This window comes from Balaenoptera borealis (assembly GCF_965194805.1).
Source record: "Balaenoptera borealis genome assembly, chromosome: X".
Lineage (NCBI taxonomy): Eukaryota > Metazoa > Chordata > Mammalia > Artiodactyla > Balaenopteridae > Balaenoptera > Balaenoptera borealis.
The window spans coordinates 101,032,865-101,104,953 of record NC_138881.1 but is presented as its reverse complement, the minus strand read 5'-3'; the positions used below and the strand labels follow the sequence as shown (position 1 = coordinate 101,104,953).

The following is a 72,089-nucleotide window of genomic DNA, read 5'->3' as shown; positions in this document are numbered from 1 at the left end:
TGTCAAGTACAGGAAAAACCTGTACTAACTGGAAAGTTTGGAGCAATTCTTTTGGGCAATAGAATATTCTAGCAACTAAGTGTTAAGCAGAAACCCCTTTGGATTATTCCCCACAACCAAGCACACCCCCCTTAGAAAGACTTTTTATAAAATTGAGCTCATCCTTTCTTAGCAAGCAGACTCTGGGTGAGACACAGTATTTTTCTACTGGCCAAGAGCCTAAGGGTCATTGCTATCAATTATGAAAAATTAGGGACATCTAGGGCATATAGTTCTCAGATCAGCTGAGTGTGGACTGAGCCTAGGACATGCTGTACAAATTAATTTTTAAAATAAATTTCAGATACAGCCTGTTTTTGTATTCTTTGCTTCATTCTCCTAAAAGCTAAGCATAGCAAGGTAAGAAAAACAAAAGTTAAAATTCAGTTAATTAAATTCTGCTTCCAGCCAAGATGGATTAACAGGAACTGGATACCCTTCCACCTTAAAAACTATGAAATTGTATAAATACATGAAAGAATGTTTTTCGGACATTGGGCAACAAGCAGTGAAGGACTGCAAGTCCCAAGCGTGTAGAAACAAAGTGAGCCCTACAACTGCACCAGGTGACTGCACTGAGGCAGTTTCCAGGATGCAGTGCAAGGAGAAGGAACCCAAACAGAGCCCAGCAGTCTCACTGAGTTGAGTAGACAGAGAGACTGGTGTTCAGGGGGGCCAAGGCAACTATAATTTGTAGGGTAGACTATCAGAAAAGAAGGAGCTACACAGAGAAAGAGCTCTAGAGATATGCAAAAGGGTCCCCTTAAGTCTTTGGCTGAGTATTGACCTGCACAGATGTGAGAGAAAAATACCCAGGGCCAGGGAAAGAAACCCACAGAAAAGAGTAATTAGAATAACTCCTGGAGCTCACATAAGGCTGGTAACACTCCATGTCCTAACCAGCCAGAATAGAAAGATCTCCTAATACACAGATCATCCAGTGGAATCCTCAGAAGGATGGTACCTTAGTAGGGGGACAAAATTAACCCTAGTCTAAAGGATGTTCTGAACCTGTCCTGACAAAGTTTAAAAGCAAGACTTGAAAGGATCAAACTAATTCTGAGTAGCTTAACTGTGTATCAGAAAAATAAATCCAACATTATTTAAAGGAATGCAACAAAATCCAGCAACCAACAGCTAAAGTCTAACAATGTCTGGTGTTCAATATAAAGTTACTAGGCATACAAAGAAGCAAGAAAATATGACCCCTAATGAGGAAAAAAGTCAACAGAAAGAGATCAAGACATGACCAAGATGATGGAAACAGCAGACAAGGACATTAAAACAGCTGTTATAAATATGCTGCATATGTTTAAGAAGGTAGAGAAAAACACGAGCACAATGAGAAGAGGAATAGAAGATATAAAAAAGACTCAAAAGGAGCTTCTAGAGATGAAAAATAACAGCATCTGAAATGAAAAGTACACTTGACAGATTAAAAGCAAATAAGACATTGCAGAAGAGGAGTAAATATGAAGAAATAGCAATAGATTTTTTTCAAAACTGTATACTGAGAGAAACAGATGGAAAATTTAACTAGGGTTACTAAATAATAAAACAATGAAAATGAAAGTAAAACATCAAAATTCTGCTAAAGCAATCCTTAGAGGGAAATTTATAGCATTGAATGCTTATATTAGAAAAGAGAAAAAGTCTCATATCAATAATATGAGCTCCCAAGAAACTAGAAAAAAGAAAATGAAACTAGAAAAAGAAACTAGAAAAAAAAGAATGAAATAAATCCAAAGCAAACAGAAGGAAGAAGAAACTAGAAAAAGCAGAATGAAATAAATCCAAAGCAAACAGAAGGAAGGAAATAATAAAGATAAGAGGAAAAACTAATGAAATTAAAAACAAAATAATAGAGAAGATAAATGAAAATCAAGCTAATTAATTTAAAATATTAATAGAAGTAATAACCTGACAAAGACCGATAAAGGAAGGAAGATAAGACAAATTATCAATACCAGAAATCAGAGAATGACTATCAGTAGAAATGCCTCACACATTAAAAGGAAAATAAGGGAGTACTACAAACAGCTCTATGCACATAAATCTGACAACTTAGATATAACAGGCAAATTCCACAAAAAACACAAACTATGGAAATTCATCCAAGATGAAATAACCTGAATATTTCTATAACTATTAAAGACATTGAAGTCATATTTTTAAAACCTTCCAAAAAAGAAATCTCTAGGCCCAGATGGTTTCACTGCTAAACATTTAAAGAATAAATAACATCAATTCTACACAATCTCTATCAGAAAAATAGTAGAGGAACAAACAATTGCCAGTGCATTTTATGAGTCCAGCATTACCTTGGTACCAAAACCAGACTAAAACAGTACAAAAAAAGAAAATTACAGACCAATATTTCTCATGAACCTAGAGGCAAAAATCTCCATCATGGTAATAGAAAAACATGGACTTTAGAGGTACACAGGCCTGGGTTAGAGTCCAGAGTCTGCCATTTACTAGCTATGCCATCTTCACCAACTTAACCTCTCTGATCTTGTTTCTCATCCATAAAATGGAGATGACTGTAACTAATTCCATAGCTTTATTGTAAAGATTAAATGAGATAATATAAAATTTTAACATAATTCCTGAAACATAGTAGCATGCAATAAATGTGGGATAGTAGTCCTACTCCTATTATTATTGATGTTCCCACACATGTAAAAATGTGAGTTCCATTTAAAGCAACTGAAACAGAGTGGACAGTAGTACATGCCTCTGATCTTGTGGAAGTTGGACAAGATGATACATGCCTCTGATCTTGTGGAAGTTGGACAAGATGATACATCCAGGGTTATAAAGCAGAGGTAGTGTGCATACCAGGAGCAAAGACCTGGGCCAAGTGGTTAATAGAAGTGGAATGAGAGAGTGGAATTCCTCCGTCCAAGGATTGATAGGAACAAAGGAGGAAGCATGACTTCCCCTCAGACACAAGTACTTCGGTGAGGAGAGAGTGTGAAGTCCTGCCAAACTGAGGGCTTCTGGAGTCAAACAACCCACGTGACCTCAGACTCATGATAAGTAGATTCTGAATCAGTGGATCTGGGATGGAGCACAGGATTTTCAACATTCTCAACAAGCACTACAGATGTTTCTAGTGCACATGGCTCATTGTTAGGGGCTGAATAATGGCCCCCCCAAAACCATATGCTGAAATCCTAACCCCCAGTACCTCAGAATGTAACTGTTATTTAGAGGTAGGGCCTTTAAAGAAGTGATTAAGATAAAATGAGGCTGCTAGAGTGGGCCCTAATCCAATCTGACTAGTGTCCATATAAGAAGAGGAAATCTGGACACACAAAAAAGACACCAGGAATATGCACACACAGAGGAAAGGCCATATGAGGATGGCCATTTGCGAGCCAAGGAGCCAGGCCTCAGCAGAAACCAAACATGCTGATACCTTGATCTTGGACTTCTAGCCTCTAGAACTATGAGAAAACAAATTTCTATTGTTTAAGCCATTCAATCTGTGGTATTTTGTTATAGCAGCCCTAGCAAACTAATACACTCCTGAACCATACTTCTTAATTTAAAAAAATACTAAAAATCACAGGTTTCAAAATTCAAAACCTATAAAGGATTATATAAAGAGAAGTCTCCTTCCCACCATGCACCCAGCAACTCATTCTCTTCCCTGAAGGCAATCAATGTTATCAGTTCCTTACATTTCCTTCCAGAGATGTTTTATGCAAATGAAAGCAAACACATATATTTGAGCAGAGTCATGAGCCACACTTTAGAAACCCTGCTGTAGACAGTGGGAGAGCTGTTAGGGTTTTCTGAGCTGCAGGGTGACATGGTGATGGGATTGGCAGGCCTGCCAGCAGGGGAAAAATGACTGATGGGTCCCAGCTCAAGCATGTAATGGTTGGAAGATGGGTAGGGAGCATAGTGAGGGGACCATGATTCACATGTAGGTAATAAGGGCCTGAACAAGGCCAGTAGCTGTGAGACTAGAATGTCAGAGACATGTAGGAAAAACACATCCACGGGCAAATGAGCAGGACTTAATTAATAAAATGATTTTGTTTGTACTCCTCTAAATTTTAAAATTAATTGACGTGACTGAAAAATACACCTCTCCTCACTCCCATTGGTTTCAATATGGCCAGTGAGCCAGAGAAGAGTGGAGGTTTTTCCTAGACTTATTTTAGATCTCCTGAAAGACATATTGTCCACAGTTGTCAGAGATTTGTGCTGCAATTATTATTTCTGAAGAAAAAAATTTTTAAATCCTCTGTGGGAAAAACCTTTAGCTGCTTTAACCATAGAAAACAGTGAGAATGATAAGCTTTCTGTGGACAAGGACTCACTGCTGGGTGGCTGAAGCAAGTGTTAAAACAAAATTTGTATCATGGCGCATTTTGCTTAAAACCTGTTGGTGACTCTTGCTGCTCTGAAGACAAGATCCAGACTCCTTCCCACAGCGTCCAAGGCTGTGCAGTGGCCTCGTGGATGCTTCCAGCTTCATTGCCAGCCACTCTCCTCTCTGAAACAACAAGACCTTCTGTCAGGTCTTCAGTGGTGCCGAACTCCTGCCTGTTTTGTGGTATTTGCACATGCTGTTCCCTCTGTCTATAAAGCTCGATCCCCTCCTATTTGCCTAACTCCTATTTACTTCAGGCCCCAATTTAAGTGTCACTTACACAGGGAAACTTTCTCCTAGATTAGGAAAATTTTCCTTTTTTTTAATTGAAATATATTTGACATACAGCATTGTGTAAATTTAAGGTGTACAACATGTTAATTTAATACATTTATATATTGTAGTATGATTGCCATTGTAGCAAAAATTAGTACCTCTATCATGTCACATAATTATCCTTTCTTTTTAGCGGTTGGAATAATTAAGTTCGAGTCTCTTAGCAAGTGTAATGATTATAATACAGTCTTGTTGTCTATATTCACTGTACTATGCATTAGATCTCCAGGACTTATTTACTACTAGTTGCAAGTTTGTATCCTTAAACATCTTTCCAGTCCTACCACCCCGACCCCAGCCCCTGGTAACCACCATTTTACTCTCTGTTTTTAAGAGTTTGGCTTTTTAAAAAACACAAACACTAATTCGAAAAGATACATGCACCCCAGTGTTCATAGCAGCATTATTTACAATTGCCAAGGTATGGAAACAACCTAAGTTTCCATTAACAGAGGAACAGATAAAGAAGATGTGGTATATACATACAATGGAATACTACTCAGACATTAAAAAGAATGTAATTTTGCCATTTACAACAACATGGATGCACCTAGAGATTATCATACTAAGTGAAGTAACTCAGACAGAGAAAGACAAATACCATATGTTATCACTTATATGTGGAATCTAAAAAATATGACAAACTAGTAAATATAACAAAAAAGAAGCAGACTCACAAATATAGAGAACAAACTACTGGTTACCAGTGGGGAGAGGGAAGAGGAGAGGGGCAATATAGGGGTGGGGGAGCAAGAGGTGCAAACAATTAGGTATAAAATAAGCTACAAGAATATATTGTACAACACTATACTTCAATTAAAAAAGAACAGCCACACCCTTGTGGTCGGCCATACAATTGATTAATTGAATCAAAAAAAAAAAAGAGAGGGACTTCCCTGGTGGTCTAGTGGTTAAGACTCTGAGCTCCCAATGCAGGGGGCCCGGGTTTGATCCCTGGTCAGGGAACTAAGATCCCACATGCCTCACAGTCTGGCCAAAAAAAAAAAAGTTTGACTTTTTTAGATTCCACACATAAGTGAGATCATACAGTATTTGTCTATCTCTGTCTGAATTCTCTCACTTAGCATAATGTCCTCAAGGATAAAGAAAATGTGCTATATATACACACAAACACACATGCACACATGTGTGTGTGTATATATATATATATACATATACATACATACATACAATGGAGTGTATATATATATATATATATACACTCACACACACACACACATATATATATACATACATACAACAGTGTGTGCATACACACACACACACACACGATGGAGTATTATTCATCCATGAAAAAGAAGGACATTTGTAACAACATGGATGGACCTTGAGGAAAAGTTTCTTTAGTGTTTGTTTTCTTAGCACCCTCTTATTTTCCCTCATAATATTTATTAACATCTGGCTCCCCAAGTCAACGGTGAGCTCCAGGAGAGCAGGGGCTACGTGTCCTTTATTCATGACCATATCCCCAGTGCCTGGTAGCATGCAGGCACTCAATGAAAATTTCAGTTGAAGGCAGAGAAACAGTACAATATGCCCTAGGAGTGGTTTCCCCATGAGAAGCCTGGTAAGAGAAGTGACCCAACTACCTTCTCCACTTTCTCCCTCCGCCATCTCAGCAGTTTTGTCCAAGTTCTCCATTCCTAGCCTAACCTAGTCTTCAGCCCACTTCTGTCCTTTATTTCTTGAATCAACAGTCCTCTCCCCTCTCAGTCTAGCTATTGTTTTCCCAATTTTTATAGAAACTGGATATAGAAAAAGATTTCACTTTCTTAATGTCGCTAGAAGAACAACAATGCCAGTTCTGTTCTATAAAAAACAGTAACAGACTTTCAGATTCAATGTCAAGTTGATAACAAGGGCAGCCACTGCTCAGTTCCAGTCAGTTGTTGTCATGAGGAAATGGGGGCTCTATGTGCCAGATTCCGTTTTTGCAGAATTAAGGAATCCATGTTTTTGTATGAACCCTCCTATTTTTGAAATATTGGCAACTATCTTTTTAAATGTGAACACATGTTAGCTTAATACAGCACATCTATGGGCCAAAGGTGTCCCATATGCCACAACTCTGTGACCTCAGAATAGTAAATAATTTAACTATAATGCAAATCAGAATGAAAACAGTGATATTATGGGAGTAAAAGCAGCATGTCATAGGAAGAAAACAGTGATATTATGGGAGTAAAAGCAGCATGTCATAGGAACACCATAAAGTGGAACAATCACAAAATGGACATTGTCATATTAATGGATCCAGTTTTTAAAAAATAGGCCAGGTGACCCATTTGTGTAAGAACATAGCCAAGGCAGGGTTTCTGTGCTCCAACCTTTGTTTGGAGTCACACAGCTTGTCCTATGATCCATGACATGCTCTCTTGCCTATCTTTGCCTCCTGGATCTTGGCAATGACGGCAGGAAGTAAGGGAGGAAAGATGATCAAAACAAAGAAAAAATAAGCTTAGAAAAGAGCATGGTGTTCTTTCAGAAAAGCACTACAGGACATAAGTTCAAGAAAAACGATTCTTAGGCATTTGTATTCATTAATAGTTCATTCCTAGGTACACCTGTTCAGTTTAGCCATTTTGGTTGTAATTTCCAATATTGCACTTTAAGATCCTCACTTTAGTCCCTTGCCTCATCTCTTCAGTCTCCTAATTAACCAGAACATTCAACCATGTGTTTGCCACTTAATATTACCTAACCTCAATATTCTAATTTTCCTTCAGTAAGAGTACTCCTAAATGCTACTTAAATCTAACCACTTCCTCAAAGCTTATCTGGACTATTCTCACTAACTCAACTTATTTCTCCAGCCATCCTTCTTCCTTTTCATCTCCTTAATCTGTGATGCTTTGTGAATACCTTTGTGTAGCTCCATAATTCATGGACTCTTTTATGATTTACCTTAGGTAATTAGTTTCCTGGAATATAGCCATAGTCCACAAAACTAATGTTCATAGCTCTCTTGGGACTACCTGAAATCCTAGATGAGCATTTCTGAAGACAAGTTACATAAAGAGGTTTGAGAACATATGGGACATATAGAGTCAAATGCAAGAATGTTCAGTGAAGCACTGTTTGTAATAGAAAAAGACTAGATAAATCCATCACTTGGAAAATGGTTAAATGTATCAGGGCACAACCATCCTGTGGATTACTATGAATCTTTCCTGTATGAATGGACACAGTTTGTCTTAAGTTGGGTTTGCTAGAAGCAGGGCCTGAGGCAAGGATTCTTGTGCACGTGATTCATTGGAGAGATGCTCTCAGGAGAAGGGAGTAAGGCAGGCAAGAGAGAACCAGGGGGGAAAACTTGGCAAGAATTTGGTCTTAGCTGGAGACTAGCTTCAACCTGACCCCACAGAGATCCTCTGGAGTATACATTGCACTACAGAGTACCCCTCCCCCAACTCGAGGAAAAGGCCTTTTTTACCCCCATGCCCATCAGTCCAACAGTTCTCAAAATGTTTGAGTTCCCTTTCTCCAGTGTACCCAATAAATGGCCATGGGTCCCTTTGGGAAAGGATGGAAGGAATCATTACTACATATACTTGCAGTTTATGTATGTATATACCTTGCACTGGTATTGCAGGGTCCTTTCTACCTGGAGACTTGGACCCCCATTTAGTCCATGGGTTCCAGGTCTGAAAACTCTCATGTCCAGAAGCTCAGCAAGAGGGCATGACTTTGTATTGGAGCAACTGCTCTCAGCATCCTGATTATTCAAGCTTGATTGCTTTTGATTTTGCAGATTGAGCAGTGTCCTTGTTGCCTGCCCATCTATTTTGCCCCTAGGGATATCATATGATATGCACCACCTCCTCAACTCCCACTGGGTCAGGCCCCCTTGGCTGCCACTCTGACCTAGTTCCTTATTATGATTGTTGCATCCACCTAGCTTCTGGCAGTTGAGCATAACCACCTGGCCTCTATTACTTCAGTTTCCCCATCACCCCCTTTGCTAGTTATGAGCCTAACTCTGTGATTGCCTCTCCTACTATCCACCCTGGCCTGCATGTGGCCTGCACATGAACTTCTTAGTGATGCTGGTGCCCTCTCACCAGCACATTCCTCATGGCCTTGGTGAACAGTGTGTTTGTTCCCTGAGCCCTCATGTGCAACATAATCCTCCAGTGGATCTTCTGGCCTCACATAACATATCCACTCCCAGGGTCCACTCTGAGCCTTCTAAGCCACTGTCTGTCATGGCAGTTCAGGCATTTCTACCCAAAGTTAATATCAACCAACATGTTTTCCATGCTTCTAGGATCCAACCTTCTAGGTGTGTTTGTATCGTTATACAGGGTCCTTGCCAGGGTGTTAAATCCTGTATCCCAGGAGAATATTCCTATATTTATAAACTATCTTTTATCCAAACTTGTGTTCTACCCCTTCATGGTTTAGCAAAATCTTTGCCCATACCTACTGTCCCAGCTCCCACTGATACATTTTGACAGATGCTGCAGTTTTATCAGGGTATTGTCCCTTTCCTATCTTAGCAGCATAGCACATCCCCAGTTGGATTACATGGTGATTTAACCCTTGTTATTGGAGAAGCAAGGTGGGGAGGTGGGGAGGCAAACCCTGAGGGGGGCAGGCACATATTGTCTTGTAAGGGAGAGGCCTCTGTATTGTGTTCAAGCAAATGAGGCATGCTAGCTCTTAATAAGGAGGAATGGGCCACTTCTACAGGCTCAGAGGGTCAAGGGAATCCAGAAATTCAAGGTTTTCAAGGCTCAGAAGTCCCTTTTTCATATGTCAGTCTCATTCTTTCCCCACCAGAGCCCTGACCTTGGCATTGCAGACCTGCCTTAGTTGGGATTTTAACTACCTTTGAAGATTGACTACCCTTATGACTAAGTCTTGGGCCTGGTCCTTCCCTTTCTCTCTCATCCTGCTGCAGGAGTGACAGCCTCTTTATATGCTACCAAAGAGGTTCTATGGCTTTCACACTTAACTTTAAATTGCCAACTAATCGCTTTCAGCTTTTTGTAATCTTTTCCCAGAGTGTCAATCAAACTTAGAATAACCACCAAATTCTATTCTTTTACAGATTACTAGTCTCCCCATATTTCTCAAATATATATAAGCCAATAGCTAATATATTCCCTTGCACCAACGAAAGTTTTAACTGCACTGTGACCTTGTATCAGGGAATATCCATGCTCCATCTACCACCAGTATGGCATCTTCAATGCCAGCCAGGCAGTGGGTAATCCAGGTCCAAAATCCCATAACATGTGCTTCCACAGACCACTCCGGGCACCAACTATCACAGAGTCTGGGTTCCCCAGGCAACAGACTCTGAGATAGGGACTAGTGCGTGAGATGTTAATTTGGGAATGCCCTTGGGATCAACACCTGTGGAAAGGCAGTGGAGGAGACAGCATTGGTCAGTGAAGCTATAATGCAGTCCTAACAAAGACCTCAGCCAACCCCATGGTAAGCTCTGGAAATAGAATAACTGGTTGTCCCAAACTGGGTTAAGAGGCCTGGGCCTCTATACCCCTGCATTGATTAGTCATCGGATGTAGGCTTCCCTTGGGTGAGGCACTTTTCTTTAGCTGAGGTAATCCCTAAGGAAAGCTGACACCTGAGGGCCATCTTCTAGATGCGCTCCCAGCAGCTGAGGGAATAACATCTTCATTGCTGAAAGGAGATCTAGGCAGCACATTAGAGCATTCAGCACATGTGCTGATAGCCACACCGTGTGAATGCAAACTTTCTGATCTGCTTTCTAATGGGTATAGAAAATAACACATTCACTAGATCAATAGCCACATATGTTAATCTGCTCTAGTGATGATACCACATTTGACACAGCAGTTGGTACTACTACTTAGTAAAATTTTTGGTACTTCATTTTGTCACCTGCCGTGATTCATCTTTTTTTTTCAGGGGCCACACTAGTGAATTAAATAGGAACCTGATGGGGACTGCACGGTATAAGTTGTTGAGAGCACTAAATTCTGCAATTCTCCCTGGGATGCAGAATGGTTTTTAAATTTTATTCACTTACTTAACTTACTATCTTGATATGCGGGAGTGAGGAATTTCTGAGGCTTCTATTTGGCCTTTCCTACCACAATAGTTCTTACTCTACTGGTCAGGGAACCAATGTGAGAGCTCTGCCAACTGCTGAATTTCTCCAGTCTAGTTATACAGTCTGGAACTAGGGAAATGACAATCAGGTAGGTCCATACACCCGGCAGACCCATGATGAACCACTCCTGGGCCAGGACTCCATTAGTTATCTGACCCCCAAATGTTCCCTCTCGAACGAACTAAGGGCGCTGGGTTTCTCCACTGTAAAGTTACTATTTTTCCCCTTGCAATCAGTAAGTATCTTGGGGCAGGTACTTTGAGACTACACAAATATCCCATTTCTTCTCAAACTTTTGCCCACTGATGTTAGCATCTATCTTATCCACAACAATTATTATTATGATATTTGTCTAATGGTGATTTTGTATTTTTCTCATTTTTTCTACATTTCTTACTTGGAATTCATCAGTAAGTAAGACTTGTCCCTTCTCCCCAATATTTAGGTGATTTCTAAGCTCACTTAGGGGTCATTGTATGCATCACAATTTGTAATTTCGTTTTTCTGTGTAATTGGTATGGGTCTGTCCCTACTATCAAGTAGTCAAGCAGTCCCTAAGCAGCAATGCATTGGCAGCTGCTAGGTTGACTTACCACACTTTCATGGATTCAGCCAATTGGAAGACGACGAGCCCCAATGGATACAGACAGTTTATTACTTACACAGGCAGCAAAAGCAAGATCATCATGGTGTCGGCACCCCATGTCCCTAGTCCCACAGGATGACACTGAATTGGAGGGGCCAGATGACAGATGACATGAGCAGTGGGTCACTGTTGCAGAGGAGCCAAATCTAAACTACAGCCAAGCCGCTTATACTGCAGCTATACTGAAAGGGATTGTGTCCGTGATGGTGGAAAGCTCTATGCCTTACCAGAAGCAGAGAGGCAGATGAGACAGTTTCACGGTAGCCTCCCACAGGATAGGGAGGTGGATCAGAAATGGTCTTGTAACAGCTCCTCACAATATTGCTTATCTTGCCATGTTCCAGAGAGGATTACAGGGCATTCCTCTAAGGCTTGAGTCAGACCATTGTTGAGCCTTGGCTATGTGGCCTGTGTGGAGACATTCAAGGTCACCAAGGCACCGTGGAGGAACTATTCCCCTGCACCCACAACTAGGGTGAAAGTTCCATGATTCTAAATTCTATATCTGGCTTGTTCACTGCTATACCCCCAGTACCCAGAAGAGTGCCTGACATATAGGAGGTGCCCAGTAAACACTTGATTTATGAATTAATTAATTAATAGGGACATAATGCCTGCTCTTTTGAAGTGAGGAGATGTCTGCCATCTCTCTCTCTACCTCAAAGTGGGATCCATGTCCTTCTCTTTCCTGGTTCTTCTTTAGCTCTAATGATTTACCTCTGTCACTGCTATTCAGTTTGCTTGCACTACTAAAATCAGACTCAACAAATGACATTTCTAAGATGTTTTTTCACTCCCCTTCCCTCTTCCCCATTGAATGCTCTGAGACCAGTCTCTGAGAAAGTTGGACTGACTCTTAGAATGTTGAGTCACTGACTTTCTGCTAGAGCAGTGTGGTTCTCAACCCAGGCTGCACCTTCGAATTAGCTTTAAAAGACAAGAAAAAGGAAACTTTTTCCCAGGCTTCACCCTTAGACTCTGATGTATAATAATTACTCTGCTGTGGGGCCAGGACATGGGTAATTGCTTTAACTCTCCAGATAGTGTTAATGTACAACCGGGGCGGAGCACCACTGCCTGAAGTAGAGGACAGTAACCCACACCAAGTGCTTTTGGGGGCACCTGCTTTTGAGACCTTAAATATTTTTAACAGGAAACAAAATGTTTCATTCCACAAGAGAGAGAACAATGAAATGCAAATGGCCCCAGAGATTAATTAGACTGGACCGAAAGACAGTAGTGCTTGAGCACTGGGTTCTGAAGTCAGATGACCTGGGTTGGAGCACAGACTCAGCCATTTACCAGCCAGGTGATCTTGGGCAACTCACTTAACTTCTCTAACCGAAGTTGGAAAGCACCGATCACCATGCCTGGCATGTAACAGGTCCTCAATATGTGTTTATTTACTCCAAACATGAATCTCTGAACTTCATCTTAAATTGAGGGCAATAATGCCCACCTGCCTGCCTCCCTCCTAGACTGAAAATAAATAATGGCTGTAAAGGCACTTTACAGATGTTTAGGTGTTATACAAGTGTAAAGTATAAACATTATTTTTCTTTCATGGAAATGTTAAACATATATATCACTTTTTTGAAACTTTTCTAAGAATTTTCCTGCCTGTAGTCTCACAGAGCCTCACAACAGCCCTAGGATTAAACTGGGCAGTAAATTAACTAATAAGAAAACTGAGACAAGAGAAGATGTTGCTCAGCAAAACTAAGAACTGGATCCTAGAACGGTTAACTCCAAGGCAGAGATTCTCTTCACCAGATGACTGTTATGAAAGGTCTATTCATAGATCCCCTAAATAAGTAGGTTGGTCATCTGATCAGTGCTCTGGACTGTTGAACATGTTGGGACAGTTTCTATTACTTGTCCCTTTCAAAGCAGGGAGGAAATCCAATCACTATTCCCTGGGTCTGTGTTCAGTCCTTAGGTACACAGTTAATTTAGTTTTTGGTTTCCCTCCATCTCTGTTTTCTCATATAAAACATTTCAGTGACCATGCTGCTGATACATTGAGAAAAAAAGAAAAAAAAGACACCTTCCCCACTTTGCCACCATCACCTTAGTTTCTTGCCATGTGCCACTTTTCTAATTTCAACACTGAAAAACGCTGTGACAATGGCAACACTGAAGACCAATAGCCACAAGATGGCAGAGTTTACCATTTCATTTTTTTCTTGCTTACATCATTCATTCATTCATTCATTCAAGAATTATTCTTCAAATGTCCACTATGTGTCTAGTGCTTTCTAGGAATCAAAAGGATTACAAAAGAGGCACACTATGTGATATGGTTCCTGTCCTTGATGAGCTTGGGGGAGGGCAGTCTGTGGGGAAGAAAAAACACACCTGAGAACATTTAAATGAAAGTACACATTAATGTGTGATTACAGGCCAAATGAATGATACAGGCTGCTGTATGACTTTACAATGAGCCAGAATGGGCAGGAAAGTCTGCATGGAGGGGGTGAAAACTGAGCTGGGGCTTGAAGGATTAATAAAATAGATAGGTTGGAAAGAATAAATCCCAGGCAAAGGGACCAGTGTGGGTCATGCTACTGAGGTAGAAATGAGCAAAACATGTGCCCAGGTCAGTGATGAGACTAACCTGGTTATAACAAACGGATATTGGGTAAACAAGATTGAAATAAATTAGATCTCCATTGATTTTGCTAGAATGATGCTCACCATAAAAGCTAAAGTTGTCTATTAAGTCTGCCAATAACTGTAGCCTTTGGGCAGGCAATTTGGTCTAGCTTCAGTTCTGTCGTTTGTGAAATGTGCAGGTTGGACAAGATGACCTCTAACAGCCCTTCCAAATATCCTACCACCTTTTTTTGGAGCCCCTATGTATTTAGATCTATTATTATTATGTAACTATAGTTACCACAGGCAGAGTTATGAGACTCTGAAGTCAGACTAGAACTAAGTCCTCATTCTGCTACTATCTTTGTGACTTTGAACAAGTTGGCCTTTTCTGGGACAGTGTTTGTTCTCAGACTCATGAGACTTTAATGAGATCACACATGGAAAGTGCTTAGTACAGTGTCTGGAATATAACATGCACTCAACAATATTACTGTTACATCTTACAGATGATTGATTAGTCTGAGCAAGTACCTGTTAAAATGTACAGCAAAACCAGAATATCAAAGGGCCTGTGACAGTATGCTGTCTCAACCTGTTGGGGAAAAAACTCCCTCATGATATACAAACATGATTGAATCTTCCTGTAACCTTGAGAAATAAAGGGAACTTTGAAGGAGGCAAGAAAAGCTACAGAAGGTTGAATTGGGGCCTCCGAGAATTAAAATGTATTGTTTACTTTATATGCTAATAACATCATCTGGAATGCAGAAACAATGGGGTAGGCCCCAAAGGATTGGCTTTCTAAATGGTAGCAAACCTCTGAGGGTACCAATATAAAATTTATACTGGATCTAATCTATCCTACTTTGGATCTTTGTGTCCCTGATTCTCCAAAGCTCCCTGATTACCTTGAGAAAACTGAATTAATTTCCCATGTCCTTTGTTTGGGGGAATTAGCTAACAGCCCATTTTCCTCCACTCCAGTGTTATCTGATGTGCTTAAGCCACTGCTGCTCCTTTGAATAGATATCATTTTAAAAGGGATCTTTGGGTAGGAAAAGCCTTCATGAGGCAAGGGATTGAATCTCCAAAGGTGGAATCTAAGAAAATAAAACATGCAATGGAGGAAACAGATTCAGGAAGAGCACATCACTCTGTGCGCTTCAAATCAGGCAGTGGCTAGGAGCAGGTGTTTAGAATCAGACCTGATCTACAACATACTAGCTGGGTGATCCAGGTAAATAAATTAAGTCCATTTCTGGAACTGTAAAATGAGGATAATAAGGATCTATCTTACCAGGTTAGAAAAGATTAAATAAGATGACATAAAGTTATCCAAGAAGAATCTGGTATAATTTTTTGAGTGCTTACATATTGTTATTATTTAATCACATCTGGTGATTAAATAGAACTGACCGTGTCCCAGTCTTTTCTGAAACCACGGTGGGCTCCTCCCAGAGAGCCCTGGGGCCTGTGAGGTGGTCCACCCTCTTTGTATTTCAGGCAGAGGGTGGAAGGAGCAGCAATGATGGGAAGCCCAGACCTCTCTCTGGCCACCGGTCCCACTCCATGGGTAATAGCCACATGCAAGACACAAAGAGGGAAACTTAGAAAGACAGATGAAACCCGTACCTTCCTCACTACAAGTGAAAAATAAAAGCACAATTCAGAATAAATTATGCCCAGACGTCTGCTGGGAGAAGTTTGCCCTCTGTTTTACATAAAGGCCACCAGGTCTATTAACACCCTGAGTGCTTAAAGGAGTGGAGTTGTGGGAAGCAGGTAACAGGCAAGAGCTTTCCTCTCTTCTACCCTCCCAACAACTACCCTTCCCAGCAAACCTCAAACCTCAGTTTTTCAGACCCCTTCAGTCTGCTCCCAGAAACCTCAGATGGTTTCTGCTTCCCACTTTAGAGCCTCCAGGCTTTTCCCAAGTCCTTCCCCTCTATCAAAATGTACCTATTTGTTCCCTCAAGTCCTTACTCTTTACTAGATGTCAGTGATATAATTCGGGGTTAAAGCACACTAATATTTTGACGATTTTGTTTCCACAAACTGCAGATAAGAGTTTCAAAGAATGCATTATGAAGGATGTTAAATCAACAAATATTTTTGAGGGCTTAGTGTGCACCCAGCATTGTGCTAGATCCTATAACACTGTACCAAGGAACAGAAGATTTGCCACAGTGGGTCTACCCAGCCTACTACCCAGCTGCTAACATTAGCAACAAAGAATATGCTCAGGAAAAAACAGAGATGGAACATTCATAAAACCTTTCTGGCTGGCAATTTAGCCAAACAAAGCAAAAGCTTTAAATTTTTATATAATCCTTGACCCAGTAATTTTGCTCCTAAGAATTTTTACTAAGGAAATAACCAGAGATATATACAAAGATGCAAGCACAATGATGTGTATTGCAGGATTATTATTTATAATACCAAAAACTTGAAAACAATCTATCCAGAATAGAGGACTGGGTAAATAATTCATTCTGCATCCACACGATAGAATACTGTATATACATTAAGGTCATATTAATACAAGACTCTTTAAAGAGAGAAAAAAATGTATTTATTGCTGAGTGTGAAATTTTTAATTTTATGCATAGAAAAAAGATTGAAAAGATATATACCCTAAACGTTGAAAAAAATGATTATCTCAAAATGATAGGATTACTAAAGACCTTTTTTTTGAACTACATGTTTTAAATTTTCCTGAAGAAACATTTTTTAATTGGAAAAAACAAAACTTATCTATTTTTTAAATTTAATATTCCCTGAGGACTGTTTGTCTTCCTTATAACATCAAAGAGTAGCTAAAATCCCAGCTTCTCCTAATGTAGCCATTTATGGTTTTGCATTTATAAGTGTGTCTAACACTTTTAATCCTTTTGATTTCTGGTTAGTAACTTCTTATATTATTATTTTTTTAATCACTATACATTCAAAGAAAGTTGCAAGAAATGTATAGGGAAGTCCCATGCAATGTTTCCTTGGTATCCCCAGTATTAGCATTTTATACAACTATAATGCAACATCAAAACCAAAAATTGACATTGGTACAATTCACAGTGCTTATTCAGATTTCACTAGTTATACATGTATTCATTTGTGTCTGAGTATGTGTATGGGTGGGTGTTTAGCTCTATATAATTTTATCACATGTATAGCCTTGCGTAACCACCACAACAATGAAGATATAGAATATTTTCATTACCACAAGGATCTTTCATGTTGCCACACTTACCTCCCTCCCTCTCCAATTCCCTAACCCCTAGCAACCACTAAACATTCTTCCATCTCTATAATTTTGTCGCTTCAAAAATGTTGTATAAATGGAATCACACAAGATGCAACCTTTTAGGAGCAGCCTTTCTCACTAAGCATAATTTGGTGATTCATCCAGGTTGTCATATGTATTCATAGCTCGTTACTTTTTCTTGCTAAGTAGTATTCCAAGGTATGGATGTGCCAGTTTGTGCAACCATTCATCCACTGAAGGACAGTGGGCTGTTTCCAGTTTTTGGCTATTACAAATAAAATTTCTATGGGCATTCATGTACATTTTAGTATTTTTTTTAATTCGCAATTTATGTCACCCAAGAACCCAAGAAAGCCTCCTTCTCCTGTATACTAGGACTTGTTGAAAAAATCCATGTTTACCTTACCCATACTGGCACAGTTTTATGAGAAACAAGTTAGACTAAGAGAAGAACATGGAGTTAACACTGTATTTTCTCACTGAATTATATTTTTTAGTTTATCTGTCTCTGTCTCTGTCCCTTGACTATGAACTACATGGTGGCAGGGATCATGACTGAATTGCCTCTACTCCTAAGGCAGGGCACAGGACCTAGCATAGAGTAGGTGTTTAGAAAATGTTAGGATCTCTAGGGGTGGGTGGGGCCCAGGGATAGATGTTCTATGAGAAACTCCATGGATTATAATAGGCAGTCAAGGTTGAGAACTACTATTCAGCTGAATAAATAAATATGTAAAGGAGAAGAAGGAAAGCTCATGATAGGAGAGGGCAGACTCAGGACAGGGGTGTGGATAATGATGTTCTATTATCCTTCTCCACCTTAAGGAGAGAGTTCTGTGTCCAGATTAACCTCTAGACTGCATGGTAGAGATCAGTAATTTCCAGTGCTGTGTTTGAGAAGTGCTATTGTTGAATTCCTACCTCTGACTAGGGCAAAGAAAAGCCAGCTTTTGTCTTCCCTGTGGGGTTTTCCCTATTTGAAAGGCTGCCCCACACATCTCTGGAGGCCCAGACACATTGAGGAGTTTGATGGAAAAAGCAATTGGTGATATGAATTACCTGGAGGCGCTTATTTGTTTAGATGGCATAATTACATTTGGCAGAGCTTTGGAGGAGAGGAACAATGGCTCCTTATATTACTGGATCGCCTGGAAAACACAGCCTAAAATTGTCCCTTGACAAATGCCAGTCCTGCCAGACCTCAATAAAATACGTTGGACATATAAAATCACAACAGGGCCTGGGCACAGACTGGGGAAAGATGACTGAATGTCCAGGGCCCAGTATTTAAAAACACTGGGGGGATTCTGTAGACACTACAGGACCTGATTGAAGGACTGTTCACAGATTGCAAAACACCTCAGTGAGTTGGCTCCTGAGATCAGAAGCAGAGCACAGAGCTGAAGAAGGAGGGGAAGGCCTGTACAAAATACCAGGGCCTGTTCAGTCAAGAAGACTTGTGCTTGGGGCTCAACTATGTTGCATATCAAAATAAAGCTGCTGGGGGAGGCCTTCAAGATGGCGGAGGAGTAAGACGTGGAGATCACCTTCCTCCCCACAAACACATCAAAAATACATCTACATGTGGAACAACTCCTACAGAACACCTACTGAACGCTGGCAGAAGACCTCAGACTTCCCAAAAGGCAAATAAATCTACACGTACCTGGGTAGGGCAAAAGAAAAAACAGAGACAAAAGAATAGGGACGGGACCTGCACCTCTGGGAGGGAGCTGTGAAGGAGGAAAAGTTTCCACACACTAGGAAGCCCCTTCACTGGCAGAGACAGGGGGTGGGCATGAGGGAAGCTTCGGAGCCACGGAGGAGAGCAGCAACAGGGGTGCAGAGGGCAAAGCGGAGAGATTCCCGCACAGAGGATCAGGGCAACCACCACTCACCAGCCCGAGAGGCGTGTCTGATCACCCGCGGGGGCGGGGCGGGGTGGGAGCTGAGGCTCGGGCATCGGAGGTCAGATCCCAGGGAGAGGACTGGGGTTGGCGGCGTGAACACAGCCTGAAGGGGGCTAGTGCGCCACAGCTAGCCAGGAGGGAGTCCGGGAAAAAGCCCGGACCTGCCTAAGAGGCAAGAGACCATTGTTTCGGGGTGCACAAGGAGAGGGGATTCCTTCCCTGTCTGCCCACAGAAGGCAGAGCACCACTTAAACGAGCTACAGAGATGGGCACAAGCCGTGGCTATCAGCTTGGACCCCAGAGACGGGCATGAAACGCTAACGCTCCTGCTGCAGGCACCAAGAATCCTGTGTGCAAGCACAGGTCACTATCCACACACACCACCCCCTCCGGAAGCCTGTGCAGCCCACCACTGCACTGTACCATTTTTCTAGGTTCCCATAAATGCGTTAATACATGATATTTGTTTTTCTCTTTCTGACTTACTTCACTCTATATGACAGTCTCTAGATCCATCCACATCTCTATAAATGACCCAATTTCGTTCCTTTTTATGGTTGAGTAATATTCCATTGTGTATATACACCACATCTTCTTTATCCCTCTGTCAATGGGCATTTAGGTTGCTTCCATGACCTGGCTATTGTAAATAGCGCTGCAATGAACATTGGGGTGCATGTGTCTGGTTTTCTCTGGGTATATGCCCAGTAGTGGGATTGCTGGGTCATATGGTAATTGTATTTCTAGTTTTTTAAGGAACCTCCATACTGTTCTCCATACTGGCTGTAGCAATTTACATTCCCACCAACAGTGCAAGAGGGTTCCCTTTTCTCCACACCCTCTCCAGCATTTGTTGTTTGTAGATTTTCTGATGATACCCATTCTAACTGGTGTGAGGTGATACCTCATTGTAGTTTTGATTTGCATTTCTCTAATAATTAGTGATGTTGAGCAGCTTTGCATGTGCTGCTTGGCCATCTGTATGTCTTCTTTGGAGAAATGTCTATTTAGGTCTTCTGCCCATTTTTGGATTGGGTTGTTTGTTTATTTAATATTGAGCTGCATGAGCTGTTTATATATTTTGGAGATTAATCCTTTGTTGATACGTTTGCAAATATTTTCTCCCATTCTGAGGGTTGTCTTTTCGTCTTGTTTGTAGTTTCCTTTGCTTTGCAAAAGCTTTTAAGTTTCATTAGGTCCCATTTGTTTACTTTTGTTTTTATTTCCATTACTCTAAGAGGTGGATCAAAAAAGATCTTGCTGTGATTTATGTCAAAGAGTGTTCTTCCTATGTTTTTCTCTAAGAGTTTTATAGTGTCTGGTCTTACATTTAGGTCTCTAATCCATTTTGAGTTTATTTTTGTGTATGGTGTTAGAGAGTGTTCTGATTTCATTCTTTTACATGTAGCTGTCCAGTTTTCCCAGCATCACTTATTGAAGAGACTGTCTTTTCTCCATTGTATATCCTTGCCTCCTTTGTCATACATTAGTTGACCATAGGTGCGTGGGTTTATCTCTGGGCTTTCTATCCTGTTCCATTGATCTATATTTCTGTTTTTGTGCCAGTACCATATTGTCTTGATTGTTATAGCTTTGTAGTATAGTCTGAAGTCAGGGAGTCTGATTCCTCCAGCTCCGTTTTTTTCCCTCAAGACTGCTTTGGCTATTCGGGGTCTTTTGTGTCTCCATACAAATTTTAAGATGATTTGTTCTAGTTCCGTAAAAAATGCCATTGGTAATTTGATAGGGATTGCATTGAATCTGTAGATTGCTTTGGGTAGTATAGTCATTTTCACAATATTGATTCTTCCAATCCAAGAACATGGTATATCCCTCCATCTGTTGGTATCATCTTTAATTTCTTTCATCAGTGTCTTACAGTTTTCTGCACAGAGCTCTTTTGTCTCCCTAGGTAGGTTTATTCCTAGGTATTTTATTCTTTTTGTTGCAATGGTAAATGGGAGTGTTTCCTTAATTTCTCTTTCAAATTTTTCATCATTAGTGTATAGGAATGCAAGAGATTTCTTCTGTGCATTAATTTTGTATCCTGCAACTTTACCAAAATCATTGATTAGTTCTAGTAGTTTTCTGGTGGCATCTTTAGGATTCTCTATGTATAGTATCATGTCATCTGCAAACAGTGACAGTTTTACATCTTCTTTTCCAATTTGTATTCCTTTTATTTCTTTTTCTTCTCTGATTACTGTGGCTAGGACTTCCAAAACTATGTTGAATAATAGTGGTGAGAGTGGACATCCTTGTCTTGTTCCTGATCTTAGAGGAAATGTTTTCAGTTTTTCACCACTGAGAATGATGTTTGCCATGGGTTTGTCGTATGTGGCCTTTATTATGTTGAGGTAAGTTCTCTCGATGCCCACTTTCCAGAGAGTTTTTATCATAAATGGGTGTTGAATTTTGTCAAAAGCTTTTTCTGCATCTATTGAGATGATCATATTTTTATTCTTCAATTTGTTAATATGGTGTATCAGATGGATTGATTTGCATATATTGAAGAATCCTTGCATCCCTGGGATAAATCCCACTTGGTCATGGTGTCTGATCCTTTTAATGTGTTGTTGGATTCTGTTTGCTAGTATTTTGTTGAGGAATTTTGCATCTATCTATATTCATCAGTGATATTGATCTGTAATTTTCTTTTGTTGTAGTATCTTTGTCTGGTTTTGGTATCAGGGTGATGGTGGCCTCATAGAATGAGTTTGGGAGTGTTCCTTCCTCTGCAATTTTTTGGAAGAGTTTGAGAAGGATGGGTGTTAGCTCTTCTCTAAATTTTGATAGAATTCACCTGTGAAGCCATCTGGTCCTGGACTTTTGTTTGTTGGAAGATTTTTAATCACAGTTTCAATTTCATTACTTGTGACTGGTCTGTTCATATTTTCTATTTCTTCCTGGTTCAGTCTTGGAATGTTATACCTTTCTAAGAATTTGTCCATTGCTTCCAGGTTGTCCATTTTATTGGCATAGAGTTGCTTGTAGTAGTCTCTTAGGATGCTTTGTATTTCTGTGGTGTCTGTTGTAACTTCTCCTTTTCTGTCTCTAATTTTATCGATTTAAGTCCTCTCCCTCTTTTTCTTGATGAGTCTGGCTAATGGTTTATCAATTTTGTTTATCTTCTCAAAGAACCAGCTTTTAGTTTTATTGATCTTTGCTATTGTTTTCTTTGCTTCTATTTCATTTATTTCTGCTCTGGTCTTTATGATTTCTTTCCTTCTGCTAACTTTGAGTTTTGTTTGTTCTTCTTTCTCTAGTTCCTTTAGGTGTAAGGTTAGATTGTTTATTTGAGATTTTTCTTGTTTCTTGAGGTAGGCTTGTATAGCTATAAACTTCCCTCTTAGAACTGCTTTTGCTGCATCCCATAGGTTTTGGATCGTCGTGTTTTCATTGTCATTTGTCTCTAGGTATTTTTTGATTTCCTCTTTGATTTCTTCAGTGATCTCTTGGTTATTTAGTAACGTATTGTTTAGCCTCCATGTATTTGTGTTTTTTACGTTTTTTTTCCTGTAATTGATTTCTCATCTCATAGCGTTGTGGTCAGAAAAGATGCTTGATATGATTTCAATTTTCTTAAATTTACTGAGGCTTGATTTGTGACCCAAGATGTGATCTATCCTGGAGAATGTTCCGTGCGCACTTGAGAAGAAAGTGTAATCTGCTGTTTTTGGATGGAATGTCCTATAAATATCAATTAAATCTATCTGGTCTATTGTGTCATTTAAAGCTTGCGTTTCCATATTAATTTTCTGTTTGGATGATCCGTCCATTGGTGTAAATGAGGTATTAATGTCCCCCACTATTATTGTGTTGCTGTTGATTTCCTCTTTTATAGCTGTTAGCAGTTGCCTTATGTATTGAGGTGCTCCTATGTTGGGTGCATATATATTTATAATTGTTATATCTTCTTCTTGGATTGATCCCTTGAACATTATGTAGTGTCCTTCCTTGTCTCTTGTAACATTCTTTATTTTAAAGTCTATTTTATCTGATATGAGTATTGCTACTCCAGCTATGATTTCCATTTGCATGGAATATCTTTTTCCATCCCCTCACTTTCAGTCTGTATGTGTCCCTAGGTCTGAAGTGGGTCTCTTGTAGACAGCATATATATGGGTCTTGCTTTTGTATCCATTCAGCAAGCCTGTGTGTTTTGGTTGGAGCATTTAATCCATTCATGTTTAAGGTAATTATTGATAGGTATTTTCCTATTACCATTTTCTTAATTGTTTTGGGTTTGTTTTTGTAGGTCCTTTTCTTCTCTTGTGTTTCCCACTTAGAGAAGTTCCTTTAGCATTTGTTGTAGAGCTGGTTTGGTGGTGCTGAATTCTCTTATCTTTTGCTTGTCTGTAAAGCTTTTGATTTCTCCATCGAATCTGAATGAGATCCTTGCCAGGTAGAGTAATCTTGGTTGTAGGTTCTTCCCTTTCATCACTTTAAATATATACTTTTTTCCTATATTTTTTGGTTGCATGACTTTTGATCACCTCTTCATCCAATACACCTTTTGTAGTACAATTTCTATAGAGAGAATAGAAAAACAACTCGGTTTTCTTCTGAGAGTTTGAAAAGTCTTTTTCAGCTTCACAACTCACCACCACTGGTTAATGTCATGTAAATTTTCTGGATTGTTATAAAATTTGGGAAAACCTCTCTCATTTCTTTTATACGTAAGCTGTAAGATTTTACGATGTGTCGAGTTTTTTAAGTAATAACTAATCTTAAATAAGCTTTAGATTTACCACTTCAGAAATGTTTCCACAAGTCATTCCTACACTCATACAGCCAGCAATAACTTAACTATATGCAGAAGTGATAGCAAACCACATAAGTATATCCCACTAACTCCAAATAAATGTATATGCAATTCAGTTTCTCTTTGGTTTGATCCCCAAAAGAATAGCTCTGATAAAGACAGAACTCTCCCTAGAAAACAAAGCAAGGTAGGGAATTCCCTGGTGGTCCAGTGGTTAGGACTCCACGCTTTCACGGCCGAGGGCCCAGGTTCAATCCCTGGTCAGGGAACTAAGATCCCACAAGCCGCGCAGTGCAGCCAAAAAAAAGAGAAGCAAGCAAAGCAAGGCAGAAAATATGGAAAGGCAGAAGTGTTTTCTGGGTGGGAAGAAGGTAGAAAACACTCATTCTTAATATACCTTGTATCATTCAAAGTTAATAAAAGTATTCCCATGTACGTTTGAAACTATTCTAATGTTGTGAATTCCATGGTAGAATTTCGAACACCACACCCCAGAAGAATGAAGCCTCAGAGGAAAGCTGGTGGACCTAACCTAAGGTAGGAGAGGTTTCACCCCCATTGAACTTCAAACCTATGCTGTGGCAAAAGACTTTCTAAAGGAAGACAGCAAGGGAATTCCCTGGAGGTCCAATGGTTTGGACTCTGCGCTTCCACTGCAGGGGGCACAGGTTCAATCCCTGGTCGGGGAATTAAGATCCCACGAGCTTCACAGCGTGGCCCAAAAAAATAAAGAAGAAGAAGAAGAAGAAGACAGCAAAGACCAAAATCCTAAAGGAAAAGATGAACAGATTTAACTGTATTAAACTTTAAAACATCTGTGTGGTTAAAGCAAACAACATCAAACAAAAAAACTAGAAGAAAAAGTACCTGTTATTCATATTACAAAGGCTTAATAGCCCCAGTACAGAAACCCATTAAAAATGTTAACACATGAGGAATCTAACAGGAGAACCATCAAAAGAACATGAACAGGTCATTCACAGAGGAAGAAATACAAAAGGCAAAAGTTGAAAGAACTGGCAAGGATTTAGGGAAACTAAGCCCTCTCACCCTGCTATCAGGAATGGAAATTAGTTCACCTTTATATGGGGCAATTTGACAATATAAAAATAACACTAACATTTATAAAGAGCTTACTATTTGCCAAGTACTCTGTGAAGTGCTTTATACTGATTGAGCTATTCAATCCCCACTCAACTTGTATGGATATTCAATGTGCATCATGTGTAATAATGAAAAACTCGAGATTCCTCAGACACCCAACAATAGGGTTTGGTTAAATAGAACATGGAATCTCTATACAATAGGATTGAAATGATTTATATTTACCAACATGGAAAACCCTGTAAAATGTAGTAAGTTTTTTAAAAGGTGACAAAAGAGAATGTACAATATACCTGTTAAGTAACAAAATTCAACTAAGTTGTTTTTTAAAGATTTATTTATTATTTATTTATTTATGGCTGTGTCAGGTCTTAGTTGCGGCACGCAGGATCTTTGTTGAGGCATGCAGGATCCTTTGTTGCAGCGCACAGGGTCTTCGTTGTGGTGCGTGGGCTTCTCTCTAGTTGTGGCATGCCGGTGTTCTCTTCTCTAGTTGTGGTGCACAGGCTCCAGGGCACGTGGGCTCTGTAGTTTGCAGCACGTGGGCTCTAGTTGAGGCACGTGAGCTCAGTAGTTGTGGCGTGCGGGCTTAGTTGCCCCTCGGCATGTGGGATCTTAGTTCCCTGACCAGGGATCGAACCCATGTCCTCTGCATTGCAAGGTGGATTCTTTACCACTGGACCACCAGGGAAGTTCCTCAACTGAGTAAGCTTTAAAGATCTTATTGGCTTTATTCAACAATTCATGAATTGGGCAGCATCCCATCTAGCAAATAGAAAGGAGCTCTGAAGAGCAGTACAAAATAGAAGACTTTTACAAGCAGAAGGCGGAGGGACAAGGAAATTACTAAAAACGAGTGGATTGTTTCAAGCAAGGTCACCTTCCTTTGGGGGACAGCAGGGGTCTATCAGGTGGATTACCTCACTACGGCTGACCAGACAATTCCAGACTGACTGGAATTACATTCCTGGGAGAGGCTGAAACTGCAATTAGGTTAGGTATTAAGTCTCAGTTTGGTGATGTGGGCTTAGCACAAGTGACTCCATTTGGGGCCTATTGTCTCTTTTTTAACAATTCCCCCCTTCTGATCAGACTCTCAGCTTAACTGGGAGATGTGATCAAAATTTAAGGCATTAGTGGCACTTCCAGCTACCACTCTGAAGTTCCCACAGTTTTTGCTGATCCTCTGTGTAGTATTCACAGGTCATGACTTTTTTTGCTGAACCTCTGTGGCATTCAAAGGTCATGACTTCAGGTTCACAATTTTTTAGCTGGTCGTTCTCTTTGTTCTTTCCTGACATTCCAGTCTTAGAACATTTGCTTGGTGGTGAGCAGCTGCAACCATGCATTTAAAGCTTTTGAGAGAACACAGCACACCAGGGAGACTACTATGGCTGTGGTAAGCAGGATAATTCCCAAAGTCTGGAGTGCACTTTGGAGTCATGGTCCCCAAGACCCAAACCAATCAAAATCAACTACATCAAAGAAACAACCCGTTGAAGGAGTTACTTTCTTAAGCCAGTGGCATATTCAGTGATCTTATACAGCTGAGTTTCAACTGCAGAAGTGCTAATCCAGGTGCAGCAAATGGTGCTGGCCACAGCAGAAACAACTCCTTGCTCAGCTAAAAGATAATCAAGGGTTATCTTTTTATCAAGAGCAATCTTGATCAGAGACTGTAAGGATTTTTGTTGGGCAGCTATGGCTTTTGCAGTAGATTCTGTAGTATTTTCGAGAGTTAAGGAGAGGTTCCTGATCATAGCCTTACTTGTATTCACTCCTAACCAGGGAAGTAGGGACCTGCCAAAGGAAGTGAATCCTGAATCATGAACACCTCCTGGGAGGTCTTTTCTAACTGGACGATGTAAATTCAGGGGAGTTGACCAATGAGGTGTCTCAGTTTGATTGTGGACAGCTAGGGGCACAGTTAGATAACCTAAGGGGCATTGATTGCTCAGTTATGCACCAGCCATCTAGGCATTCATAGGCTCAAGGAGAATGACAAACACCACAGACAAAGATAAATCCTGTCAGGGCACAAACCATTCCCACCAAGGTGGTATTGTTAATGGATTGTTGCATTTGTCCATTCAAGCCAGGGGTCAGTTAGGTTTTCAGCACAATTGGAAAGTAAACCTCCGAGCCTGAAATGAAAAGTTGTTCTAAATTCCTTGCAAAGATGAGTGCTGCTGGTGAGAGCTTTTCATGATTGGGGGAAGATCTGATTTAGATAATCATAAGAGCGTGGGGGTGCATATGTACTATGATTTACACAGGTATTTGTGTCTAATTGGGCAAGTACAGTTATAATTGAAGAAAAGTCAAAGAAGGCACAGGATGTTCTGGCCATGAAAGTCAGACTCTAAGTGACTCCTGGTGGCGGTGGGGGGGGGGATGTCAATTGGGAATAGAAGAGAAATTGGTCAGAGGGAGGACCAGGGGGTCTCTGGCATCAAAGACAGGCATTTTTGATGACAAATCCAGCCGTCTGAAAGGTTAACTCTATTAGCAATGGCCTGGAAGAGTAAAGGAAAGAAAGAGAAGGAGAGAGAGTTTCATGTTTAGCTAAAGTATGAAGTCTTGATCTGGCATCTTGGCAGTCTCCATCAATGTTAGCTACTTCTCTTCCTCTGATTGGGAGTCTCCAGTGTCTACACAGGACCAGTTGTCAGGTGCAGCCTTCTTTAGCTGTGAGATGTGTACCCAAGGTTCAAGTCCCTGAAGTTTGGCTGCCATCTGGATAAATGAGGAAGACCTGGTATAGTCCCTTCCAAGAAAATTTAACAGCAGCCTTTATTCTTAGTGATTCCAAATCAGAAGGGTGGCAGAAAATTGGAAACATTAGTTTGGAGAGTTATAGCCAGATATTTGAGGAAACTAAAAGAATTGAGGATCCAGTCCAGTTTACAGGTATATAACAAAACTTCAAAGACAGTTAACAGGACTAAAATCTAGTATCTACAAAGGTGCAAACATAATTTTTCTCTCTACAATCACCCCCATTATTTTTACCAAGATAATCACAGTAAAACTAATTTGTTTGCATTAAAACTGGCTTTGTTATTTACATAAGTGCAGCAAGAATAGTGATTGACCATATAAGTTCTTTTTAAGACAGCTTTGCTGGAACTTTTCATAAGAAATCTCAGCTTGAACTCTTAAAAGCCTCTGAGGACAGGAAGCCTAGCCAAGATTTTGCCTATAGTTGTGTAAATTCCTCTCTTCTTCAGATCCCCAAAATATCCTGAGCTTTCTGAGCCTGCCAGGAAGTGACCTTCCTTACTTACCTGGTAAGGCTGCCGGGAATCCAGTAAGCAAAGTACCAGGTCGATGTTTCTGAGAGGCTTTATTGGCTCCATGAAGTCAACCTTAGTACCTTAAAGCTGTCTGGTCATATCTGAGTCTATGCATGTCTCTCTCAAATATGACTTTCCTGTCAAAGCCTTGGTATTGTAATATAGCCAATGTTTCTAATTGTGTTCTGTTACAAGGAGAACAAACAGATCCTTATTGAACTTATTCAAATAACTAACTATATTGCCATGAAAAGAATACTCAAGAGTTTCTAAATTATGGAGGGATTGGGTAGGGAGAAAAAGTACATGTTTCATCTTTGCTTACAAAGGTATACTTTACCAAATTGCTGCATGTCATAGCTAGCTTAAGAGGAAAGGTTTCCTTAAATATGGAAAAACAAAACATTAAGGAACCAGCAATGTTTCAACCAAAAAGTCATTAAAAATTATAATCATCCTCCTCAGTTCATTCAGACCCATGTAATTAATACTTGTTCTGCTTGAATCCAATTTTTCCATTAGCTCTGGAAATTCTCACTGAGTTCAGCTTTATGATCTTAAAGTTATCAGAAACCTGTACTTGTCAAAGTTCTTTCCGTGAATCTCCTTGAAGATGGAAGTACTTTGCAGGAACATTTTTACAAAAGTATCAGAGTAAAACAGTAACTGTCTGTAAAAAGACTTAAAAAATGCTCATTGTTAAAGATCTGATTAGAATTAATTACAATGGAATTGATGAGGAAATTTGGTTATTTCTGTGACATACAACATTTTAAGATAATAACTGGAATTATTACTGATAACATACCAGGACACTTCAAATTCCCAGGAATTTCATACAATTTCTGGAACACATATATCTATACAAATACAACATAAAGAAGGCTTAGTACTACTTATTTGACAATGCTTCCCATGTAATTTAGCATATCAAATATGCCTAATAAGTTTAACATCTCTCTTTTTCTAAGGAGAGTAATTCTTTTGTGATTTTCCAGGGGCTTCTGGAAAAATCTCAAAGTTACTTCCAGGTCAAAAAGACTTCATTTAGAATTTGATTTTTTTTTTGGTGGTGGGGGGGCAGTTTTCAAAAATATCAAAAGGCTTTAAAAACATTTGGTCAAATAGGATCATAGGTCACTGAAACAATACTTAATTATCTATTTAGCCATAGTGACAATTAGACTTCACAGGCAAATACAGAAAGTTAAATACTTGTAAACAAACAAACAAACAAAATATCTTAGCTCTTTTAATAGAGAAGACTCAATTTTCTTAAGTAATCAGAGACTTGATAAAGACAATGTGAGGGGCTTCCCTGGTGGCGCAGTGGTTGAGAGTCTGCCTGCCAGTGCAGGGGACACGGGTTCGAGCCCTGGTCTGGGAAGATCCCACATGCCGCGGAGCAACTGGGCCCGTGAGCCACAATTACTGAGCCTGCGCGTCTGGAGCTTGTGCTCCGCAGCAAGAGAGGCCGCGATAGTGAGAGGCCCGCGCACCGCGATGAAGAGTGGCCCCCGCTTGCCACAACTAGAGAAAGCCCTCGCACAGAAACGAAAACCCAACACAGCCATAAATAAACAAATAAATAAATTTTTAAAAAAAAAGACAATGTGAAATAGGAAATTATTTTGATAAGACACAAAATCTTTGTCTTCTAGGCAAGTTACTTAAAAGATAAAGAAAAACCATTTGCAATCTCTTACAAGAGCAGATCAATAGTGCACAAAATCTTTGTCCTTTTAACAGAGAGAAAACCAAATTCTAATATTGCACCAGCTACTTTTGATATTAAAACTCATTTTTCACTCAAATAAATTCATTTTAATCTTAACCAGCTTGACCATGCATAAAATTATTTCCCAAGATTCTTTTCCCATAAACTTTTTACAACTTTCTTTTTTTACTTTCAGATTTTGTCCTATGTTTTCCCTCTTTTCCATTCTGAAATAACCAGCCTTAGGACAAAACTACTTTCCTTTCCCTCAACAAAAATGCATTTCCATTCCTCATACCTTCTTTTACTGAAAACATACATCCTACTTTCCTTGCATACGGAAACTTTCCCTTATTATTTCTAGTAGTTTTAATTACATATAACTTTCAACCCTTAAAAACTTTAATTTCTAGCGAAAATAAATAAGTAAACAATTGTGAACTATTTTATACATTAGCATTTTGTGGCAAATTTATAAACATTTTATATTTTCTAGAAACATATGCTTTTTCATAGTGATTTTTTTTTCAGTGTGGCACAAAACATGTTTACTAATAAACCCAAATATCTTTAGCTGCTCTGTAAAACAAAACCAAAAGTGGATAAACCTACATTCAGTAATTAGTGTTTCAGTATTTCATCTTATTTGGAAATTATCTAGATATTTAATGACTATCATTTAATTTAACTTAGCAAAACTTTAAGGTTTCAGGTTACCAAAAAGATTTGGGGAAACTGCTTAAGTATATATACTGTAAAATATAATTATTGCTAAAAAGTTCACCTAAAAACTCTTACCTCACTTACATCTATTTAATTCACTTGTTTTCAACAATTATGCTTAGATTACTTCATCATACCAAGTTATGTCTCTTACTGACAAGTTTTATAACAGAGGTAACATGAACTTATTTGACTAATAAACCTAGGTAGAATAAAAGTTGTATGTCTGCATTATAGTCAATGTTGATAACTCTAAAGACATGTCTATTTTAATTAAACCAACAGATTTAAATTAGCTTTAATACCAAATATTTTCCTAGATCACACGAACCTGAAAAGCATTTGGGTTAGTTTCTATTATATTTTTTGAGAATTTTATAAATACTTAATTCATATAGGCATTCATTTTCTTTAAGCCAATTAAACAGAACTCTTTTACAAATTAATTTTGGCAATACCATCTGGAGGTAAAAAAAAAATACCACACATCTACAACATATATAGAGAGACACACATAAACATACAGATGCAAACTTTATAGTTGAGACTTTATAGTTCTTGCCCTAAAATTTTAACCATGAGACAGATATGATAATATAAAACTCACTAGCTTATAAAAGAACAGTTGAAATAAGTATACCTGCTCCAATGGCTATGGCTAAAGCTTCTTCTAATAATATTTGTGGAGAAGACACTGAAGATTTGTATTTGTCTTTAACAAGTAACCTTATAGAAGCTGTGGACCAGATTTGGGGCAAGAGAGCTTTTATAGCAGTTTGTATTTTTTAAAAGCCTTCCCCCTACTTTTTTCTTTCATTCTCAGGAATTGGCGATGGTCTAGATAAGAGTTCCCAGAGAAAGACTAGGTAAAACATTTACTTCTCAAAGGCTCAGGGAAAGAATGCAAGTTCCTCCAAGAAGGACTTTTGTTCTTTAAAGACCAGAATTTTTACAATACTTACAAGCTTTCTGAGATAAGTAGGGGAGGTTTTGGGATAGGTAAAAAGGATAGGTGGACTTTGCATTTTTTCTGGAGCCACATTTCTGGTTTTGCAAAGATCTGTAAGATAAGGACAGTTGCTTTTAATTTCTCAAGAAATTGGGTTGCAACTTAAATGGCATCATAGGTTGTTCCACTCATCCAACCACATTATCTTCAATTTGCTTTTCTGTATCAGGGAGAAGATTCCCAACTAAGATGAAAACCAAAATATTTCTATGTTCTGGATTTAGAAATATTTGTCTTTGGAATGTTTTAGTAAATCCTTCCACAAAGGCTTCAGAAGGTTTTTCTTTCCCTCTGGTTGTATAGTTTTCATTTTAGCTTTGGGGAGAAGGTCTTTAAAAAAGTTCCCAATAGGCTTTGAATATCAGCTTCAATTTGGCCAACTTCTGACCGCAGAGCTACTTAAAAAAAAAAAATCCTTTCAAATATCTTGTCAGGTTTCATCCGGGAAAAACAGTAAATATTTCTGGCAGTACTGAACAATTCCTTGGACTAAAGAGGCGCCCCCAAAGAGGGTGCAAACGGTATTTTATTTTCCTTTCTCTACAGGATACAACAGACAGAGATCTGGGAGAGCCAACTCTAGCAAGAATTATTACCCTTAGCCAACTTCTGCCAGTTTTCCCAGGATCCCATCTGCAGGCTCTGAGTGGGGTTTAAAGTAGAGAGTGTAAGCTCTGGTATCTACCAGAATTTGGTAAAGTTTTTAATTGATTTTAACTTTAGCTTCCCCTTGGCTGCTTTAGGGAATAAAGTAGCAGTTTACTAGAAAAATCCCTCAGAGTCTCATCAACTCTGGAGGGGCCCATATAGGGCCCCTCCTTAGAAGGTAGATACGGGGGCATTCAAGCTGATGTTGAAGAATTTGCATAGGACCTTTGAGGACGATCTCTTTTCCAGTATCCCAGTTGATTACAATAGATATCAATCTCTAGGACAGCATTTTGATGATGGACCCCTAGGAGGGTGTAATTCGGGAGGCCTTGGTGTTGTTTTAGATACCTTTTGTGTCTTTGATTTTCCATTAGCCTTTTACAACAAAATTTTCACTGAAGCTATTTTGGAATCTAGAAGCCTTTTGGAAGCTTCTACATACCAATTAAAATAGGTATCCCATTCTGTTTGTTTGATTTGGGAACCTTTGCTTTTTAGTGAACCTCTTAACTGAACGATCTTATCTAGTTGGAACATTCCCCATAATGGCCATTGTAATTCTAGGATTTTTTTAGTAAGATTCTGCCAGTTTTGTAGATATTTATAGCTTCCGGGACCATAGTTCTTAGACATAAAATAAGCAGGTGTGCCAAAAGGTGGTGCATTCAACTCTTTGGAATTTAAGGATCCCATTTCTTTTAGCTAAGCCTTTTTGGTCTCTCGGAGCCAAACTACAGTAGTCCCTCCTTAATCACAGGGGATACATTCCAAGAAAGACCCCTAGTGGATGCCTGAAACTAAGGATAGTACCAAACCCTATATATATTTTTTCCTATACGTACATACATACATATTGTAAAGTTTAATTTATAAATTAGGCACAGTAAGAGAGTTACAATAATAACTAATAACAAAATAGAACAATTATAACAATATACTGTAATAAAAATTATGTGAATGTGGTCTCTGTCACAAAATATTTTATTGTACTATACTCATCCTTCTTGTGATGATGTGAAATGATAAATGCCTATGTGATGACATGAAGTGAGGTGAATGACATAGGCATTGTGATGTAGCGTTAGGCTACTATTGACTTTCTTATGATATGTCAGAAGGATCATCTGCTTTGGGTGATCCTAGATCATCGAGCCATGATGATGTAGATGGCTGGATGTCAGGAGCGGACAATGTCACTGGTTGGGGATCCTGGGCAGGATGGAGCTGGAGGGCTCAAGGTTTCATCAAGCTACTCAGAATGGTGTGCAATTTAAAATGTATGAATTGTTTAATTCTAGAATTTTCCATTTAATATTTTCAGACCACAGTTGACTAGGGGTAACAGAAACTATGGAAGGTGAAACTGCAGATATGGGGGGACTACTGTAATACCTAAGAGGGTTGTGCTGCTGCATTGGGGATTGTGTGATGTTTTACAGCATACCTCATTGCATGGAAATTTTCTTGAGGTTGGTGATCAACTTATCCTAACACAGGAATCCTAGAGTTAGGTGGTGAGTGCTCCATCAGTTTTTAAGTGCTCGACCCATGCCCACCAATTTTGCGACTTTTGGCTTCCAAGAATCCCATTAGCAATAGCCCTTATCTACACAAAACAAGACAAACAAACATGTGCACCTTAACACACCAGCAGCAACCAAAAGATGTTACTGTGGCCTGGACAAGAGAAGGCCCTGTACACACCACCAGCAATTCCCAATGTGGAACCTGGGACTCGGGAAAGGACTGAACCAGCAGACCCAACAAGTGGGGACTACAGACTGGGATTCTAAACAAATGGGGAACTATTGACAGAATCGCCAGCAGTTCCCAACGTTGAATCTGGGGACTGAACTAAGGGCTGGGGTTTTCCAGTCAAATAGGGGATTGTGGTCTAACTACCAGAAGGTCCCAACGTGGAACTGCAGAAAGCCAATTAGATTGGAAGCTCAAGGCAAAGAGAGTGGAGCTCAGAACCAAGAGGAACTTACCCACGGCCCCTGGAAATGGCGAGAAAGAGAACTCAAGGGGTTCACAAGGTATCACTCCTGTGTTTCTCATTGTCCCTGAAGCCATCAGAAGTCTCCTTCAGTCCCACTGCTGCCACCGAATCTGTTAAATAACAAAGTTCAACTGAGTAAATTTTAAACATCTTATTGGCTTTATTAAACAATTCATGAATTGGGCAGCATACCATCTACCAAATAGGAAAAAGCTCTGAGGAGCTGTACAAAATGGAAGACTTTTACAGGTAGAAGGAGGCAGAACAAGGAAGTTATTCTAGCAAAGAGCTGGTTGTTTCAAGCAAGGTTACCTTCCTCTGGGGGACAGCAGGGGTCCATCAAGGAGATTACCTCTTTAGTGCTAACCAGGAAATTCCAGACTGACTGGTTAAGATTACATTCCTAGGAGAGGCTGAAACTGTAATTAGGTTTCGTACATATTAAGTCTCCATTTGGTGACATAGGCTTAGCACAAGTGACTCCATTTTGGGCCTTATCTCCTTTTTTTTTTAATAAATTTATTAATTTATTTGTTTATTTTTGGCTGCGTTGGGTCTTCGTTGCTGCGCACGGGCTTTCTCTGGTTGCGGCGAGCGGGGGCTACTCTTCGTTGTGGTGCGCGGGTTTCTCATTGTGGTGGCTTCTCTTGTTATGGAGCACAGGCTCTAGGAGCACAGGCTTCAGTAGTTGTGGCACGTGGGCTCAGTAGTTGTGGCTCGTGGGCTCTAGAGCGCAGGCTCAGTAGTTGTGGCGCACGGGCTTAGTTGTTCCGCGGCATATGGGATCTTCCTGGACCAGGGCTCAAACCCATGTCTCCTGCATTGGCAGGCGGATTCTTAACCACTGCGCCACCAGGGAAGCCCCCTTATCTCCTTTTTAACATACAATTTCCATAGTATAAAAAACTGTATGAATATGTGTCTATATATGTATATGTATACAGAAACATCTCTTAGATATATACACCAAAATAACAAGGGTTGTTTCTACGTGGTGGGAGTTTTAGATGATCTTGATTTTCTGCTTTATACCTTTCTATTATGTCTTCTAAATTTTTGTTATCACTATTCCTGCTGCCCAGGAGTAAGGTCAGCTTGATGGGCATACAACCTGTGCTATCACACAGGGTCCCATGCTTAGAAGAGCCCATGTTTGGTTTAATATTCTGCTGTCACTATTTTGAAATTCTGAGTAATTCATGAACAAGGGGACCCACATTTTCATTTTGCACTGAGCCCTACAAATTACATTGCTGGTCCTGTCAGGAGTATAGCTTGCCTCTTCAGCTCTCATCCGGAAATGTGTCGTTCTACAAACACCACGTGAGAACTTGCTACTCTCATTTTTGTTCCTTCAAGTAGAAGGGTAACACCTCTCAACAAGGAGGCTTTTGACCTATTTTTTCCACTGTCAGCAAGACTATCAATCCTCTCCCTGAAGGGAAGGGAAAGCCTCTGAGGGCAGATTATTTTTTCTTCCCTACTAGATTTTAGTTTTACACTCTCTCCCAGCCCCTGACAGGATGGATTGCAGGTGTCCATAATAGAGTACCTACCTTCCAACATGCCAATTCTAGGAAGAGAAAAATCTGTTCTCCTGTGATCCACAATTAATCCCAGCCACTACTCTAGCATCAAATGCATATGTGTACATTTACATATGTGAATTATTGTTAAGTCATTCTATAATGAGCCTTCATGCCTAGAGCCTTGCCAAGCAAGGTTTTCATAATATCCCTAAGTAGTTTAGCAACAACTCAGAGCAACAACTAAAGCCAATCTTCATAGCTACCAGTGAATATACCCACGCCCATATTCATGAGATTTCCTTATAGTTTATTCCCATCACCTAAGCTTTTTATTGTCAGGAAGTTTCATGTAATTCTCCACTTGGAGATTTCACTGTGCATTCCTTCCTTTGGATCTTTTATAAAAATTTTTTTTAAACTAGCCCCCCCACCAATCCCTAAGAAATCATATTTTCAAAATGTCAAAATAATGTCCTTAACCTCCTTTAACTCTATGTCTGTTTCTTATTTCTAAGGTGATATCTACTCAGAGGAAGGAGGGTCACGGTCCTATAGTGACTCAACTCCCTTAAAAACAGTGGTCGTGGGAATTCCCTGGTGGTCCAGTGGTTAGGACTCTGTGCTTTCACTACTGTGGGCCGGGGTTCAATCCCTGGTTGGGGAACTAAGATCCTGCAAGCGTGGCATGGCCCCAAAACAAACAAACAAAAAGCTAAAAAAAAACCAAACAAACCCAAAACAGTGGTCGTAAGATCTTGTCAAAAACTTTTGGAGGTCAATTCATATTATATCCATCAAATGTCTTATCTGCATGCTGTTTAATCCTTCAAATAAATCCACTTAGCTAGATAAGAATTATAGAAATCACCACATTTCCTCTAAGGAGTTCTTTTGGTTCAAATATCCTCTACTAGCTTTACTGACATGACATCAAACTCCCCAGTTTTTGAGTGACCTCCATTGTCCCATAACTGTCACATAAACAAAAAACTTTTAATTATGGATGTTTTCAAACACACACAAAAGTATAGAAAATGGTGCAATGAAGTTCCAGGTAGCTACTACTCAGCTTCAGCAATTACATTTGCCTATCTCAATCATCACTTTTTAATTTTGTTTCTCAATTTAGAGGAAATTTTGAGCATTAGATTCTAACTAGGAATACAGCCAAATTCATATTCTCACTTGAAATAAAGCTGTCACCCAAGTAGCAGTTATCTAGTTAAAATCAAAGAGCATCCCCATTCCCAGATTTTCCATCTCTAACCAACCTGCTTTCTAACTCCCTCTCCTCCCGCCCCTGAGCTGCAACTGGCACTTGTCCCAGCTAACTGGTCTAATCCTTTCAACTACTTAAATGTAGGACAGGAGGACTTTGAGAATAGATTTGTTTAGCATACCACAGAAGAGGCAAAATTGCCCTCTGACCACTGCATCCCAGGGCAATTCCATTTCAATTCTTTAACTTCTGTAGAAGTGAACAAATAACAGCATTGGAATAAAGCTTATTTTTCAGAACTTTTGTTCAAAGCTCAGTGTAAAAGCATGCCCACGTCTATCCATGTGAAAGTGGATATTACACAAAGTAGGCAAGAAGAGCCAGGCTCAGAGGGAATAAGATGGAAGATTAAGTTATGGATCAAGGGAAAGGAAGCAATGTTTCTAGGCTCCCTCTGGGAGACTTTATCTCCTTTATCTTCCCAGCAACTTCAGGTATAATCTAATTCCCATTTTACATATGAGGAAACTGAGGAAATTCAAACCTCAGAAGTCCTATGGCTCAAGACACCAGTTTGTTAATGTTGCAGGAGGAACTGAATCTGACCTATTTGACTCCAGAGCCATGCCTTTCTACCTAAGTCAGGAGCACTGGAAATTGGTTGGGATCCCCAGAACAATCCCTTCTGAGGCCTGAGACTGCAAACAAATGCCACTTTGTAATAAGACTTTCTCTCTTTCTCACCAGATGGTCCCCTAAATTAGTTGAAGCCTGTGGGCCTTAAATATAAAACAGGCAGATGCATCTTGATTATAATACAGCAGTTTGGTTTTAGTTGCAAGTGTTATGCTTAAAATGCAAGAATGTGATTGATTTACAGAATTTTTTTTAAAGGATAGGGGGGTTTTTTGTGCTCGGTCAGCCCAGCTCCTGAATGCCTGGCTGCTCTCCAAAACAGACAGAACTACACCTAGGCAGGCCATCAAAAGTAAGGGTTCTATTTCTCTGGGACAGCCCTGAGCAACAGGACCTTCGCCCAATCCATACTGCTGATGCTGCTTCTATGAGACCCACCGGAGGCAGTTCTTGCTCTTCCTCCCTTAGCCAGACTAGGCAAGAGGTATTTCCTCAAGAAGTCCCCAGCTTGCTGGAAAAATATCCACCCAGCTCCTTCTTTGCCATTGGCATTTACCCTAGCCTGCCTGGATCTAGAAGATGATCCCTCTGGACTAGAGATCTTGCCTCTTCTTCTCCAATGAGTTGAGGGGACAGGAGGCAGCTTTAAAACTTGCTTCTCTTTTACTCACACTTGGTATGCCTGTTTCGTCTGTACATAAAGACTCCACTCACCTACAGCTATGAAAAACCCCACTCTAACTTTGGAACTGAGAAATCATTCTTTATTCAGACACATGCTTCCTCCACAAAGCATAGCAGCTGGGTGGATTGGAGGCAGCAGTGAGGGTGCAGGATCCAGGAGGGACGGGGAAGAAAGCAATTCTGAAAGGGAGTGAGGAGCAGTCTCAGGGAAGGGAGATGTCATCAGAGGGTTAAGCAGGCAGCAGGAAGGAAGAGGAATTCACTATTGAGGAGAAATGGAGACGGGACTAAGTACCAAGCACTATGCTAGATGCTTCACATATACCAAGTGAGGAGGGACTGGAAATGGAGAGAAATTTATGAATGCTATTAAACTAGTGCAGGCAAGAAGTAATTAGGGACTTAAGAGAGTGGTGGCAGTTTGAATGGGAAAGAGAGGATAGAAGCAGGATTCACTGTGAAGTGAGGCTCGGCCTGACTTAGCAATTGATTGGGTGTAGAGGTCAGGGAGAAGGAAGAAACCAAGAGCTTTGGTTTTCATAATAAGTGACTGGGAAGATAAGAGGAAATGATTGTCAGGAGATGGATGTAGACAAGGTTAATCAATTCAGTTTGGGGCCTATTTAAGCTTTTAAAATTTTTATGCAAATTTCAAAACATAGAGGAAAAGAGAGAGTAGGATATTGAAGTCCCATATACCCACTACCTAGCTCAACAATTATCAACTCACAGCCAATCAATACCCTTACCTATTCCTTCTCTCCCCAACGGGATTATTTTGAAGTAAATCCCGGACATCACATGATATTATCCATAAACACTTCAGTATGTATTTCTGAAAGATATTCCTAACATAGCCACATATAATTATCTCACCTAAAAAGGTAATATTAAGCCTTTAATGTCATCAAATACTTAATGTCATCAGTAATTATTCAAACTTCCTCAATCGGCCCCTTGTTTGTTTGATTTATATAGTTGATTGATTAAAATCAGGATCCACATAAGCAGACCCATTGAATGTAAGATTCTGTCTGAAACAGCCATATGGAGATATCAAGCAGGCAACTGAAATTTTGGGTCCAAAATTCAAGAGGTAGAGGCCAGAAATACAGATGTGGAAATCATCTTCCCAGAGGGAATCGTTGAAGCTATTTGAATAGATGAAGCTATTGAATAGATATTAAAGGGGAAGAATATAACAATAAAAATGGCCCAAGGATAGAACCCTGGGGAACAACTACATTTTGAAGAGAAGAAAGAGACTGAGGATGGGGACGAGGAGGGATTAGTCTGGGAAAGAAACAAGAAGCTGAAAAGTTGAAAAAGAAAACAAGATAGTGTTGTCCCTGGAACCAAGAAATGAAAGTGTTGCACAGAGGGAGGACCACACAATTTTCCTCACTCAGTGTTTTCCCTCAAAAGAGCCTTGTACTAGGACTCAGTCCCTACTCTACTGTGTGACTTTCTAGCTGTGTTACAAGTTGAGCAAGTCACCTCCCTAAGCCCAAGATTCTTCACATTTAAAAACAGATAGGGGCTTCCCTGGTGGCGCAGTGGTTGGGAGTCTGCCTGCCAATGCAGGGGACATGGGTTCCAGCCCTGGTCTGGGAAGATCCCACATGCCGCGGAGCGGCTAGGCCCGTGAGCCACAATTGCTGAGCCTGCGCGTCTGGAGCCTGTGCTCCGCAACAAGAGAGGCCGCGATAGTGAGAGGCCCGTGCACCGCGACGAGGAGCGGCCCCCGCTTGCTGCAGCTGGAGAGAGCCCTCGCACGGAAACGAAGACCCAACACAGCCAAAAATAAATAAATAAATAAATAAATTTTAAAAAAAAAACAGATAGGACCAGTCCTTCTGATTAACAGGCTGCTATGAGGATCAAATGAGAATGGAATCATGTGAAGAAGGCCTTTGTTAACTGCAAAGCACTGGACAAATAGGAGAGGCTGTTCGTTCAATACATCCTTATTGTTATTTTTTTTAATTATGTGAAAATATAACTGCTGAGTGGAGGATTTAAAGTTTTTAATATTGGGAAATCCTGAATTTGAAAGGCCATAATTCTTCAAGAGTCTCATTAGATATAATAGCTGGCTCTTAGGAGCATCTACTGTGTGCTGGACACCGTTCTAAATCCTCCACATACCTTAACTCATTTGATCCTCAAAAAAAAATCTTATGAGATAGGTACTATTATTAACCTTGTTTTACAGATGAGGAAGCTCAGGCTGAGAGAAGTGACCTAACTTGCCCTAGGTCACACAACTAGGAAAGTAGCTGAGCCAGAGCTTAAGCCAAGTCTTTCCTATGCCAGAGCCTGACTTCTTAATCACTACGCCAAACTTCCTCTTAAAAATATGCCTTGGAAAATTAGAAGATCACCACATTGCAACCCTAATGAATTATGGATCTAGGCATCAATGGCAGCTATCATCACAAAGACAACCAGACACTTCCCTGGTGGCGCAGTGGTTAAGACTCCACCTGCCAATGCAGGGGACATGGGTTCGAGCCCTGGTCGAGAAGATCCCACATGCCGCGGAGCAACTAAGCCTGTGCGCCACAACTACTGAGCCTGTGCTCTAGAGCCCATGAGCCACAACTACTGAGCCCACGTGCCACAACTACTGAAGCCTGCGCACCTAGAGCCCATGCACCACAACAAAGAGCAGCCCCTGCTCGCCGCAACTAGAAGCCCTTGCGTAGCAAGTGAAGACCCAATGCAGCCAAAAATAAACAAAACAAAATAAATAAAACATTAAAAAAAAAGACAACCAGACATAATGTTCCTGAAGGAAGCACACGCCACCACCTATGAAGTAGTTTTGCACCCCCTCCCTCCCCCCCAAAAAATTGAACCTGAATCAAACAAAGCTTTTAGATTAGGGTTATGGTTGCCAGATGAATTTCAGGATGCCCAGTTAAAACTGAATTTCAGATAAACAACAAATAATATTTTTAGTGTAAGCATGTCCCATGCAATATTTAGTATGTCCCATAAGCTAAATTTGGGACACAGTTATACTAAAAAAGTATTCATTGTTTATCTGAAATTCAATTTTAACTGGGAACTCTGTATTTCTATTTGCTAAATCTGGCAACCCTACTTTAGATCCAACTACCCATTTATAAGGAACACAAATGGCAGAGAAACACATTAAAGGAACCAGAATGAGGCTATCTGCACCAGACTGTGGGTAAATGTACAAGACAAACAACCAGACTTCTTTAACAAAGAAATGTCAAGGGGGAGAGAGAAAGAGAAAAAGAGAAACATATAGACTAAAGAGACTTAAAAGACACAAAACTCAATCACTATGTGTAGACTATTTAGATTCTGCTTCAGATTATTAAAATACCATGACACTTGTGATATTATTGGTAATTTGAACACTGTCAAGTAATTCCATTAGTATATTAAGGAATTATTCATTTTTTAGTTTTCTAGTGGTATTGTGGGGTTTTTTAAGAAGCCCTTATCTCTTATACATTTTGAAATGTTTATGGATGAAATAACATGTCCCAGAAGTGCTTCACAATAATATGGAAGGGAGGGAAGTGGAAAGAGTATAGATGTAATAAGATTGGCTTTGAATTGAGGATGTTGAAGCTTCCTTGAAAAGTACACGTGATTTCATTATACTTTTCTATTTTGGTATATGTTTGAAGTTCTCCATAATAAAAAAAGGCTTTTGAAAAAAACAATACCTAACACAGAGCCTGACCTACTGTAAACACTTAATACATATTTGTTGGCAGGCAAATGGGTTTGTTAATTTTAAAAAAGGAAAGCTTCCAGATGGTCATCAAATGGAAGAACATTTTAAAATGAGATTGCAAGCATGAATATGCCTGAAAACACAAATGAGATTCATTTAGGGACCAAACTATACTCAAATGGAAACAATAATGAATTTGCTCAGACAAGGGAATTTGTTTATTAAAGATGAACAGTTGTGAAATTCTGGGCAGAAGAGGTACATATATTATAGCTATTAATTTTGGTAAACACAGAAGACATTTTTAACCCTTCAAAAAGATGTTATGCAGAAAACAATCCACCTTAGATTTTCTTCAATATTTATTATTCCACTGAACTGTTGTAGAAAGTCATGTTAATTTCCCAAAGGCCTTTGGACAGATTTCGAAAATGTGAATGTTCAAATGCAAGTGATCGCCAATTACTAAAAATTAATGACTTCTCATGCTGAATAATGCATGCACTTGGCAGGAGGACTTTACCAAAAATGCAGTGTTGTCAGTTTTTAATGCAATCTTGCCTTATCTGCTGGGTACATGAAGGCAACCAAATTCAAAAGCAACCCTCACCCCCCCACACACAAGGAGGAGGTTAGTGTGTTTACTGAAGTGTTTAGTACAGGTGAGGTAAGCTGTTTATTTTATGCTTAATATTACACTATATGGATGCACCATAATTAATTCAACCATTCTCTTATTGATGGATATTTCCCACTATTATCAACAACAATGCATTTGACCTTATACATTTAGCCTTACATTCTGGTGCTTTAATTTCTGGGGGAGAGATGACAAGAAATGGGTTAGCTGGGCCAAAGAATATTTATAAATATTTTTAATTTTAGCAAAAACTAATTGCATGTATTTTTAAAATTAGGGCTACGATGTGGAATGGCGTTTTAAAAATGAATCACCTAACTACAAATCAACCATCTCACTAACCTCACTTCAAATGCAAAGTATGTTTAAGCTCTGCTTTAAGTAGAGAACTGGGTTCTTAGACAATCTCTCATTGACAGCACTTTTGCTGTTGAAAATTCCATGGTTTATTCTGTTTCAGAGCATCTTGTATCAGTACTTCCAGTTTGGTATTCCTTCCTGTACTAGAAGGAAGCAGCATGTTAAACTGACTCCTTGCCACTGTCTCTGAATTCTAACTGCCATTTCTGTCTTTCCTTGGTCCCTTTTCGCAAGGAGAGACTGGCTGTCTGCACTCTTTAAAAGGTATTTTTATTGGTATCTTTTCCTCTTATTCTTTTTGTCCCTCTAATTTTAAAGATCTTTTTATTTGCTGTTCTTCAAATTCAAAAATAACAAATGCTTGTTATAACCACTGAAACAATGCAATAGGAGGATGTATAAACACAAAGCTAATCATCCACACCTCGACCTCCTGATGTGATCAATATTAACAGCCTGCTGAGCAGCCTTCCACAACTCCCCTTGCTCATACAAACAGATCAAACATATGTGCACATATGTAAAATTCTGTTTGTTTTCACCAAAGTATAATCATACTATACACATTATTCTGCAACTTGTTTCACTTAACTATATATATATATATATATACATATATACACATATATTTATATATAATATGTGACAATAGACAATATATGTTATTTAAGAAAATATAGTGGAGATACTCTGCAGTCATAAGTTCTTTTCCAGTTCTAGAATTCATTTTTGTATTCCTTTGGAGAACATACCACCATGTATTTGTAATGAATTGTTTAATGTCTTTCTTCCCTGCTAGACTGAGAGCTCCTTGAAGGCAGAGGGCTAATTTTGTTCACCACTATATCTCCAGAATTTAGGGTAGTGCTGCCAGGACAGTAATTGCCTAAAATCTATTTGTGCATTGTTTCAGTGCTTCTCGAAACCTTCAGTCTACTTAAACTGGGTCATTGCCAATACTCAAATGTACGTGTCTTTAGGAACTCAGGCCTGAGTAAATCACCACTCAAAGTTATTTAGATGGAAACTGGTGACAGTACATTTAAAAAATTTGTAAGACTTTGTGCTTTTTAGCAAAAAACCCTTTCTGCCACAAAAATGAATTTTAAAGGACAGATCACATGTTTAGCGGAAAGAGAGCTCTACACTTATAATTAGAGCTGAATTCTAGTCCCACCTCTGCCATTAATTAGTGTGGCCTTTATAAAGTTCCTTATCCTTTCTGGTCCTGGTTCCTCATCTGTTGCTCTAACATTCATAAATTCCACAAATATGTACTGTCCCCTGCGTGCGGCACTAGGTTAAATGCTAGTGATACAGGGGTGAGTAATATAACAGCTAACAGTTAACGGATGCTTACTGTATGCTTGGTCTTTTGCTAATGGAGTCAAAGGCAGTATCTCATTTAATCTTTCATGATAGCACTACCGTGATACTTTCTGTACTTTACAAAGGAGGGAACTGAGGCATAGCGAGGTGAAGTAACTTTCCCAGCATACCAAAGGACGCGGTGAAGACAGGATTGGAAACCGGACAGTGGGGCTTCAGATGCCGTTCCAATAACCTTAGCGATCGTTGCCCTCATAATTCAACGACTATTGGCCTGCATTTAATCCCAGCCCAGTACTGGGTGGAGCGCCCTCTTGTCAATGGGAGGGTGCAGTGCCTCAGGTGCTTGTCAGAGAAACCATTGAGAGACCTGACACAACCTCAGTCAGGTGGAACACTCTACCTCACTCTCGCAGTTTCCACAACCGGAAAATGAAGCGGTGGGACTTATCAGCGGGTCGTACGCACGCACGCCTCTGTGGGCTTCCCATTGGGTACGGGTGAGCGTGCGGGTCACGCCAGCAGGACGCGCTTCTCTGAACTCGGCACGGGGCGGCGAGAAAGGGCGCGCGGCGTGCGCGCGGGCCCTTCCGACGTCGGCGCGGGTGGGCGGCTCCGCCTGGCCTAGGGCTCCTTTGCCCCGCCCCGCTGCCCGCGCCGTTGTGGCGTCTACTTCCGGGCCCTCACCACCTTTAGTGAAACCAACGAGAAGAAACCGCCTGCATCTAGAGCAGCCCGACCAGGAACGTAACCGAGCGGCGCGCGAACGTGAGAGGAAAGCCGTGCGCGGCTGCGCTTTCCCGCCCTTGAGCCGCTCTAGACGCGGGTGAGTGCTGGGGCATCGGCCCGCACCTGGAGCTGCCCGCGGAGCAGCCCCCGGAGCGGCCCGACCCCGCCCCTCTCCGGGGAAGGCTTGGGCCCTGGCCCACTCCCAGCATGCTCCACGCGGTGTGTCCGGGCAGGTGCAGTGTGAGGAACAGTGAGGGGGGTAGATAGAGCGCCGGCTTCCTAGAGGCGCTCCCTCGGCCCCTCATTGGGGTGTTGAGATGACCATGTTCTCTCCCTCACTTTTGTTCTCCTCCCTTTTCCATACTCCACCCCAACCGCCTTCATCTAAAAGGATTCATCTCAAAAACCACTCTGGTCGTTTCTGCCTCGTTTGTGCTCGTGTGCGGTTTTAAGTTTCCCTTGCCCCTGCACCAAATATCCTATCATGTGCATCTCTAGATGCTACTCCTTAGAAAAATTTGTGCAAATGATTCATAAGTAGTATCCCCATCAGGAAGAATTCTGACATACATATATCATTATCGATCTAAGAGACACTAGTGAATTATTATATAATGGCCAGACATATTGAAAATTGTGTAATATGAAATGCCAAAATCCTATATAAAATAATTCATTTTGGAGTGCATCTGACAATTCTAAAACAAGCAGAGCTTGTTTCCTGTGAATTTTCTTTTCCTTATTAGAGCTGTGTTTGTTGACCAAGTTCTGTGAGTGACACAGGAAAGCTGTCCTGCCTCTTTCCCACCCGACTCCCCACCCTCCTTAGGAATTACATCTGTCAAGTTGTTCCACACGTCCTTCTAAGGTAATGGAGGTCAAAGTCCATTTCGTCTAGAAGAAAACCAAGGGATGGTTTCCTTGTAGCAGTACGGTGATGCTGGATGCAAAATATCAATTATGGTTAACAGATCCTACATGTTTTTCCATTTGTAGGAAAACAAGGTTATTCAGTAACTTTTTATTAAATTCTCAATAATATGGGTGGAAGCACTGTTGAGATCTTTATTCTGTAATAGAAAAACCATTAAACTGATGCCAGGATATCTGATTTCTAGTTCAGTTCTATTGCTGACTGTGACTTTGGGTCAGTTACCTAACCTCTGTGGACCCTGTTTCCCTATCTGTAAAATGAGAAAAGTGACAGTAGATAGCTTCTAAGGCCACTTTCAACTTTAAGAGACAAAGGGAAAATCTAAGTAGCTCAGTAGAACATTCCTTGTGGAGATAGAAGGGAGATTGGGAAAATCTCAACAGTTGTATTTAATGTTGGGTTTTCTTTTAATTTCTAACTGAAATAAAAGTGTAGACTTTTCCCTTTTTACTTCCCCAAAGAATAAGAAAATGCCTTTGGAGGAAATAAAAATGTTCATTAATAGTCCCCAGATATGCCTATATTGACTCAGTTCTCATCCAAATAATTTAGCTATTTTCATTATGGGCTTTTATTATTATACATCAGTTAGTTGAGATACTGTATTGGAAACCATTTAGTCTTAGGAACAAACGGGTAAATATTAACATATATGGTATCAATTCCAAGATGTACTCAAAACACCTAAGGACAGCAGCCATCAGTTAAATAAAGCACTAGGTTGAGAACAGAGGCCAGCACAGATACCATTGGTGATTTACCAGTTGTAGGTGGTTTTATCTCTTCAATTTAAGGTTTTGTTGTAAAAGTCCATTTATATCCGCAGAGGTATTTAAATAATATAATGCAAGCTTGTGAAATGAAATTCCTTTAAAGCGAATGATGGACAGACAACCTCTGTAATATCAGTTTCTGGGGTTAGTGCTTTGGTTTAGTACTTGGTTAATTAAATCCCTATAGATGAAGTGCAAAAATAGCCTCCCAGAAAATTCTACGGCGACGAGGTGTTGCTGCCAAGTTCCACTTTGTACCAAACAGTAATCAGGTATCCTTGGAAGCAAAAAATTCTTAAGACTCTCTTGTGCTACTTGCACTGACTCGATTTCAAGCTTGGGAGCCTTTTTTTTTTTAACATTAAGAGCAAAATGTAAGTATAGCAGGAATATCAAATCAAATCACTAGACTAATCCTTTTCTATTAAGTATCCTAAGTATCTTTTTCTTCTTTATAGGAAAAATGCTTTCTGAAAGCAGTTCATTTTTGAAGGGTGTAATGCTTGGAAGCATTTTCTGTGCCTTGATCACTATGCTAGGACACATTAGGATTGGTCATGGAAATAGAATGCACCACCATGAGCATCATCACCTACAAGCTCCTAATAAAGAAGATATCTTGAAAATTTCAGAGGATGAACGCATGGAGCTCAGTAAGAGCTTTCGAGTATACTGTATCATCCTTGTCAAACCCAAAGATGTGAGTCTCTGGGCTGCAGTGAAGGAAACTTGGACCAAACACTGTGACAAAGCAGAGTTCTTCAGTTCTGAAAATGTTAAAGTGTTTGAGTCAATTAACATGGAAACAAATGACATGTGGTTAATGATGAGAAAAGCTTACAAATACGCCTTTGATAAATATAGAGACAAATACAACTGGTTCTTCCTTGCACGCCCCACTACGTTTGCTATTATTGAAAACTTAAAGTACTTTTTGTTAAAAAAGGATCCATCACAACCTTTCTATCTAGGCCACACTATAAAATCTGGAGACCTCGAGTATGTGAGTATGGAAGGAGGAATTGTCTTAAGTGTAGAATCAATGAAAAGACTTAACAGCCTTCTCAGTATTCCTGAAAAGTGTCCTGAACAGGGAGGGATGATTTGGAAGATATCTGAAGATAAGCAGCTAGCAGTCTGCCTGAAATATGCTGGAGTATTTGCAGAAAATGCAGAAGATGCGGAAGGAAAAGACGTATTTAACACCAAGTCTGTTGGGCTTTTTATTAAAGAGGCAATGACTAATCACCCCAACCAGGTAGTAGAAGGATGTTGTTCAGATATGGCTGTTACTTTTAATGGACTGACGCCTAATCAGATGCACGTAATGATGTACGGGGTATACCGCCTTAGGGCATTTGGGCATATTTTCAATGATGCATTGGTATTCCTACCTCCAAATGGTTCTGATAATGACTGAGAAGTGAAACAAGAGCATGTATATGATCACCGTATAGGACATGTGGTGGTGTTATTTGTAGTAACAACTGCATATCCAACACAGCAGTATGTTTCTTTTCTTTTTTTTTTTTCTTTTTCAGTTTGGTGGCACTGGTTTATTCGCACATTGAAGTTTAGTAATACATTTTAAAATAGGGTGGGGTTTTTTCCTTAAAACACATATGAAAATTTCAACTGTGTTGGAAAGAAATGTTTTAAGAATAATAATTTTACAAATAAAGGATATATTTATAAATAATATATTTATGTGATAAATTCTAAATTATGAACATTAAAAATCTGTGTGGCACATGTTTTCGCTGATTGGTTAAAAAAATTAACATGTCTTTTTAGCATTCTAAGATACGCAAATGAAATCTCTAGTTGTGAATTTGTGATTAAAGTAAAACTTTTAGCTATGTGTTTCTGTTCCTTCTAATGTTGGTTTATGTTCTAAGCCTTCGCAAGTGCCAATGGATTTGCTTTCTCAAAATATACAACCAAGCAATAAAGGGAATGTTCCCAACCACTGTTAAAGTGAAAGTTGAAATCTATCCCTGAGAGAAAAAGTGAAAATTACTTATAAAGGTTAATAATTTTCCTGGGAGCTAATTTAGTGGCATCCCTCAGCATACACAATTTCACTGTAACCCTCTGTACTTCTCTATGCAGATATTGAAGTTGGAGTGGTGACTATAAAGAATGTAATGTCATTTAACTGTATTGTTTCCCAGTTAATCAAGCTCTCAGCTGTGGCTTGGATAAAAATATATCAGTTGAGATTTACTTACTCCTGCAGAGCAAACGAGTTCTGTGGAAGTCTTCTTTGAAGAACTCCTTTTGGAAGTCTGGCAGTTTCACTTACTTGAATTGAGTCTGTCCTGGCTTTTGTTTACCTGTTCAAATTTTGAGATTTTTCCCATGTTCATGATTGCACCATATCCAACGGTTTTTGGTGTGGAGGCCTTAACCTCACCATTCACCTTGGATTACTATGCCATTTGCCTGATTTCAGTGGCTACCCAAAAGCTTTATGGATGGTGGATACAACAGCTTCTGTGTTTATAAACGTGTGAAATACTTGGAGCTGACTTGTCCTAAAATCGGGCCTGCACATGCCATATTAAGACAGATCCATAAGCCCCCATAGGGTGTGAAACCGTGACATTTTAGAGGTTAATTTTTCCTGTAACTGGCCTCATGATGTTAATGGTCTCCCACAGCTTTTGCAAGCCAGAAAGAGAATTTCCTCAAGAGGGCCTCGGGCTTCAAATTATTGATCATCAGAGTAGTGTGTAAAACCCTTTGTTTTAATTTATAGATTTTCCTCACTGGGGCTCTTGATTAAAATGAAAGGTTATTAATTTTGAAAAATAATAAAACCCTTTTATCAAGCACCCAAATATGTGGTCTCAGATGTAATTACTACAAACCAAATCATATTCAGTGTGAGTGCAATGATAAACAGTATCTCACTGAGTGTGACACCCAGTTTACAAGTGTCACATTGCCCCCAACACCAGTATCTTAAAACTTTTTCTACTGTATTTATCGCCTTCAATTACATTAGTGTATCGAGGTATAGTTGTAATAAATATATCAGAAAATGCATTCCATTGTTTGATTTCCTAGTGGGTACTAAAGTAACAATTGCTTTTTAAACCAAATTGATGCTCTTGATTGTATTTTTATACATAGTATTCCTTTATAAAATGTTAGTTGTCTTAAATAATATGCTGTCTCCTTGAACTTATTTGTACCTAGTCTTGTAGATAAAATTGGAATCAGTAACACAGAAAACTGTGCTACAGAAGTCATGGTTACAGATTTGATCATCATGCATTCAACAGCCAAAAACTATAACCCTAACTCCACTCTGTTATTGGGAAGAGAGTTGGGAAGAATGGAGGTCTGATGGGAATTGATCATGATTGTGAATATATTTTACATATGGCTGGGTAATACCTACTATATTGGACAACACAGGTCTAACCAGTTCTGGAAGTGTGAGGCCCACTGGCTGAGATGTGAATGAGAGAAAACTTCAAGTTTCTTCTCAAAGTTATATTTATCTTTCTGGTTTTCTTGAATGCAGTGGAAACTGCAACCTGACTTTCAGCAGGCCCCAGGCCATCTCCTTGCACAAGTTCAATCACTAGACCTTCTTTCTCAAAACATTGGATTTGGAGCAAAATATAGATTAGACCCCTTGGCTTTTTTTTTTTATGTAGCTAAAAAACTGCTTGTGTATCAAATCTGATTTATAATGCCCAGATTCAGGGAACACCTATATTAGAAAAGTTACTGAAAGCACAGAGTTTAGTAATGGTGTACCACTAATTTTCTACTCGGTTAAAATATTGTGTTCCTTTTAGTGCTAGATGACTTGGATTGATGTATTCAGTGCATGTCTGAGTGTTTATGTGAAGAGCCTGTTTGTAAAAGTTTAGCTTTCTTTTGGCATTCAAAGAAATTCAGGGAAGGTTTTGCCAACCTTCCCACCAAGGAGTCCCCCAAAGTCTAATGAAAAAACAATCACTCAATTCCAATATCATCAAAGATAAAATACTATAAAGTATTCAAAGGGTAATGGGGGAAATGACTTATTTAGAAAGTATGAAATGATGGTGTGTGTCTGGGGTCTCTAGCATAATAGAAAGAAAAGTCCACTTTTATTAGTGTGGAATCTATACACTGTACTACTCCTTGTATATACTGAGTATCTATGAGTTTAACACTAGACCTGGTATTTTGTGGAAAGCAAAAAGAGCCCAAACACATGATTCATACAGGGAGTCAAATAATCATTTCATGTAAGCTTTGCACGAGCAATAAAACAAGCCATTGTTTGTTTACTATTAGAATATGGTGGTCCTCTTTGCCTTAAAAGTCCTCAATTTGATAAGTGCTATTTCTCTTAACCCATATAATTCCCATTTCTTTGGTAGTTTTCACTGACCATGCAAGAATGGCCACATTGGTTTTGCCATTGCTTTGGCAATTTAGTGAAAGCCCTGGCAGGAAGAGCAGGGCCTAAAAATAAGACTCAGATTTTCTATGAATGGATGGATGGATGGGAGTGAGGACGGATGCCATTAATTATGTGACAGGCTTGTGTTTGTTTGGAAAAAAGTAAGAAATGCTTCTAATGAGTGACTGGTAAGAGACATCCACAAAGGTACTCAAAAGTGCTGAATAAATGGGGATGTTCTAACAGTCAAAACACCAGCCCCATACCATCTGAGGTGAAAAGGGGGAAAGTGGTCCTAACTTGATGAAGACTTTATTTTTTTAATTAATTTTTACTGGAGTATAGTTGATTACAATGTTGTGTTAGTTTCAGATGTACAGCGAAGCGAATCACTTATACATATACATATATCCACTCTTTTTTAGATTCTTTTCCCATATAGGCCATTACAGAGTATTGAGTAGAGTTTCCTGTGCTATACAGTAAGTCCTTATTAGTTATCTATTTTATATATAGTAGTGTGTATATGTCCATCCCAATCTCCCAACTTATCCCTCCCCCCAATGGAAGACTTTAAATACTGGCACTGAGAATCTTCTTTTCCATATTTACCACTCTAAGGTATTCACCTCCAGAAGGAAGCTTCAGGGAATACTGCCTGTTCTCCATCCCAATGCCATCCAATAGAAATATAATGTGAGCCGCATGTGTAGTTTAAAATTTTCTAGTAGCCACATTAAAAAAGACAGAGGTGAAATTACTTTTAGTATTATATTTTATTTAACCCAATATATCCAAAATATTGTCATTTCAACATGTAATCAACAGAAAAAATGAGATAGTTTACATTCTTTTTTTTATTAAGTCTTCAAAATCCAGTGTGTATTTTACAGTTACAGCACAGATCTAACCAATTCCAGAAGTGTGAGACAACACCCCACCCTGGGGCTGTCACATGAATGGGCGAAAACTTGAAGTTTCTTCTAAAAGGCCTGTTTATTTTTCTGGTTGTCTTGAAGGCTACGGAAATTGCAACCTGACTTTTAGCAGGCCCCAGGCCATCTCCTTGCATGAGTTCCATCACTGGGTCTTCCTTCTCAAAATTAAGTCATTGGATCCTCCTTCTCAAAATTAACTCATTAGATCTGGAGTAAAATATCGATTAGACCCCTCAGCCTTTTTCCTTAGATTATAATTGAACCAAATTGCTCCTGTCAATTTTAATATTCACTAATCCTTTTCCTGACCTATCTTTTGGATGTATTGATAGTCACAAAGCAGCTGCTAGTTCTGCCTTTGCACTTACACTCTATACCCTCATCTCCCCCACTTAACCAACCCTCCCTCTTGTATCCTTTTCGTTAAAAATCCAGGAAAGGCTTCTAAATGGCATAACCTTTAAATGGTCACAAATCACCTAGCTTGAAGGTGAGAGAAAAAGTTCCGACCTCAGGACTAAGTTCAATTTCAAAAGATTCTCTCAGAATACCCTGCTGATGAAGAGGGAAACAGAACATTCCTTAGAAGCACACTGCAAGCAACCCAGTCTTACTGCATTCTAATCCTACCCATATTTTCCCACTGTGGAATAGAGGCTTGGCCAACTTACACTTCTCTCCAATAGCCCATAAACAAAGATGGTGATACAACTGTGGGCCGAGATTAACATTTTATGAAACGTGAGGGGAGATTTTCTGCAAAACAGGCTTTGCGGGAGGGAGGGAGGGAGGTTTAGGCAAATTCTGAGTGTAAATTCTTTATACGTGAAGTATGAATGGAAGGTAGAAAAAGTCTCTTCTAGCATGTAATCTCTTTGTCAAAGAATATTTCTCTTGACTGTTTTAACACTTTACCACTCAAGTATTTTTACAAAAGTTCTGAATTAATTCCAAGTGTTTTATGTATTTTTTCATATTTACATACCATCTTGCCCTGAAGTTCTTGCTATTTTATTCAACCGTGGTTAAATTTTAGAAAAATTCCAGCTTGTTCTAAAAACTGTTTACTTGCATATCAGTGATACTTAGCTTTATTATCAATAAATTAAAAGCTTAATTTTGAAATTTTGGTGCATTTTCAGGTGGCCTCTCATCTTCCTGAAGGTTGGTACTTATTTGCTAAAGGCCTTACAGATGTTGAGATACTTAGCTTTTAATGCATTTGTATAAGCACATTTATAGATTTCAGAAAAATTGTCTAGAATTATCCTACTTTTAATGGTGAGAAAAGGATGCTGTGTTTAAATTTTATTTTAATACTAAAATATTAGATTTTTTAAAATAAAAAATATATGATAATGTAAAAAAAAACAAAAACAACAGGCTTCGCAATCAGGGACACTTAGGTTCAAATCCCAACTCTGCCATTTATTAGCAATGTATCTTCAGGAAAGTTATATAACCCTTCTGGAGCCTTAGCTTCCTCACTTATCAAATGAGAATTAAAATCTACCTCATGGAATAGTCATAAAGATTAAGCAAGATATATAAGTAGAGTTTGTGCGTATAGTAGGTGCTCAAGGAATGTTATTTCCCTTTCCCTCTGACCCATTTGAACAAGTTTAACTAGCACTTTACACAGTTAAATATGTATCAATCCTTTTATTAAGTATCTTTCTGGTAAAATATTAAAATATTGATGTGAATAACAGCTGGTATTGAATATTCAAAGTCACAAGGGAACTCCTTAATTAACAGTTCTAAGATAACATCTGTACATTGAATCTGTGCCATGCAATAAAACAGCTCTTCCTCAAGCAGCTTTTTAATAAAGTAAATATTTTTTAAGGAGAAATTTGGAAGTTGCTTTTAAGAACATTAACTTAGAACATATTCCCCTTTCACAGTAAATTAGACATTATTGGAGCCGAAATTGCCCAAATCAGTATGGTTTCTATCTCCTCACACTTTAATCAAGATGCTTCTCTTTATACTGACAAAAACCACTGCTTAAGTGACACTCTTGCATCCCCAGTAAATGCATCTGGGCATTCGGTACTTGAGAGAGAATTGGATTTGACAACACCCAGAAGCTCACGAGGCCATGTGCCTTCTCTCAGACCTCTGCATTTGGGAGCAAGAAAGCAGAATTACTTTGTGGACTCCTTTCAAAACATTTTACAAAATATAAAATTTATATCTTGTAAAGCACAAAATAAGTACAGTGTAAGTTTCCAAGTTTTTACTATATTTTAGCCCCTTCTATTTTTTAAACAGAATAAAGCATTGCCAGTGAAAAATATCTTCCAGTCATATGCGTTTTTGAAAGCGATTTAGGAGATAGATATTAATTTGATGGGTTAGAGACTGCTGTTATCCCACCAAATGAAGCTGTTTCTACTCTATATTCAGATACATTTCAGGTTGAACTTTTTGCGGGACCTTAGTTCTCCAAGCAGGGATCGAACCCGTGCCCCCTGCAATGGAAGCACGGAGTCCTAACCGCTGGACCGCCAGGGAATTCCCAGGTTGAACTTTCTTAAATCCAAAATGCTTACACAAGCAAACTTTAGAAAGATCTCAGTCACGCAAAAGCATTCTTTTTCCTAATCCTGGATAAGTCAGCTCTCTAAGAAAGCTGTCCAGAGCCTACAGGGCAAAAAGGACTCTCCTCCCATCCTCCTCACCCTGCCCAATTTAATCCAGATGTTTAAGTGAACAGTGAATTTGGGCTTTAAAAAATGAATTCTGAATGGGGCAGCATTAGAACTGATGAGAACAGTGTCCAGACCAACAAGTACATACCAAATCTTTCAGATCATGAAAAACTAAAAATTTGTTAAAACATCGGTATGAAGGGACTTCCCTGGTGGCGCAGTGGTTAAGAATCCGCCTGCCAGTGCAGGGGACACAGGTTCAATCCCTGGTCTGGGAAAGATCCCACATGCCACAGAGCAGCTAAGCCCGTGCGCCACAACTACTGAGCCTGTGCTCTAGAGCCCACAAGCCACAACTACTGAGCCCGTGCACCCTAGAGCCCACGTGCCACAACTACTGAGCCCACACGCCCCAACTACTGAAGCCCCTGCACTCTAGGGCCCACATGCCACAACTACTGAGCCCGCGTCTGCAACTACTGAAGCCTGCGCACCTAGAGCCCGTGCTCCACAACAAGAGAAGCCACTGCAATGAGAAGCCCACACACCACAACAAAGAGTAGCCCCCACTCGCCACAACTAGAGAAAGCCCGTGCGCAGCAACGAAGACCCAACGCGGCCAAAAATAAATTTAAAAACATCGGTATGAAGAAACAGATATTTCACACCTCACAGGTAGGGAAACAAAATGAGAAGTTAAGTGCATGCTGCTTGTAAAAGTTGTCTCAAATTTAAGCTCATTCAAGGACTATTAATAGTATCAATCTAACATGCAATTTCATCACAAAATCATCTTATTGGTTTGCAAGTTTCCAAGCCTCAGGGTGTCATCATACATCAGCATAGAAAGACAATCCCAGCATTTGGGGACAAAGACAGAAAGTGTTCCTTTTTTTACTAGAAGTTGGTAAGAATAAAAATGGATTGCCCAACCTCAAAAGTCTCCACAGTATGGCCTTCCCTGAGACAAAAAAGTAACTGAATTTGATTTGTTTTCAAGGCATATGTTTGGAGAAATGGCACCTTCTCTAAGTGCTTAAATGATTTTTTTCTTAAAACACAGTCTTTTGCTCACATGCTTGTGAAAATCAGAAGAAATTACATATTTCACCATAGGAGATTAAAAGAAAGTTAATAGTTATCATTGACAATCAAGTATTATAATAAAAATTTAAAAGTAAAACTTTGTATATTTTAAATTTAGGGCTTTTCCCCCCTACGATAGACTTTTGAGAACATTTACAATGAACCTGAAGGTAGTGAAGTAAATGATTATGCCTTAGAAGTCCTCTATATTCACATATTGGCTAAAATTGAAGTATTTTAAAATTGGGGAATGGAACAAGAGTGATAAAAATTATGATGTGAAAATCATGATTTGTTTTACTTTTAAAATGGGATTTTAAAAATGTATAAGATAGGGACTTCCCTAGTGGTCCAGTGGTAAAGAATTCACCTTCTAATGCAGAGGACACGGGTTCGATCCCTGGTCGCGGAACTAAGATTCCACATGCCGTGGGGCAACTAATCCTGCGCGCCATAACTAATGAGCTCACGCACTACACACTACAGAGCCCATGTGCCCTGGAGCCTGCATGCCACAACTAGAGAGAGAAAAAACCCGCACGCCACAACTAGAGAGAAGCCCGTGTGCCACAACGAAAGATCCCGCATGCCTCAACGAAGATCCTGCATGCTGCAGCTAAGACCCAACACAGCCAAAAAAAAGAAAATCTATAAGATAATCCATTTAATTAGAATTGGACAATAGTAAAGCATGTCATTCTCTGTAACAACTAGGGTTTTAAGTAGAAATTATTTCACTAATTGATCTTTTATTTCTCAAAATGTTCAGGGACAAAATTTGGTGTTCTTTAATTTTTCACTCCAAGAGGCAAATATTAATAGTACTAATTAGTTTGGATGTTTTTATCTATTTTTCCTCCCCATGACCTGTTCTAATGAACATGATATTATTAGGAGAAATTCCAGTGAATCATCTCCCATATCTCTTTCCATATATAAATTATATTCTCCAAGAGGCCAGCCTCCTAAACCAACCAACCAACCAACCAACCAATCAACTAGCCTAATAGTCTCAACATAGATTTTAAAACTGGTTCTCAATCCCATTCATTCACTCCTGTTCTGATGGAGTTGTAGTCCTTTACAAGTACTTAACTAGTTTTAATACAATATTAAATAAATTAGTGTTAGAGTTCATTATATCTAATCATTCTTTTACCTGCTATTTAAAAAAGTATAATAAAGCATAAATACAACATGTAAAAACATAGAATACATGGACTTCCCTGGTGGTCCAGTGGTTAAGACTTCGCCTTCCAATGCAGCAGGTACAGATTCGATCCCTGGTCGGGGAGCTAAGATCCTACATGCCTCGCAGCCAAAAAACCAAAACATAAAACAGAAGCAATATTGTAACAAATTCAATAAAGACTTTAAAAATGGTCCATATCAAAAAAATCTTTAAAAAAAGAATATAATTATATTTAGTGTAATTTTTATTGCCTTAATACAGTTAATGACACACTAAACATAAGTGTTCTGAAGGGCTTTCAAAATATTTTAATGGCCTAATTCTTACAGGTTATTGAATAATTTGAGTAAGTTTCTGATTGCTTGATACCTCAGAAGTGATGGTTATATTGACACAGGATGCATACATACATTTTCTGTTTTTTCTCTCCTTATAAATCAGTTTTAGTAGATACTCCTTTAGAAATCTGAACATTTTGAGTTTCCTGAAGAGCCTTGAGAGACATATTCTCAAAATTAGGGAACCTAGATAAACAAAGTTAAATATTTACCACATTTTGTTTGGGCATACATTCATTTCATATTCCTATTAATATATAATTGTTACATTATTAATATTCTCATGAACAAAAGAGTGAAATATTTACTATAGTGAAATACGTCTATAAATTTAGTCATTTGCCATTCTTGTATCTTCTGAAGTACTATGCTTAGAAATATTGTATCCTCGGTAGTGGATTTGTACGTGCAGGGGGAACTTGGCTGGATATAATCATTATTTGACAAACGCCATATGACTTTATGTTTGGGGACTATCAAATCCCTCAAATTAGAAATGTTCATAGCTGTCCTTTGGATAAATCCAGCTGCTTGTTTTGGGTCCAGAACATTAAAAAAAGGAAAAATGCAGCTGCCAACAGAACACCACCAAACCACTATAATAGTCTGCTAGAAGAGGGTTTATCAGGCCTTTATATTACCACACAATGGGACAACAACCTGAGTTGGAATGCTGAATTGTTGCAACTCCAAGACATCTGGATTTTTTTTTAACCTCACATTGGATATAATCTAAGGAATATTTTTATATCTGGTTCATGTATAATTTGCAAATTTTGATGACTGAAATTGGAAATGTATTAGTAACTTCCTACTGGCTTTATAAATTGCTATTGGGCTGTCACCATTACCCAGATTTTTTTTAACGTAAATTTACTCACTAGACTGGAAGCTCCTTAAGGGCAAGGGCCACTTGTCTATTATTCATCTTTGTGCCACATGCCTAGAACCTAGTGGATATTCAATAAATGTCCATTGAGCTGAACTGACCTTGGCTGAGGAAAAGTGTGTCAGATGCACAAAAATGACTAGACTGTAGGTTGGCTTGACACAAAATGTGTCAAGCTTGACACCCTAACTAAAAATGAACTGAAGACACATTGCCTGTGAGAAAAACAGGCTCTCCCTGTATTCCTACTCTCAGGAATATGGGAAAACTAAGTTGCCTTTAAGCATAGTGAATAAAGAGGCTGATAGTTCAACCTCTTTGAATTGGCTTCCTTGCATGACCTAATGTTTAGAAACAGACTGGGCTCCAACCTATGGAGTGACACCCCGGATTAACTCTATAACCTGAGGCCTCAGACCCAGGGGGAGCAGGAAATATACATATTTAGTCCATATTACCAAGGCAACAAAGTCAATGTACCTGAACATAGTAGGAAAACAAGCACAGATGATGTTGAATATTTTAAAAGTGTTCCCCACACCCACCGTAACAGTGGTTAGAAACATGGATAAATTATTTCTGAAACCACACAATTAAAACTTCTCTAATATATGTGTGTGCTTTGTTTTTCATTGCTAACACTCCATAGGCAATTTTGGTCAATTAACATTATCTTAGTACCAAAAATAAAGGTTCAAAGTTTGGTTTTGACATAAATGACTTATTTTCTTTTTAAGCATATAAGGAGCTATAGACCTCGAATAGGCTGCCTCTCCCCTAAATGGAGAAACATCTGAATTTGAAACTAGTAAGTCAGCATAAAATGAGACTATCTGTTGAAGAAACCTACCCTGAAAGATCATTTAAAACTGTGCTACTGATGAGATAATTTACACTTTTATCCACCAGGAATAAATAATAAAGTATAAAAATATAGTAAGTTGTAGAATATAACTGTCATAACAAAGAAAAATATTCTACATAGAACTTAAAAAGGACATAGGAAGAAAAGTATCAGGGCACCTCTACAGGCTAGGAAAGAAAGATTTTGACAGACATAAGCATTCTAATTAATGATGAAGCAGGAAAAATTCTCCAAGCCTTACCCCGGCCCAGATGAAATACTCCCCCAAATTATCAACCTTCCTTTACTCTTATCCATCTTCACCAAGAAACTTCCTGTTTACTAATTGTTTACCCTAAGCAGACTTATCACTATAAATTAATACATTTACATTCTAACGTGGGAATCTCCAAGTCTTATAGGTTTTGTTACTGGAAAATAGTTTGTCAATCTGAGTCAGACCCTGGATCTATACCCTTCACCCATGTTATATCTTGGGAGGCCCAGCTGCAACAGCCAGCCAAATGGTGTCTCTCTTTTTACTATCCACCCTCACCTTTCTCACCAACTTCTAACCGTAACACAGGTCACCACAATCTTGTAAATGTCTGTATCCATCTCAAAAATAAAATCACATGTCATATATTTGTAAACAACCAAATGAAGATGGCTGAAACACAGTATTGGGTTGGCCAAAAAGTTCATTCGGGTTTTTCTGTAACAACAAACTTTTTTCCAAACAAACTTTTTGGCCAACCCAATATAACAGCAATATTATTAGGAAGAAAGACCTGTTATCACTGTATAAATTCATAACTGCTGTTTAATTCTCAAAACAGCTTACTGTTCTTACTGAAGTAGGTCCATGGTCTTCATATGCCACTTATGATAGGAGATACACATTCTTTGGGGAATACAGTGGGGACTCAAATCTGGAAGTTCTGGGCATCTGTGTAGTATGATTCAAGAGAGGGCATTAAATAGATTGAACCGGAATCTGATCAAGCCGATCTGTTTACAGGCTATAGAGGGAGTATAAAAACAAGTTAAATTACTTTACAGTGATACAATCAACAAAATCCAGAATGTGGGAAGAAACGCTATATGACAAAACAACTAGATTTCTTACATAATTAATTTAAAGGGAAAACGGAGGGGGAACTTAGAGATTAAAACAGACAAATAACAACCAAATGCAATATATGGACCTTGTCGGATACCAATTTCAAGCAAACCAATGGTTAAAAAAATAAAAAGAGAAACAATTGGGTCCATCTGTCACATAATTGAACACAGTTCAGGTATTTGACCTTATTAAGAAATAGCTGGGACTTCCCTGGTGGTCCAGTGGTTAAGAATCTGCCTTCCAATGCAGAACATGGGTTCGATCCCTGGTCGGGAACTAAGATCCCACATGCCGTGGAGCAACTAAGCCCGCATGCCGCAACTACTGAGCACGCAAGCCACAACTAGAGAGAAGCCCACGTGCCACAACGAAGATCCTGTGTGCCACAACTAAGACCCAACGCAGCCAAAAATAAAAAATAAATATATTTTTTTTAAAAAAAAAGAAATAGCTAAATTTTTTAGGTGTGATAATGATATTATGGGTTTTTTTTAAAAAAATACATCTTTTAAAGACACATATTAAAGAAACTGTGGATGAAATGATATATCTGAGATTTGATTCAAAATAATCAGAGAGTGGGGTGGGATGAGTGAGATAGAGATGAAATAATATTGGCCACGAATTGAAGCTGGGTGATGGATACAGAAAAGGTCCATTATACTATGCTACCCATACTTTTCTATACGCTCAGAATTTTCCATAATGAAAAGTTTAAAAACAGCAACAGCAAACAAACAAAAAACACACACAAAAGAGAAGGGGCACTTCTAGGTGCCCTGGGGTAATGGGATAAAAATCCCAGTCTAGGGCTTCCCTGGTGGTGCAGTGGTTGACAATCTGCCTGCCAATGCAGGGGACACGGGTTCGAGCCCTGGTCTGGGAAGATCCCACATGCCACGGAGCAACTAGGCCCGTAAGCCACAACTACTGAGCCTGCGCGTCTGGAGCCTGTGCTCTGCAACAAGAGAGGCCGCGACAGTGAGAGGCCCGCGCACCGCGATGAAGAGTGGCCCCCACTTGCCACAACTGGAGAAAGCCCTCGCACAGAAACGAAGACCCAACACAGCCAAAAATAAATAATAAATAAATAATAAATAAATTTTAAAAAAAAATCCCAGTCTAGCTTCCAGCCCCATTAAGTAGTCAGATTCTCTGGGGGGGGGGGGTCAACCATATACTAGCAAGTTCATTTACCAAGTCTTGCCCTTCATCTTACATCATCAGCCTGAAAAAGGACATTAAGTTGTCTGAGTTTGGTTACTTACCAGATACCTTTTAATGTCCAAGTTTGTAACCCAAATTTAACTTGAGTTTAAGAAAAATTAAAATAATTTTTGGAGCTAACAATTTTAGCATCTGTTGAATTTATTCAGCATAACCACAGAGGTATTGTCTTCATGTTGTCACACAGACACAAACACAGATACAACACAATATCCATTTTTAGCCCAAGTGCATTCCTTCTGAGGCTCATTTATATGTCTTCATATGCCACAGCCCATCATTTAAATAATGGATATTTTCAATGCCAATTCCTTTGTTGACTTTCTCACTGCAGAAGGAATAAAGTACATAAACATATTGTTAAGTATTTTTATAGGCTTACTCATGGTAAATATAATTCAGAGTGCATTGCTATTTTGCAATTATTGAGCCACATGTAGGGAATTTATTTATATTACACTAACATTATCATCTACATTAAACTACATTACTCTGCTGCAGTTCATGTCTTAAAGCGATTTTAGCAATCAAACTAGTGGGTCCACAGAAACAGAGTAATGACGTCACCAAACCAGGAGAACATCAAAGTGTTATAATTAACCCTGAAACAAAATTAATAGGAATATTTTGGTCATGAGTTCCAACATTTTTAAGTATATTGACTATATTTTGGTAATATATCTTTAATATTTCCTTAATATTTTATACCACCATGTTAAAATATAAGATAAATACTGTGTGGTACTAAGTTATGTCACTGTTTTTAAAAACTAGCAGCAAAATATCTTTCCCCACACCTAATCTACATCATACTAAATAAAAAAAGTTCCTAAAATACCACACACATACATATAATACAGCTGTGTTGGCACACAGGTTCTTTTCAGAATGCTAAAGGAAGAATGCAATCCCAGAGACAAAATAGGTTTCAATGGCTTCCTAAGTGTTAGGAAAAATCAGAAATGAGGCTTCTGTGCTTAAATATTTATAAGATGTGGTATGAATGAGAGCAAATTTCGCCTGTAATTCTGATTCTTCCTGCATAGGTTACCTATATCTTAAAAGCTAAGGAGGTCTAACAGGAGACTTACATATCTTCTGCAGACATCTTCATGACTCCAACACACAGAGCATGCTGTTTTCCTTCTGCCATGATTGCCTGAAAACACACAGCTAAGAAAACTATTTATCTATCAAAATGCCTTGGAGAGGGGGTGTCACATTACTACTTAAGCCACTGTGAATCCAACTTGCATCTTCGCCTAGTCCATTAACTCCTTGAGGGCAGTGACCTAGCAAAATTTATGGGCAGATTGCAAATACTCAATACATGCTAAATGAATGAATCTAATAATCATTCTCTGTTTTTAAGTCAAATGTTAATAATACCATAACCCAATGCCAACAAAAGAAGGAGGAGAAGAAAAAGAAGTCATGCAAAAAAGGAGACAAAATTCTTGCATATAAATATTAAAAATGGAAATAAATATCAATTGTTCTAGTGCTTTAATCACTAAATGGTGGTTTTATATAAAGAACACATTAAAACAATAATTATATCCCCAATCAATCTTTAAGAGCCCAACGTAAGTTGCAATCTATCCAGAACAACCAGAATGTTCTTGGTTATCATTTGAAGCGTCTAGAATGTTAAACACTGCAGTACATATTTTAAAAAGTAAAGGTTCAAGGGTACACAGCCCCTCTCTGTACTAGTTTTGCAACTTTCCAAAAGTCTATAATTATTTCAAAATAAAAATTATTTTAAAAGTAAAGGCTAAGTACTAGGAAAATTTTCCATTTAGGGGAAACCCCAGAACTATAAACTTTAAAAACAGAAAAATCATAAACATAAAAGGGTAACCTGTCCTCACAGAATACTTTTCTCCATTGATTTTCAAGTCATTCATTCATTCAATGTTCCAAAAATATGTGATCCCCTATTATGTGACCAGTATCTATATCAACACAAGCTGTTCCTAAGATATAAATATATTGATACAACTTATACTACCCCTTAGATATAACTGCCACAAGAGAGAACATCCTCCTTTTGAGCACAGGACACACTCTTAAACCCACTCCAATGGCCTTTCCGCTCCAGTGATTTCCCCATTCCCACCAAGTATGGTTCCTTTTCTCAACCTGAGGCAAATGGCCACTTTATCTATGACAAAGGAGAAGATGTCCTCCTGTCCAGACTAGGTGACAAAAAACTAATCTGGAATATAGCTGAAACAGCACTGTAGAAATGGAAATAATGCAGAATTATTCAGCTACATCATGAGTTGAATAGATTCTTAAGGACTATCTGGGACTTTATCGTTTCTCTTTGAGAAAACGTGTTCTGAGGCCCAAACAACCAACTTAAAAATGAACTTTAGAATAAAAGTTCATTGGAACTTTAAAATAAAACCACTGGGATTGCCAATGGTTCCCACTACTCACTTCTAACACTCCACCTGGTGCTTAAGTTCTTTTCCCTTTTGAGTGCTTTTACTCCAGGGTATCTGGGGTAATTCAAACATAAAAGTAGCAAGATGATGTCCAAATAAGTGATCCAATCATATCATATACAACCTCTCTATTAATAATTAAGAGTTTTATACTGTGTCCTGAGTCTGCTAACAGTGGTCCCTAACTGACCTGAAATGCAGCTGGGACTCTTTTGTTACTTGCTCTCATTTAACCTCTAAGATGGGACATAATTTAGTCTCAAGAAATAATGTTGCTTCCCACATCTTCAAATGTAGCCAGAAAGGCATGAGATAACAGTAAGAGTAACCTCCAAAAAAGTACATCTAATGTTCTCTGGGATGACAGATCTTTCAGTAATAACAAGAATACAATGAACACATTTTTCAACAGTTAGAGCCTGGGAAGGATACAACAATCATATCTACTGCAGCAGGGTAAAGTTTAGCTCCAGGAGAAGTTAAGCCTGGACACATGATATTTGCTCCACTGAGTACAAATTTGATGGCTCCTTTATCAACCTGCTGGTGTGGCAGGATAAAAGGATCTAGAAGAAAAGAAATACATTACATAAATTAGTAAGACTAATGACTCAACAGAAAAAGGCAAAGGACATGAACAAATATTTCCCCAAATTACAGTACTCTGTGACACATGCAAAATAAAACTGAAACACCCTCCTTCACTTATCAAATTGGTATATATTTTTAAGAAAAGTATTTCCCAGTGCTAGCAAGAGTGTAGGAAAACTGGCATTCCCATATACTGCTAGAAGACTTATAAATGGGTACAAGCTTTCTTTAGGACTACTTGGCAACATGTATCAACAGCCTCGAAAAGGTTCAAACTCTGACTCAGTAATTCTACTTCTAGGACTTTATCCTAAGAAAAAAATGAGAGATGTACAATATATTTAGGTAGAAAGATATTCATTATAGCACTAATATTTATATTAGAAATAAACTGGAATCAACCTAAATGTCCAGCAATAAAATAAGAGATAAATGACTTAAAGTATGTCTATAATACTTACATAATAGGACCATGTTTTTGGAGAATACCCTGGGAAATATTCAAAATATATGATAAGTGAAAAAAGCAGAATAAAAACTGCCAGAAAGACCAGTGGTTGCTAGGGGTTGGAAAAGAGGGGGAGGTGGGAAGGATGAATAGGTAGAGCACAGGGAATTTTTGGGGTAGTGAAACTATTCTGTAAGATACTGTAACAGTGGATACACGACATATGCAATTGACAAAAACCACAGAATGTACAACACAAAGAATGAACCCTAATGTAAACTATGGACTTTCATTAATATCAATATTGGTTCATCGATTGTAACAAATGAAGCACGCCAATGCAGGATATTAATAAGAAAAGAAGGGTGGGAAGGAAGTATATGGGAACTCTCTGTACTTTGTTCATTTTTTCTGTAAATCTAAAACTGCTCTAAAAAAGAAAGTCTATTAATTAAAAAGCAAAAACTATGTAACAGAGAGCCCAATTTAAAAAGGAAAAAAATATGCATTTACACATAACACACAGACACACACAAAATACAGGAAATAATGGGATGGAAGTACACTGATATACTAACCATGGTTATACATCATAATAATGGCTATTATATATTGAGCACTTACTATGTTCCAGGCATTGTGTTAGGTGCAGTACACGTGTGTTACTATCTTATTTAATCCTCACAACCCTGGGAGATGTAACATACAATTGTGTCCACTTTTAAAGATAAGGAAACGAAGCTTAAGTGACTTGACAAAAGTGACATGCACTGGGAATTGAGCCCAGACCTGCCTAACTCCAAGTTCACACTTTTAACCACCATATCATCCTGCTTCTTGCACAAGAATAACTTTAAGATGTTCTAAAAGGTTGGTTCCCAGCAAAATATTATTAAACAGGAACATCTTTTTCTTCCAGCTTATTGTGAAAATGCTTACTTAACATATAGAAAAACTGGAAGAATAGTTCAATGAGCACCTGGACACCATCCACTTAGTTTCAACAATCGTTCATTAGCACTTTGCTATATTTGCTTTATCTCTTTCTATTTATACACACACATTTTTTTCCTCTACCATTTGACATTTCAGACACAGTGCTTCACCATAAATAAGCACACATGCCAGACACATACTGGCTTGAAAAGCAGAAATTTTACTTTGCAGTTCAAAAACTCTTGTACACTGGGATAGCATCTTCCTTTGGGTTTTCTTTTGTAATGTAATCAATCTAACAACATGCAAATGTGGGTACATAATAAACATTATTTTGTTCCTTAACACCTGACCTTGGCACTCAAATAACAATAACTGGGACTCCATGCTTTCCCTTATACAGAATTACCTCTATGAGGCAAACCTAGATACAAATGTAAAAGAAAATGCTCACAGCACTTATTACAGTTTGTAAATATATATTTGTGTAATTATCTAATTGTCGTCTATTCTCCCAACTAGACTGTTAGCTTCCTAGGGACAGGGACCATGTCTATCTTTGCTTCCGATCACATTCTCAGTACCTAACTCAGTGCCTGACACAGAGTTAAGTTTAAAAAATACTTTTTGAATTAAGTAATGAATGAATGAATGCTCTTTCTTGGGCTTTCTGGAATGCATAATGAGAGAATTTGCATTTTTCAGATTTACCACAAGATGGGGAGGGGGGAAATCTTTTTAGTTTTATATTCCATATAACCTAGTACTAATAAGTTAACTACCAGAAGTCACTTTCAACTCCTTTTGTGTCTTTCCATATGCCCAAATACATATTTTCTAACAAGACTTACATTTGTGAAGTAATCTTAGGGTTGGATAAAAAGGCCCTTCTCTTTGTCTAAAAAATAGTAACTCTCCATTTACTGTAAGGATCTCTATATGTTCATGGCTGTAAGACAAATGTCACAAAGTACCAAGTTAGATATTTTCTTTCAAAAATGAATATGCCAAACATCCTTTAAATAATGTATAATATGAAGCATGCACATACAGAGATACAGTAAGCTTTTTTAAAAAAATTTCAATAAAGATCCAGGCCAAAAAAAACACAAAACATTTTTTTTTTTAATTCATACCAGTCCAGTAGAGAAAAAAGAAAGATATGACCTGCTACAATTTTATTTCACATTTTATTATTTTAATTTCCTTTTTAGATAATTAATAAAACAAATCTCTAAAGCACAAACTGAAATAAATCCAACTCTGAATAAAAACATTTAATTAACTCTTTAATAAAACAATCAGTACACAAAGCCACATTTTTCACAAACATAGAAAAACACTTGAAAATACAAATATTGATGTTTTAGAGTTACTCATTTAGAGTAGATAGTTAATGTGAAGATAATTACATTTATTATGAGTGCAATCTAATCATACAATATTCAGCTTCTCTGAGCTTTACATAGAAAAAAATAAAGACTTACCATCGCACTATTTTGACAGGATCTTTCTTAGGCATGATTTGATTAAGCCATGGTTCAATACCTGGAAATTGTTCTAACAACTGGTTCTTAATACCCTTTATAACTGAGGTTTTCAACTGGATGCAGTTGGACACATTTTCTTTTTCATCAAATCTGCCAAGTGATTTTTGCAAGGAAAAAAAAAAACGCATTTCCAAGAAGACATATCAGAATAGCCAAAGGTATTGTTTTAATTAGTCATCTATTTCCAAGCAAATATTTAGACGTCTAAAATAATTATGAAATAAATTGTTTTTTAAAATACCATTTCCCTTTTATTGTGTCCAGGACAAAACCAAAGTCTTAATACAATATTAAAATAAACTGTCATAAAGTCACAATTAGCTGGGCGGGGGGGGCGAGGGGGGAAGGATATGAGGCATATTCCACATTATAATCTGTAATTAGCTACACAAATGCCTCTCCTGGAAAATCTTACTCAACTCTACCCAGGAAGAAACAGATTCCCACCTATAACAAAACCTGTGTAAAAAAACAAAAGCAAAACAAAACAAAATGAAAATACCCTCAAGCGTTGAGATACAAAAGACCAACCCAAATATAACATTGAAAATCGGCCCCTCCTAGGCTATGTAATCTGATGAGATTTTTTTTTAAGTGATGATGACGACGGTATTTAACATCCCTATTTATTTTTGCTCCAAATGTCATGCACAAAACCCACCTTCCTTTGCCCATGATCCCCCTTTGCTTTTTGCGTCTACCAAATCTGGAAGGCAAACCCACTAGGTAGGTTCCAAAGAATTTTTGTCTTCCTCACACTGAATAGCCTATGGGGCAATCACGCTATTTTCAAGACAAGGTTCATCTGGCAGCTAGGCAATAGGTATCACAGTCCGCTAGCTTCCTGTCACCCAGACTCCTTCACTCCCATGACCCAGGAAGTCAAGCCTTCCCTTATTCAGTTCATAACTAGTAACCACAAGGCAGTGAGTGAAGGGCTCTCCTCTCTGCTAAACAGGATATGTCCCTAAATCACAGTGCAAGGATGTGATTGGTAGAACCCTAAGAACGGAGATAGGACTAGGAAAGGGGGCAAAAGAGAGAGAGAGGTAAGGAGAAAGAAAATGAGGTTGGGAGGACCCAAACCCAACTGAGGATTAGGGACGAAAAGCTTAAAGAAGTGTTGCAAGTTGCGAGTTGAGAGAATAGTACTATAGAAGACCTTAGGGAGTAAGGATGGCAGGGGCGGGGGAGAGAGAAAGAGAATCTTTGCTCTCGCCCTCTTCCCCACCCCCACCCCCACCACCTTTGTGAGCAGCCGACGGAGGCCACAGCATGTCCTTACTTCTTGAACATGATCCAAGGTGAAGGGGGCGACGATAGGGAAGGGCCTGGAATGGGGAAAAAAATTGAATTAGCAAGGGTCCGGCAGATCCCCTTACACGAAGAAGGCCGGCACTGACAGTCGGAGCTGTTGTCGTTATCCGGAAAGGGAGACAGCCAGCCGCACTTTACGGTTCTCAGAGAAATTTGACTACTTCCGCTCCTCAAAACACGTCGGCTCTTTTGCCGGCCCTTTTTGGTTTACCGATCCCTATCCAGAGCGGGTAGCTGAAAGGGCGGGACTTGAGAAGGAAGAAGAGATAGAGCAATCATTCTAAGAGCAGGAAGAGAAGATGGAGGGGGCGGGGCAATCAATCAAGGCAGTATTTAAGGCCGTTGCGTCACTACGGGTTCCTCAAAGGGTCAAAATTCTTCCGTGTTTCATTGCTACCTACAGTTATTTTTTTAGTGGGAATGGTTTTTGTTCCCTGAGACAACCGAATGGATTCGTGCTTACCGACCAGCTTGAAGCCAAGCAAGCCTCTTGACATCATGTTTATGTACTCGTGGGCTTGCCAAATTTAGCAAATAAAAATATAGGACGCCCTGTGCAGGACATTTGGATTTCAGAAAAACAATGAATACTTTTTTTAGTATAACTATACCTCATCCAATATTTGGGACATACTTATACTAAAAAAAAAAAAAAAAGTACGTGCTATCTGAATTGAATTGGGCGTCCTGTATTTTAATCTGGCCACCATATTCACTGGCCACAGTGAGGTGCCCCCAAAGAATTATTCACTAGGTTGCTGTCCCCTGCCTCACCCCCATGGCTATAAGTTGAGCTATAAATATAAAGAGGTACCTTCCTTGAATGATAGAATGGCCTGTAGCCGATCGATACTAGACTAATCCGATTGAAGAGTTAACAGCTAAAGAAACACGTTTTACTTACGTGATTTTAAAAAAGAGCAAATCAAGGGTTTTGATCAGCAAAGAAAGCATAGAAAAATGCAAAACCTAAACAGGCACTACCCAGGCGGTGGGATGGGTGTGCACTGATCTGTAAAACAAATACACCAGTCCCTCCAGGGAGCAAATACTCTATATTGGGGAGATGGGCGCTTGGCAATGACAGCAAATGGTATTATGTGTTTGAATTGTACTGCTAACTCACCTTGCCTTGATTCTATGGTAGCAACAATCTTCTGGTTATAATTTAGCTTCCCATGAAGATCTGCCCGGAAAGGGCTATTTTCAAATCATATCCGCATGAACAATTGTCTTTGTAAATTAATAAATTGGCATTCTGGTTTATACATCAATCTCTTAAGAATGTCCTTAGCGTGAATCCGCATTCCCAGCATCAATCAACTCTGTGACATTTAAATATTGTTTATGAACATACAAAACTGAAGCCCAGACCCCAAGCTGTGGTTAGTGCTACACTGTTAGGCTTCTTACAAAACAGGAGAACTTTCCTCTACTGGCAACTCACATCGCCCTGGAAGCCTGCCATGTAACAGTAAATATATTATAACAACTATAGACAGTTATAATTAAGCGGTTGGAGGTAGGAGAAAATAAATATTTTGTATTCAATCTAAACATAACACCTTAGTAATAGCAATGTATTCCACTAGTAAATAAAATTTAACTTGATGAACTCCAAAATTAATAATACCTAGATGGACTTCCTAGTTTCTTGAACTTCCTAATTTCTTGAACCTACTAATTTTAGACTTATTAAAAAGTATTATGCTGAGTATTTGCAGTGCTAGAAATAACAGCTAACTTTTAATTCTATAAAAATTATACATAAGGACTTCCCTGTTGGTCCAGTGGTTAAGACTCCTCGCTTCCACTGCAGGGGGTGCCAGCACGATCCCCGGTGGGGGAACTAAGACCCCGCATGCCGCATGGGGCGGCCAAAAATAATAATAATAAGGTTTTAAAAAATAAAAATAAAATTTATACATACTCTAAATTATGACAAATCCCACATGCATGGAATAGATATATAGCTACATGTGCATACATATTTTAATCCACTTTCATACACTCTGATAATCACAGAAACTGAATCTGAATTATGACAAATGCCAAGTTAGGTCATTAGTATTAACTAGGGAGATATTTAGTTCTGTATGTGTACATGAATACCTTTATTCATAACCCATCTACACAGATACATAAGCAGGACCCACTTTTCACTGTAATGTGTTTCTGGTTTTGTGTTGTAAACAGGATCATTTTTCCAAGGTTATAATTGGAGGTTTACTCCTGACAGAACTCATCTTCAAATAAATCACTGCTACAACAAACAATATGTCATAAAAGAAGAAATACCTCAAAATAAACCTCTTCCAAAATTGAAATAATGAACTTCATTTATTCATGCAATAGTTATAAAGGACCTTTATGTTTTAGACATATATGCTGTCTATACTAGAATTCATGCATAGATGTTCTGTGCCATTTATTTTACAAGAGACATCAATGTACATGCAGCACAGGACACAGAAAACCCAAGTCTAGCATACAGTTTACTAAAATAAGTAACCTAGTTATAATAAGCATTAAACATTTAATGATTGTATTTGCTGTCTTAGAATTTTGAAACAATTTTATAGGATCATCTTGACATAAGAGTCTAAAATGCTGCCCAAGGAAGTTTACAGTAAGGCCTCCTTTTCTTCTTCATAAGCTTCCTTGAGCAATAAGCATGGCACCAAAACCCTTCAGAGTGTCCAGTAAAAAATGGTTTCTTTAGGAGGTGGGCCATAGCTTTGAACACTGGAGGAGGTGCTTTCACTGCAAGAAAGAATTGGGCCACTGCCAGACCCCTACTGGGTCTCTCATCTCTCAGAATCTACAGCCTGTGAAGTCTTCCATTAAGGTCATTTTCCCACAAACCGCCCCGCAGCCTTATACTTCAGAGCCACCTGCAGCCTGACTTTGTATCCCCCACAAGGTCAAGACATACCTAAGAATCACACCACTACCCC

General features: G+C 38.9%; 2 protein-coding genes and 1 long non-coding RNA gene across 5 annotated transcripts; 1 reads left to right on the top strand and 2 right to left on the bottom strand.

Moving 5' to 3' along the window:
- Window positions 1-22,378: 22,378 nt before the first annotated feature.
- On the bottom strand, window positions 22,379-45,065 carry LOC309620821. Its single transcript, XR_014239669.1, has 3 exons — window positions 44,861-45,065; window positions 34,562-34,682; window positions 22,379-25,722 (listed from the first exon to the last, which is right to left on the bottom strand). It is a non-coding gene; the product is annotated as an uncharacterized lncRNA (long non-coding RNA).
- A 295-nt stretch (window positions 45,066-45,360) lies between these two features.
- On the top strand, window positions 45,361-52,442 carry C1GALT1C1 (C1GALT1 specific chaperone 1). The gene is made up of 2 exons (XM_082377452.1): window positions 45,361-45,516; window positions 47,585-52,442. The coding sequence occupies exon 2, from the start codon at window positions 47,590-47,592 to the stop codon at window positions 48,544-48,546; it is 957 nt and encodes a 318-aa protein (XP_082233578.1). The 5' UTR covers window positions 45,361-45,516; window positions 47,585-47,589; the 3' UTR covers window positions 48,547-52,442.
- Window positions 52,443-61,955: 9,513 nt separating this feature from the next.
- MCTS1 (MCTS1 re-initiation and release factor) lies at window positions 61,956-69,435 on the bottom strand. 3 transcript variants are annotated; one of them, XM_082377587.1, is made up of 6 exons: window positions 69,101-69,435; window positions 67,753-67,905; window positions 67,117-67,214; window positions 64,723-64,856; window positions 62,926-62,993; window positions 61,956-62,162 (listed from the first exon to the last, which is right to left on the bottom strand). In XM_082377587.1, exons 1-6 carry the CDS (start codon window positions 69,109-69,111, stop codon window positions 62,081-62,083), a joined length of 546 nt encoding a protein of 181 aa, XP_082233713.1. In that variant the 5' UTR covers window positions 69,112-69,435; the 3' UTR covers window positions 61,956-62,080. The 3 variants fall into 3 exon arrangements, with proteins under 3 accessions (XP_082233713.1, XP_082233714.1, XP_082233712.1); XM_082377588.1 differs by having other exon boundaries at window positions 69,198-69,435; XM_082377586.1 differs by lacking the exon at window positions 69,101-69,435 and adding an exon at window positions 68,477-69,053.
- Window positions 69,436-72,089: the final 2,654 nt, after the last annotated feature.

Coding starts and splice junctions, on each gene's coding strand:
- MCTS1 (XM_082377586.1), bottom strand. Junction 64,857..67,116: donor CCTAAGATTACTTCACAAAT/GTAAGTCTTGTT, acceptor CTTTTCTTCTAG/ATCCTTTTATCCTGCCACAC. Junction 62,994..64,722: donor CTGCAGTAGATATGATTGTT/GTATCCTTCCCA, acceptor GTGTGTTTTCAG/GCAATCATGGCAGAAGGAAA.
- C1GALT1C1 (XM_082377452.1), top strand. CDS start 47,590: ATGCTTTCTGAAAGCAGTTCATTTTTGAAGGGTGTAATGCTTGGAAGC.